The sequence below is a fragment of the Camelus bactrianus genome, chromosome 12 (genome assembly GCF_048773025.1).
Source record: "Camelus bactrianus isolate YW-2024 breed Bactrian camel chromosome 12, ASM4877302v1, whole genome shotgun sequence".
Classification (NCBI taxonomy): Eukaryota; Metazoa; Chordata; class Mammalia; order Artiodactyla; family Camelidae; genus Camelus; species Camelus bactrianus.
Window position 1 is genome coordinate 17,419,007 of NC_133550.1, and position 58,121 is coordinate 17,477,127.

Genomic DNA, 58,121 nt, shown 5'->3' on the forward strand with positions numbered 1-58,121 from the left:
TGCCAGGGGGCTCTGTGGACTTCTCTCATCTACGGTCAGAGGGCTTCCTCTGGTTTCCTCCCTGCCAAGGTGGAGCTGCAGTGTCTTCAAAGTGTGACTGCTCTAGGCCCTTCAGCAGCATGAGGACCAGTGTGTCTTCCCAGATCTGTTACTCTTACCCCCACGGTGCATGAAGTCAGGACCCCCTGAGGTGGTCTTTCCAGTGCCCTGGCCCCTCCCAAGCCAAACACCAAGTTCTAGCTCCTTTAGGAATCTCTCACAATCCTGATCTCACAAAAATTTGGGTATTGGAATAATTTCCCTCCCCCTTACTTCCAGTGCACAGAAGTGACTTTTAATCCACTCTGTTTATTCTGCTTTCTCCATCCCCTCCTCCCAGTAGTCAGCTGTCCAAACCAGGGCACCTCCCTCTTTCCCCTTCTTTGCCCTCTATCCACAGTCTATCTTGTCCTCCTGCAAACATCCTGCTCAATACGGACTGAAGTTTCTGTCGTTGAGAATGGAGTGATCCATAAACCTGGAAAAGAGATGGGGTCTCAGATTCAGCCAGGTTAGGCTGGGGGTTGGGGGAAGGAGTGGTGTCCTTAAACCTAGCTCCCAAGACTGCCTCAGGGCAGGATGGGCAGGGGTAGTGAGGAAGGCAGGCTCCTGCCAGTGGGTGGTGGTTAGAGGGATGGGGAGGTGGCGATGGAGGGAAGCCTCTCACAAGAAGGGAGCAGATACTTGTGTTTGTTCAGAAGACATATCCATGAGGTGAAAAGCAAAGACACAGGCAAGTCTTTAGCTCCTTTTTATGCCAACACTGCCCAGATTCTGGGGCCAGTTTTCCCTGGTAAGACCGACACCTCTGTCTAATTCCCAACTCTGGATAGAAATAAAACGGTCTCCAAGGATTTAAGGGAGGGATATCTCCCCACCCTCACCCCTCCCGGCCTAACCTGGTCATTGGGCTTTTAATGAGGCAGTGGCGGGGGCTCCGGATCCACGTCATGGCTTCCTCTGGGTGCACTCCTGGACTGTGGGACCACCAGAAGCTGAAGTTCTGAGCATCAGTCAGAGGGACTCTGAAGACCTGGTTGGGGACTGAATGGTTGGGAGAAGGGCAGGTTATCCAATTTCTTAGAGTTCTCTGCTACCTTTTGTGCCTCAGGGCATCACGAGCCCAGCCTAGCAACTTGGCCTGACCAGGTGCTGAGAAGTCCTGGAAATTTGGTCATCACACCCAGCTTCACTTCCGGATTCCAGCCTCTCACACCCTTCGTGGTCAGTTGAATCAGTCTTTGCTCTTCCTGCTTCCACTGTAAGCCCATCTCCAAGAGAGCTTTCCCCAAGTGCTAAGGTGGTGGAAAAATAATTGGTCAGCCCACTTGGAAAATGTGCAAGATGGGTCTGCTGGTTCCTTTTTTTTTTCCCTTTGTTCATTCCAAGTAATTCTTTGAAATTTAGCAATGATACTACCTTGATATCTTTACATATTGCTAATATATACCATTTATCAAGTACCTGTTATGTTCTAAATGTTGTTTTAGGTGTTTTTAAAATTTTGAAATAATATCACTTGACTTACCTAGTTTTTTTTGTATTTTCACTCTATTTATTTGGATAAATCTAAATATATCAGTGTATAAAATTTGTATATTTTTAAAACTTAGAATTATGGCCTAATATTCTGTCTATATAGTCTTTATAATCATTATTTTTTAAAAATCCCTGATACACCATTGAATAGATGTTACATTTTTGACTTGGCTGTTTTCCTATTAATTGATAATAAGCTTTTAAAAAAAAGTTTTGCTGTTAGAAATAACAGCTACTCTTCACGCCTATCTTTTTAAATTTCTGAAAGTATTTTAGTTTTTTTTAATTAAACTTGAATTTTGAGATAATTACACGTTCATATATAGTTGTAAGAAACGATACACAGAGATCCTGTGTACCCTTTACCCACGTCCCCCCAGCCCCGACCATGGTAATATCTTGCAAAACTATAGTACCATATCACAACCAGGGTATTCACATGTTGATAAGGTTTTGTCGGTTTATCACCATAGGATCCTAGAGTTGCCCTTTTATAGTCACATACCCCTCCCTCTACCCCTTGGTAATCAACAACGTGCTCTTCATTTCTATAATTTTGTCATCTTAAGAATGTTATGTAAATGGCATCATACAGTATATGATCTTTTGGGGACTGGCTTTCTTCACATAGCATAATTCCCTGGAGAGTCCTACAAGTATTTGCCTTATCAGTAGGCTGTCCTAAATGCTTTTTAAAATGTATGTTTTCTCTAACTTTAACAGCAATGCTAGAGTATTATTGCAGTTTTCATTTGGTTCAGAGAGGTTAAGTGGTGAAAGGAATTTGCCCAAGGTCACACAACTTGTTTGGAGTTTAAACTCAGTTCAAATTCCAAAACTTTGATCCTTACAATTCTGTAAGATTGGTGGAGTAGGCATTTTCTGTTTTTTTTTTTTTTTTAAATGAATGAGGAAGCAGTTTAATAAAGGGTAAGTGACTACCACCCAAGGTGAGACACTTAAAAGAGGCAGAACTAGGACTCACCCCTGGATCTTCTGTTTCTAAGTCTGATTCAGATATTTTATCTTACCTACCCTACTATTCAAGTCTCCTTTCTCTCAGTCTCTTCTTGGCTTTTCCCCCTGCCCCCAAAACCATGCCCCACCACATCCCACCATTCTCTGGGAACTCAGACACATCTTTTCTGCCCCATAGCATGGTGCCTAATTCAACATACTTACATGTCTTTAACGACACCTTCCGTACAGCTTCGTGGTACCTTGTGTGGCTATTCTGGTGCACAGAATAATTCCCATCTTCTGAGATAATAGGGGGAAGCCTCGTGGGCACTGATTCCTTCTGGTCTGAAATGAGAGCAGACTTCCTCTGAGTACTTAGCAAATGGGGTTGACTTTCTGAGTCTGTAGACTCCATGCCAACCAGGTCATGGCAGGCATCTCTCCAAGACACTCACATCAGATTCTCGGGATCTCAGGAGCCAAATCAAAATGCCTGTGACAGAGGAGAGGGAGGAAGAAGCCAGTGATCACAAGACCTCCCTCTCTGCTCTCTTGCTTCTCCCTGGCTCCTGGGTTTTGAGTGACCTGCTGGAATCAGGATATTGACAAATACTTCTGGTTAGTGCAGGTGAAAAAGGCCCCTTATCTGGGTGGAGATGCCTTTCCTGGGGTTGGCATACTTGCAGAGCTTCAGTTGCTTTAATAGGGGAAATTATGTTTAAGCTAAATCTTGGAGGATAAGAAGGAATTCGTGGGACATAGAAGTGTCAGGAAGAGCATTTCAGGCAGCGACATATCAAGTGTGTTAGAAGTTTAGAGAGGTCTCAGTTTGCTATTGATTTAGAGCCTGACTAGTGCTGGGTTAAGTGGAGAGGGACAGGGCCTGGGGCTGGCAAGGCTATAGAGTAGGGCAGGTTAAGATCCCCAGGCTCTCTTGTAGCCAGGACAAGGGCAAAGAGTTTTTGGCTAGGCCAACCAACACATCTTCCGATTTTAATCACAGATGAAGTTGCAAAGAAGCAGGGATCATGTCAAGTCTTCTTCTGTTGATGGAAGTTGGGGCAGTGAAGCTGCATCGTGTTTCTAGCAGCAGTTTCCAGGGCCCAGTGTCCTTGGTGCCAGCAGTGCCCACCACAGCACTGAGTGCAGCAGTGTCTATGCCCGACCAGGTATATACATTTAAAAAATCTATTCACGTGTGGATAGACATTTGTATTGCTTCTGTGTCTTGGCTACTGTGAGTAATGCTGTAATGAATATTAGAGTGCAGATGTCTCTGAGATCATGATTTCAATTCCTTTGGGTATATATCCAGAAGTGGGATTGCTGGATCACATGGTAGTTCTATTTTAATTTTTTGAGAAATCTCTATACTGTTTTCTATAGTGGCTGTATACATTTACATTACCGGCAGTGCACGTGGGTTCCCTTTTCTCCTTGCCAGTGCTTATTATCTTTTTTTTTTTTGATAAGAGCCACTTTAGCAGATAAGAGGTGATATCTCATGATGGTTTTAATTTGCATTTCCCTGATGATTAGTAATATTGAGCATCTCTTCATGTACCTGTTGGGCATTTGTGTTTCTTCACTGGAGAAATGTCTCTTCAGATCCTCTGCCCATTTTTTAATTAGATTTTTTTTTTTTTTTTTGCTACTGAGGTATAGGAATTCCTTATATATTTTGGATATTAACCCTTTATCAAATATATGGCTCGCAAATATTTTCTCCCATGCTGTAGGCTGCCTTTTCATTTTGTTGATTACCTTTGTTGCGCAGAAGCTTTTCAGTTTGATGTAATCCCACCAATATTCTTTCAATAAATTCATGTTCTGCTTAAATAGGCTCGATTTGGCTTGCATCTCAGAGTCCTGAGCTTGACAGGAACTGGATCAAAGTTTGCCATGCTCTCTGGAAGTTGTTGAGATTGTGGGGCTCACCTCTGGTGGATGGTGGGGATGCCCCTCTGTTCTGAAGCTCTTTCCCAGCTCCTGCTTTTCTCCTTCATCCTGGCTTGGCCCCACACATTCATCGTCTCTGTCCCTCCCCCATCCCTTTTGTACTCCAGTGGAAATCTCCTTTAACATTCTCTGTCTGAGATAATCACACCACCAGAGTGGGGCACTATGTGAATCCCTTCCATCCACAGTTGAGGACTTGGAGGGGGGAAGCCTGGGCCAAACCAGGGGTTGGATTTGTACTTCATCGCAGGTTATAGCAATAAGGGGCCAGTCCCTAGAAGCAGTGTCATTTGAGTTTGGTCATTTGACTTTGGGCTAGGTGAGGGTGGCAGAGCGTCCATGGCCAAGTAAATGTGGACTGAGGGGAAAGACAAAGAGCGTGTTCCTAGTGGGCAGTGGGACCTGGACTGCAAGTAATGTTGGTCTGGGTGCAGGTGACAGTGGGAACTCTACCTGGTCCTGAGGCCTCAGATTGATTGTTCTTAAGGGTACAGCAGGTGATGCTGTCTATTACCTCCCTTTTGGAGTAGTAGGCTCCCAGCCTCCCAGCTTGGGTTATTGGGTGCTTAGAGGTGTGCTGAACAATGTCACCCACTTGGAAGTCTTCCTCTTGAGTCAAGCACCAGTTGGCATATTCCTCTGATCAGTTTTTGGCAAGCTGGAAGATATTTTTGGTAACTTGTGGCTTCCCCAAGCTGCCAGTTTTTGGAAGCCACCTTTGGAAGGGATGCAATGAACTCTTTATAAGCAAACTCCACTGCGGCAAGGTAGATGAATCCATCATTTTGTTGGTAGATGGTATAACAGAGGTTCTTCATCCGCCCAATTAATACGATGCTCCATACGGTTTTTTGTGGTAAACAGACATGAAGGGCCCTGACGGCTTTTTCTAGAACTGGGCCATAAGTTAGGAGTTACCGTAAGACCACATTTAATGCCTTGAATGGACCATGAAGGACATCTGGGGTAATATAAAGTACTTGCATGGGTCTTCCACTTATCCAAATTAATGTTGCAGATTTCTCAGTATTACAGGCTTCCCAGGGCCACTGGGGTGGTCGCAAAAGCTTAGTTTTCCACTACTTTGCCCATTGCCTCTGTTAGTTGGAACTGGGGCTGCTTTGCCATGATGTTTTCAGGTTGAAGAATTTTTAGGATGGGTCTACCTCAGTGGCTCCCAGAATTCTGACTTTCAGGTCAGGGTATTTGCCTGTCTGTTCCAGAGTGTTAGTACATAGTGGTGATAATATCTAACAGACATTGCTTGCAGTTGTCTTAAAGTTGGTGTCGCTGCATGCAGAGTAATACCACCCTGACTGGAGATTCATGCAAGATTAGTTTGAGAGACAATGTGATATTATATGTAAGATATGACTCCTGCCTAAGAGGTCATATCAGATGCGGGGCATTAATCCCTTGAAGTTGGCTGGAGCATTAACGTAGATTGGAATTGGCTAAAGTATGTTTGGAAGGCTACCTTGCTCTTACCGTTTTCCCTGATTTAAGGAAATTGTCAGTGATTTGGGAGGAAGTGGAAAGGAGCATGGGAACCAGACCCAATCTCCAGGGCACATTTTACGTATAGGGGCAGTTCCTTTGCCTCTGTGTCCAAAAATATCTTCCTCAAAGTGGTCACTTGTTCAGCATTCTGAACACAGGGGAAGTAGACAGGGCACAAGATAACAGAGAGGCGTAGTGCTGGTTGCAGACTGCTGATGTGAAATGCATGACATGGATCTTCCAGAGATAGCAACAGTAAGAAGAGCTAACGTGTCAGTGAATGTGTTCAGCACAACTATAAAAGGTAGGTACTCTTATCATCTTATTTTTTAAATGGAGAAACAGAAGCCCAGAGAAGTTTAGTAATTTGTCCAGCCAAGTTCACATGAACTAGCATATGGCAGAGACATGAGTTTAACCTAAGCAGTTTGGCTCCTGAGCCCATGCTCTTAACCACGACACTAAACAAGCTCTTGAAGTTGTCTAATCAGGGCTTTCCAGAAAGAGCAAGGACTAAGGAAAACCATGAACTGATAGAACTAGCCTCTTTGAGGGCTCCGCCGTGTACAGGTCAATGGGGACCCCGTCAAGGGTGTCTGCTCACTCTGGAGAAGCCTTGAGTTGGGAGGGGGACATGATGATATTACCTGCCTCCCTGAGCTCCACTTGAAACGTGGAATAGTATTTCCTATGTCAAGCATCGGGGGAGCAGAGAGAACTGGAACCTGGTGGGCCACTCTGCAGTGGATTGGACCAGTCCCAGTGGGGAAAGCCAGTGGGGAAAAGCCAAGCCCCTGTGGAAAAAGTGGGACCTCTGCTGTAGGACAGACACAGTCAGCCACCTTGGAGGTGCCCTCTCCCTGGGCGTTGGCAGACTGTGGCTATGAGGAGCTTGAATACCTTCTTCCCTCCAGTTTCAGGTGGATGGGGATGATGGTCTGTAGCAGCTACGAGACGTATGGGTGTTTCCAAAAGACATGCCTGTAACTTCAGTAGATTTATCCATTTAGAAAGGCAGAGGGGCTCAGCGGCTTTGGCCAGTTCGCTCTTGGCTGAACTGTGCCATTCGTGCTCCTGTTTGAAAAGCCAGAACTACAGTGCCCTCTACTGGAGTCTAAGAATGGCATCTCTAGCTGTCTCCTAACAGGCAGTGACCAAACAGGCAGCTAGAGGAGGTCAGGAGAAATAAGAGATTGAGCAGAGAACATTCCAGTCAGCGTGCTCAGCTTTTACCAAAGATTTGAGATTTACCTTTTCTTTGAAGAGATTCGTTTGAAAGTAAGAGCAACTCTGAGGACTCGTTAGTGAATTTCCTGGGGAAGAGGAACGATAAAGGAGGCAGTGGAGGAAGATGAAGTGAGGTCCTTTGGATGTGCGGAGCTTGGAGGTCATTGTGTCTGTGGCTGGAGGGCAGTCACCAGAGAGTCTGGCAGGGAGAGGTCATTTGTTTCAAGTCAAGAACAAGCATGATCACTCTATACCCACTCCCATCCATTTGCCGCTGAGACTTCCCAGTGGGCAATGTGGAGTGTAGATTTGTGTTAGGAGGATGTCTAGCTTGACCTAGGGCTTTCATATGACAAGGCAAGGGAGTTATCTCAGCAAAGGGCCAGATAGGGAGAATTTTTCTAAAATTCTAAGACACCCCTGGACCAAGAGGAGTGTCCGGGTATGAAGTTAACAGTAGATGGTCTCGTAGTAACTTATGGTGAAAAAGAGTATGGAAACAAATACATGTATGTTCATGTATGACAGGCATTATGCTGTACACCAGAAATTGACACATTGTAAACTGACTATACTTCAATAGGAAAAAATATATATGTTTATATAGAGAGAGTAGATGAGAGAACAGGGTTCAAAGCAAGGGGTGAGACAGATTCAGCAAAGGAAAAGACAGATATATGGCCATGTTCCCCTGGGAAGGACAGAGAAGAGGAAGCTTAGCACCCAAGGTGAATGAACTCCGGAAGCTGGGCTGAACCTGTAGCAGCAACTGTAGTATTAGGATCAGGAAACGTGAGTCTTGGGTGGGGCAGGAGTGCTGATTGGTAGACATGGGGGTTCTGGTCACTGGTCAGGGATGCTCTTCTGTGGGCAGCTGCAATTGACCAGGCTTTCAGGGCCTGAATGAAGACTTCTTTGAAGCCAGCTGGCATTTTTTTTTTGCTTCTCAAGGAAACTTGTGGTTAAAAATATTGCTTTCCAGGTACTGCATCCTGGCAAACATGTCTTGAGTAGTGGACCAAGATATTCCAGTCAGAGGAAAGGTATATATTCCATATGGAAATAGTAACTTACTCATTATGGTTTATAACTTCCAGTCATCTCTTTTATAGTTTTATGTGCTAGATCTTAGGTATATTACAAATATTATCTTTAATCTCTATATTGGATCTATAAGGAAGGCTTATTGTGTTCATTTACAGTTGAGGAAACTGAGGCACGCTGAATCTGCTTAGTGTGAGTTAGCTCCCCGAATCTGAACAATTTTGAATACCTGATAAGACTGAGTTTCTGAAGTTGAGGAGAGACCAAAGTATGCTCTCCACACCCTGGTTTCCTCTTTGGTCTTTCTATTTTGGTTCTTTATCAGGAGGAAAATAAAGGAGGCAGAGACTGGCAGAGTATTTAGTTACCTATGTTGACTCACCTCTGAGCGTTTTCATTGTGACTGTAATAAGGAAAGCTTGTGTGGGCCTTCACATCTTCTAGCAGAAAAAAACAGTCTTTCTTCAAAGAAAAATTGTGAGTGACTTAAAAATATCACTAGAGTATGTGTTAAGAATGAAAAGTGTTAATATTAATAGGTTCATTTTTATGGTTGCTGTTAAAGCCTTCACTGAAAGGCCAGGTAAGAGTGTGGCTGATCTGAGCAAGGAGAACAGGTTGAAGTGCTATTATGGGTGGACAGAAAAGGGTCAAGACCCTAGAGTGAATGTATTAACAGCGTGAGATCAGCCAGAAAGAGAGCAAGGTTCAGAAAATCATTCTGAAGACAAGTGTGGATTACAAATCAAAGAGTCCTGCAAGATCATTTGGGTTGTGGAACTAAGGATGAGCATAGAGTCAGGAACTGTGTGTTCCTTGAATTAATGGATGTAGAAACTGGGAATAGAAAGACGGGGGTAAGCAAGGTAGATGGTTGTCGGCTTGCTAGGAGCCAAACAGTATGCTATATTTTATCCATACATACGTTACCCAACCAGTTCTGAGGTAACAGAAAGGTATGAGGCAAGTTCCCCCTCATGGTGGTCCACAGGTCCAAGCCTCTGCCAGCTGACCTTATATTGCAAGCAACCTCAGCAGCACTGGGATTCAGAACCATGCTGAGCTGCACTTTCCTGTTGATACGTTAAATAAGATGAATGCTAAGAGCTTACCATTTAATTTAGCAACATCACTATGGATATGAGCATTGGTAACTATCTAGTGGAGCTGTGGGGGCAAGAGCCTAATTGGTGTGGGTTCAAGAGAGACTGGCAGGATATTTGAAGACATCAAGACCAGACAAGTCTTTTGAGAAATTTTTCTCTATGGTGAGGAGGGAGGGGAGTGGGCAGGGAAATAGGAAATGTAGAGCTTTAAGATGGAAGAAATTATAGCATGTATGTATGCAGATTGGAATGGTCAGAGATGGAAAAATTGATGCAATGCAGTGTGAAGAATATTGCAGTAGTGTCCTTGAACAGGCAAAAAGATGAGATCTGACGCACAAGTGGAGGGGTTGGTATGAGTAAGCGCGTAGACCATTGATTCATTATAGGGCGATACACATGGACACAGGCGCAGGTAGGTGGATAGATACGGTTTGTGAGAGGTTATAGAATTATGTTCCAATTTCTTCTGTTTTCACTGTGACATAGAAGGCAAGTCATCTGAGAGTGAGGATAGGACAGGACGTGTTGGAGGTCTGAGGAAAGAGGAGGTATGAGGAGGCCTCCAGGAGAGTGAGAGAATGCACAGAACAAGATGGAGCCTGACTTCTGGGCCGCCACAAAGGCCCACTGGAGTTTAGTGATCATGAATTTAAAGTAAGGCCAATCAGCATGGTTGTTTTTTTTTTCTCTTGTCAATGAGTAGAAACCACTTTTTCCAGGAGTTTGGTATAATCAGGGCTGAGAAGGGGAGAGGATGGTGGAGAAAGAAATGGTGACGATAGCTTAAGGGCACCATGTGGTCAAGAGAGGGTTCTTTTTCTTTTTCTTTTTCTTTTTTCCAGATGGCAGAGATCACAGCACTTCTATATACTTACAGAAATGATCTGTGAAGAGGGGGGAAAAAACCTGAAGGAGTAGGGATAATCTCAGGAGCAAAATCTTTCAGGTGAGAGGGAATGAGATTCAGTACACAAATGGAATCAGTTCATTCATTTGTACCAGAGGGAAAGTATAGATGCCGTGGAATATTAGATGTGATGATGGAAAGTCTCTTTTGACTGCTTCTATTTTCTTAGTTAAATGAGGAGCAAGAAAATTATCAGCTCAGAGTGAGGATGGGAGAAGGGATTTTAGAGGTTTGAGGAGAGAGAGGATGTGAAATAGTTGTCTTGAGGAGTGGGGGAGTGGCTAGGAGACTATCATAGGATTGTCAGGAAGTCCCAAGTGCTCACTTAAATTTGTGGTTATGGTACTGATCATTCTAGGAAGACTAAATGTCCTAGGAGGAGAGCCAAATACACGTACCTCTGTCTTGACAGGTTTCTCTGGAGCTCAACACTCCAACTTCCTGGAATTTCATAGCCTTGTATTTTGCTTCCAGAGTCAGCCTATGGGCCCCAGGGCTTGGCCATGCTGGCCCAGCCTTCAGCTCTGGGGCAGCTCAACTGGCTTCTAGGGAATACTAGGAATAGAATATAATAACTGTTAAGTGGAATTTTCATGTGGAAGTCTGAATGACATGGTTGGAGCCAAACTTGGCAGAGGGTAGCCAAGTTTCCTGAATGTCTTTGTGGAAAAGGTAGTTATACCAGAAATATTGTTTAAGATTTATTTTATTATAAACTCATGGATGGTGGGCAGAATGCATAGATATTTCAGGGTGTGCACAATTAAAATGGCTTGTCAGAAATCGGAGATTTCAAGCTGGGATGCAGTGAAAGCAGTCTGATCAATGTGGGAGTTGGAGGTGCTTTGCTCCAGTTTTGGCCTTGAACTGCTTTTAGATTTTGAAGTTTGCTCTTAGGAGGACAAAGCTCTCTCCTCAGCTCTACACATGGCTGGCTCATTCTCATTCTTCACAGTGTTGCTCAAACATTACCTCCTTGATTACTGTCTAAAGTGGGCCTCTTTGAGCTACTCTCCATCATGAGATCTGCAAACTCAGTTGCGTGTAAGAGCCAGGCAGATAATGTTTACGAGTAAAACAAACTGAGTAAGAAATCTGTCCCATCTAAAGGGGCAGCTGTACTTTGCTCTGGCTGTTTGTGGTCATGTAGGGATTTAGGCCAGTGTAGCCAGTTCTAATTTTTTAAAGAGAAATCAGAAATGTGGGTTTTACATGAAGTCTCCTGATTTTTAAATGTTGGTCCAAATTTTTAAGATAGCACTCTGTAGGCTGAGTCTGGCCCTCTGGCCTGCAGTTTATAACTTCTGATCTATTGCACCAACTCTCCCACCCTTATTTCCTTCCCAGCACTTGTTGTAATCTGTGAATATCTTGTTTATTTATCAACTTGTTTATTGTCTGTGTTAGTCGCTGTTGTATTCCCAGTGCCTAACATAGTGCCTGGTACAATTAGTTCCCAGTAAATAAATATCTGATGTTGGATGAGAAGGGGAGTCTGGATTGGTGCCTTACCTGGGAACTTTCTATGTATTATGAATATTATTATATATATGAATTATAAATACAAATATATGCATGTATGTGTGTATTTATAAGACACACATCTATATATGGCAAATATTTTCTCAGTTTTTTCTTGCCTTTTAACTTTATTATGTCTTTTGATACTCAATTTATAATTTTTTATTTAGGAAAAATTATCATTTTTCTTTTAGGCTTCTGGCCCTTATGTCCTATGAGAAAGGTTTTCCAGAACCACCCTAGGATTGTAAAAATACTGTTTTCCTCTAATATTTCTATAGTTTTGTTTTATGTATTTAGCTTTTTAATCCAGCTAGAATTTTTGTGTGTGATATGAGGTGGGATTCTTTATGCTAATGAATATCCTTTTATTGTTAATTTACAAAGCATTTTCTAAAAATATCAAATTTAACTTCTATTGAGATAGTTGTATACATCTTTTTGACATATAGGTGTGATGTGTCATTTTAATCTGTTCCTTAATATTAAATCATCATTGTATTTCTGGAATAAATCCTACTTGATAACGGATGATTGTCTTTAATATATTCTTGAATTTGACCTGTTAGTGAGATTTGTCCATTTACTGGTCAATGAATTCCTTTTGTACTATATTCTGTATGATGTTTTATGTTATCAGTTTTGTATTATTATTGTAAAGTTAATTATTTTCATTGTGTTTGCTTGTTAGAATGGAGTTATCTGTGTCTTAAAATTTTGACATACAATATTAATTGACTTACAATATTATGTTAGTTTCATTTGGGTGATATTTCACTACAGGGAATTCTAAGCATCTAAACTGGAAAGGGATCTCACCTTTATTCCTCCCTCTTTTCAAAATTGTCTGACCCCATAGGCTTTTTTCCATGCAATTGTTTAACAACTTTCATTTTTCTCTTGTGATTATTGATTTAATAAGGGTTTATACTTACTTATTTTAAATCTGTCTTGTAATCCAAACATTTAGCAAAAAAGAAAAATCTTTTTGCTTTCTTGATGATGTCCTTTGAAGCACAAAGCTTTTAAATTTTGATGAAATTCAATTTATCTATCTTTCATTCTGTCACTTATAATTCTGGTGTCATTTCTTAGAAACCATTGCCATTGTCTGGTCTAAGGTTATGAAGATTTTTCTCCTAAGAGTTGTAAAGTTTTAGCTCTTACATTTATGTCTATGATCCATTTTGAGTTAATTTTTGTATATGGTGTGTTGTGGGGTTCAATTTCATACTTTCACATGTGAATATATCCAGTTTTTGTAGTACCATTTGTTGAAAAGACTGTTCTTTCTTTCCCACTGAATTGTCTTGGCACGCCTGTTGAAAATCAATTGACCATAAATGTAAAAGTTTATTTCTGGACTCTCAGTTCTATTCCGCTGATCTATATGGCAATCCTTATGCCAGTATCACATTGTCTTGCTTTGTAGATTTGTAGAAGATTTGAAATTGGGAAGTATGTCCTCCAACATTGTTATTCTTCAAAGATTGCTTTGGTTATTTTGGGTCCCATGCATTTCCATATGAATTTTAGGATATCTTGTCAATTTCTGCCAGGAACCATTATCTTTGGGTGATATTTCTTTCTTTTTTTTTTTTTAATACTTGACAAACAATATTAAGTTAGTTTCATTTGGGTGATATTTCACTACAAGGAATTCTAACCATCTAAACTGTGTCTGGAAAGGGATCCCACCTTTATTCCTCCCCTGCATCCTAACTACATACTAAATTTAGTAAACATTCAGGAATCTCCAACTTTGTCCAGGACAAGGTTACCTAAGTTTTTATCAGTAATTCTTTAAGATGCTCTATTTTCTTGATTTATTTTAGACTATTAAATGTAAATAGCTTAATGTTATACATAGTAGAGGCTCTTCTAAAGAAGCTCCCTTGAAAAGCTTGCTAGATTAATTAATGTTCTCCATTTTCTCTGAAAAACATATTAAAAGATGCTTGCAACACTCCAGTTGCAGCCAAGAGCTATTCTCTAGCATACCTGCATACTTCTGCTCCCACAAATTAAATTATATGCATACCGAGAGTCACCTGGGGTTTTTTTCTCCAAACAATTCATGCCAATTTTACTTGTGATTGCAATTTTGCAATTTAATGAAATATTATTTAAACTAATGGAATATGTGTTTTTAAAAAAAGCAGTGGTTTGTATAAAAACTAAGTTGACTGTTTTGGAAAAAATAAAACTTTAAAAGTTACACTTTGAGTTAAAATGGATGTGAGTTAGAAGATTACCATTTTGCAACAATCATAGAAATAACTGAACCATTAGTAGATGCTAAAACTAGTAAGTGAAAGTCTGATGAGGAATAGGGTATTTACATTTTTTCCAAATATATTCCTGGAAATTATTACTAATTACAAAACAAAAATAGTAATTTGACAGTGAAGAAAACTGGCAAACACCACCTTATTCAAATGGTCAAACTTAACATCACCAATAATGGGACAAAATGACATCACAAGTCATCTGGTGTGACATACTGAAGACATAATGTTGCTTATTCCTCCCCAAAACATTTAAACCTAATCTAATCATGAGAAACATCAGACAAACCCAAATTAAGGAAAATTCTATAAAATGTTGTGCCTGTACTGTTAAAAAAAGTCAATGTCATGAAACAAAGGAGGAGAGGAATTGTTCCAGATTAAAGAAAACTAAGAGGCATGCCAACTAAATGATACTTCATTGTATTCCAGAAGGAAAAAATTTGTTCTAAAGGACATTAATAGGACAATTGGCAAAATTGGAATACAGACTATAGATAATTAGGTAATAGTATTGTATAAGTGTTAAAATTGCTGTTTGATACCTATACTGTGGGTTATTATCTTAAAAAATGTTCTTATTCTTAGGAAAAACAAACTAAAATATTTAGGGGTAAAGGATATAATAGGAACAACTTATTTTCATAGCTGAGGAAAAATACGTATCTACATATATAGAGATATATAAATATATAAATGATATACATAAATACATGGGGAGAGAGCAAGCAAATGTGGCCAGATATTAACAACTGGCTAATTTGGATAAAGACATAGGGAATTTCTTTGTACCAGTCTTAACTTTTCTATAATTTTGAAATTACATCACCAAGTTTTAAAAATGATTAATTGACCATATAACGTTATTTCCTTTCCCTCCTAAATGTGCTAAAATGACATAAAAATAATAATGGCATTAACCTTTAAGGGTAAAGAGAGAGAGCAAGGATATAATAGTAAGATGACATATTTCAGTGGAAATATCTTCTCAAAAATGGAAAGTGGATAGAGGGTTGGTAACTAATTTATCAGAATAGGAAAAATTTTTAACTTAAGTTTCTGCAGTGGAGGATACATCTAGAATTGAGCTAATTCATTTGAGAGGCTCAAACCTTAGAAGGTAACAGGTACCACAGAAGATGGGAGTAAAGAATAGGTCTGAGAACAAGAAGGTGGTCACTGAAACTGTCCACAAAGCATGTGGCACAACCAGGCAAACTACCATGCCCCAACAAGAAAAGAAAATATCTCTCTGTCCAGCAATCTCACTTCTGGCTGTATATCCAAAGGCAATGAAAGCAAGATCTTGAAGAGATATCCTCACTGTTCTGTTTGTTGCAGCATTATTCACAATAGGCAAGATATGGACACCTAAGTGTCTATCAATGGATGAACGGATAAAGAAGATGTGGTATTATATACAATGGAATATCATTCAGTCATGAGAAAGAAGGAAATGCTGCCATTTGCAACAACATGGATGAACCTTGAGGGCAATATGCTAAGCAAGAGAAGTCAGATGGAAAAAGACAAATACTGTATAATCTCACTTATATGTGGAATCTAAAAAAGTGGAACTCAGAAACAGCATAGAATGGTGGTTGGGGCTGGGGTCGGGAGGAATGAGATGTTGGCCAAAAGGTACAAACTTCCAGTTAGAAGATGAAGTTCTGGAGATCTAATGTACAGCATGGTGATTATAGGTAATTATACTGTATAATATACTTGAAAGGTACTAAGAGAGTAGATCTTAAATGTTCTTACCACAAAAAAGAAATGGTAATTATGTGACATGATGGAGGTGTCAGAGCTAATGCTATGGTGGTTATCATTTTGTAAGTGTATCAAATCAACATATCACACACCTTAAACTTATGCAATGTTATATGTCAATTATATATCTATAAAACTGGGGAAAGAAAGAAAGACTTCTTTGGAGGGACTGTATCTAGGAGGTACTGCACTCCTAGACAGGATTTACGGTGTGGGCTGGCATATAAAGCAGGACCAAACTCCTGTCTTGGTCCCAGTATGCTAGCAGACAAGCATATAACCAGTCCCCAGAGAAGAAATTATAGTTTTTGTCTGGAGAAAATGTAGAGATTCAGAGGAAAGCTCCTGGTGAAGTCCACAATGGATAACTACTCCTCCCTAGGCTTCTAGTCAGTTTTTTAGTTCCTCACTCTTAAATTATAAGGGAGAGCCAAAGACCAACAGGTATTTGACAACAGCTATCAATGAAAGAAAAACACAGACTAAAATAAACTCATAGGAAAAAAGGGTCCAGAGGGAAAAAAGCTAATGCAGGAAACAACAGAATTTCAAATAAAGTATAATACCCCTGAAGAAAAAAGAGAAGATCTGGAAAAGGAAAACCAGAAGACTAAAAATGGCCCTTGGAAATTAAAAATACAGTAAGCAAAATAAAATGGTGTGATACAAAGGTGTGGGGTCCACCGTATGTCCACAGCTTCTTTCTTATTACTCCTCCCCTTGAGTGTGGGTTGGATTTAGTGATTCTCTCCTAATAAACAGAATAAGGTGGAAGTGACAGTCACTTCTGAGAGTAGGTCATAAAAAGGCATTGTGGTTTCCTTCCTCCTTTCTCTCTCTCTCTCTGATCACTTTGCTCTGAGGAAAGTTAGCTGCCATGTGAGAACACTCAAGCAGCTGAAGGGGAGGCCTATCTGGTGAGAAACTGAGGTGTCTTGTCAATGGCCAGAGAGGAACCTAGGCCTCCAGCCATCAGATGACTGCAGCCCCTGCTGACATCCTCTCTGCAACCACGAGAGAAACCCCAGCCAGAACCCCCAGCCAAACTGCTCCTGGATTCCTGATTCACAGAAACTATAAGGTAATACATGTTTGTTGTTTTAAGCATCTATGTTTTAGGGTAATTTGTTACATAGATAATTAACACAGAAGGTTGGAAGATAAAATTGAGGAATCTTCCAAAGAGTAAACTTTGCAAAACCCAAAGAAAATATAGGAGAAGATTAGTAAGTTGGTGGATCAGTTCAGGAGGTTTTAGAGCTGACACATGGAAGTTCCATAAAGAGAGGAGAGAGAAAATAGAGAATAAATTAACAAAGAAATAATAAAGGAAAATTTGTTAGAAATGAAAAGTGTTGATTTCCAGATTGAAAAAAGACTCATGGAATGTCTATCACAGTCAGTGAAAAAGGACCTACAGCAAGTTCCAACATTATGAAATTTCAGAACATTAGGGAACAAAAAGAAAACCAAAAGTTTCTGGAGAGAAATGCACAAAAGAATACAACTGGAAGTTAGAGGACAATAAAGGCATTCCTTAAAATTCTCCGAAAATGATTTTCAACCTAGAATTCCACATCTAGAAAAACTGACAATCAAGTGTGAGGGTAGAATAAACCATTCTGCACTCAAAAATATACCTCCTACACAATCTCATAAAACTATTCAAGGAATAGGAGAAAGGGAGAGTAAATCCAGAAAGAAAACATGGGATCCAAGAAACAGGGAATAAAACCTTGGAGAGAAGCAAAAGCAAGTTTCAGAACAAGAGCTGTCATGCACCAAGAGTAGGAGAAGGCAGAGAGTATGAGAAGGAGAAAGGCAGTTTGGGAAAAAAGGAATCGATAGATTATTTGTTGTGTTTTGAGTGACTGGAAAAAATATCATTGGGCTAATGACAGAGCTGTTGAAGTCTTTGGGGGAAAAAGTAATAGTGGTTACACGGAAAACCAAACAAATGAAAACAATGGTGGCAATTCTTAACTCCAGGAATAAACAAAAAATTGAACAAAAAAGGAAAAGTTATCATAGTGACATTATTTGACTTAATAGTGAACAATTTTTATGTACTTGTAAGACGATATGACTATAAATTGAAACTTGTATTAGAGTTCTATTGCTACATCCCAAATGATCACAAATTTAGTGCCTTAAAATGATATCCACTTACTGTTTTACAGTTCTATAAGTCAGAAGTCTGACAGTCTCTGCTTATCTCACAAGGCTGAAATCAAGGTGTCTGGGCTGGGGTCTTATCTGGAGACTCTAGAGAAGAATCCAATCTCAGGTTCATTCAGGTAATTGGCAGAATTCAGTTTCTTGTGGTGAAAGAACTGATGCCTTGCTGTCAGCTGGGACACTCTCAACTCCTAAATGCTACCCACATTTCCTGGCATGCAGCCCCACTCCATCTTCAAAGCCAGCAATGATGTGTCAAATCCAGCACATGCTTCCAATCTCTGAATTCCGTTTTTTTTTTTTTTTCGTTGTTGTTGCTGCTAGCTGGAAAAGACACTCTACTTTTAAAAGGCCTGTGTGATTAGATTAGACCCATTCAGATAATCTCCTTTTTTCCATATAAAGTAACAATCACCAGAGTGTTATCCATCATATTCAGAGTTTCCACCCACACTCAAAGGGGATGAGATTATATAAGGGGAGGGTTCACTGAGGGTCATTCTCAGAATTTTGCTAACCACAAACCTAAAACGGTGATACAAACTAGGGAGAGGGGAAGCACAGGCTGTAGTATAAGAAAGCTAAATTCTCAACTGTCATAACAGGAAGGCAATATATAATAACCCCAAGTGGAACAAGAGAAATTTGTAGGTTAGGCCAAGTGTGTTTCTCTGAGAGAGGGCGAAGGGCTCCTTATTTGGAGACAATAGCATCCCCATTGCACAGTGCTGGGACCCAGCTGGGTGGGGACAAGCAGAGGAGGGCTGGTGTAGGGCTGTTAAGGGATTTCTAGGATCCACCAGTGGGACTCTTTGTACAAATCTTACCTGAAAGCTGAACATGTGCAACAGAGCTTCTTTGATGGAATTAGAAAGAGAACAGGGAGTGCCCAGTGGAGGCCTATACAAGATCAGTCCTTCTCAATCTTAACTTCGTGCTTTATACTTTCCCAGTTATCCCCTCCCCTTACCTATCACTTATTCACTCATTCATTCACACCTTACAAATATATTTATTAAACCTCTACTATGAGGTACTGCTAAGCATTGTAGATACAATACAGATCTGATATCTACTCACTGCTGACTAAAAAGCCTTCAATGGCTGTTTATAAAGTTCAAGGGTTAGCATGCCTAACAGTATCCTCAATTATCTAGAACCTGCCTAGATTCCATGGCCTGCTTCCCAGGACCTGTCTTCTCTACCCTTTATTTGTACCCAAGTTCTTGGAGTTCACTTAATATGGCTCTTCCTCTCAATTCCGTTCCTTTGTCTGTGCTATATTCCCTTCTCATCCACTTGATCAACTGCAATCATCCATTAATGCTCAGTTCTGGAAGCATTTCCTGTGTGAAGTCTTCTCTAAAGGAGTCCCCTATTCTCATTTCAAATCTAATAGTGTTAGGTACTTTCTCTTTTGTGTTTCCACAGCATTCCACATTTAACTGAATCGTACACCACACAGCAAATTTTTGTTTCCATGCTTATCTTCATCCAGTCGTCAGCCACTTTATGGCAGAGAGAGGTCTTACCAATCCATCTTTGTAGCCCTGGTCACCAACATAAAACCTTACACATAGTTGGTGCTTAATAGATGTTGACTAAATGAGCAAATGAATAAGAATAGATTTATTCAGCTGAACAAACTGGGTATCCTAATGAGCATATTAAATGACAGGAGAGGGAGGCTAAATGGATACTTTCTCTACTCTAATTTTAACTAGTATAATTGTTAATCTTGGGGGATAAAACTCTAATCCAAGGTAGGAAAAGAAATGGCTAAGAAGTGGCCCCTCTAACCCTTTATTCTATATTTCCCTTACTTGTTTCTTCAGTTATGTCCATCTTCTTGTTCCGAATGGAATTTTGATATCCCAGTAGATATAAGTTGAAGAAGGCCATCTGACGTCCTCCCTGTCCTCTTCTGGAATGAACAGGCTGGAGCACTGGACTCTGTTTGGTAACCATGGTAATGTCCTGAAGAACTACTATGACTGACACTCCCTTTGTCTGAGGAGGCACAGGATTTATGGGTCACAGAGGAGCTGGAGTGGGAGTGGGGCTAAATAACTTCAGAAAAAAATGGAGGAGCCACATGCCAGTTACTCTTTTTCTTGCCTCAGTCCTATTTATACTCTAAGCTTCAGAAGGCAATGTGTGCAGAGAACACTGATCTGGGCCCAAATCTTAGTTTTGTCATATTCTAGGTGTCTGACTTTGAATTGATCATGCTTCAGTTTTTTAATTAGAAACAAAAGAGGTTATGATATCTATTGCATAGAACTATGAGAATTAAATATTGTATGCAATTTTCCTCAGTATAGTGTCCTGCATATAATGGAACCTTAACAAACAGTATTTGAATCTGAATATGGTACTTCCAAAGAATCCTTAAGTTATTTCAAGCAATGTGTGCTGAGCAAGTTCATACTGACTTTTGAGAACTACTTGCTAAATTTTCAGGAATTCTGCAAGCTGGTTGTTAAGCCATTATTATTATTATTACAGGTAATTTACAGATTGTCTAAACTTAATAAATTAAAATTGAATAAATTAGATTAAAATATAGTGAATATTAAAAACTCATCTCTTCCTAATTACTACATTTTACTATTATCTATGCTTATGAGGTTATTTAAATCTACGTATCTAGATGTTCTGTTGTTTTCATTCTTTTTCCTCTTTGCTTTTCCATTTGGGAAGTTTCTATTGACATATCTTCAAATTGATTCTTTCCTTGGTCATTTCCATTGTACTGATAAGCCATTCTTCATTTCTGTTAGTCTTTTTGACTTCTAGCCTTTCCTTTTCTTAGTTTTCATCTCTCTGCTTATGTTTTTCATTTATTCTTATGTATTGTCCACTTTTTCCATTAGAGTCCTTAGCATATTAATCATAGTTATTTTAAATTCCCAGTTCTAATGCTTGCTTTGTCTCTTCATTTTTTGCCTTCTAGCATGCCTTGTAATTTTTTTGTAGAAAGTCAGATATGATATATTGGGTAAAATGAACTAAGGTTTTATATTTATCTGGCTGGGAGTTAGTCTATTTCCTGATTGCTATAGTTGTGGGTGTCAGAGGCCAAAATTTCCCCTGATGTCCTTGTCTTTGTCTCCTCTGTTGTCTCTGGGTATCCCTAGAGATACTTTCTTAAATAGAGTTTCAGTTTGTAGTTCTTTCAGTTGTAACCACAGGTTATTATATAGCAGCCCTACTGATGTGTTGGGGGAGGGGAAGTGTTCTGTAATTCTACTAAGTCTCAGTCTTTTAGTGAGCCTGTGTCCCTGGACTGTGACCATCACAGATGCTTCTTGTCTTTTTTTTCCCCCTTAGATGAAACAGGAAGGCTACAGGAAGCTGGAGTTGGTCATTTTCCTTCTCCCACATTGGTTAGGCTCTGTTAAATAGCTTCCCTTGAGGGCAGGGCTTTGAACTGAATGCTCTGGTGCATTTCAAAATGGCTACTTTCCCCCTCTCCTTGCTAACAGAGGGAATTTTTCTCCAGTCTTCATAGTAAGACCTGTGGGGCTCCTAGAGGTAAAACTCATGAAAATGTGGGGGAACCCTTAAGCTGGGCCCACAGGAGTTTTAAAAAAATCTATCTAGTTCATATTCAGTCTCCAGCAATTAGTCAACTGCTCTTTAAATATTCCTATCAGTTGCTGGTTCCAGGAGTAGTTTTTGCTCCTAGTAAGCCATGATTCTCTGTTCTGCCTGTTCTGATTTTGCCTGTCTTGCTAGTTTTTGTGCTAGAGGTTTGCCCTGTCATCTCAATTCTCTGATGGATCTAAGAAGGGTTATTGATTTTCATTTTGTTCAGCTTTTTTGTTGTTTTGAGAACAGGACTGATGACTTCCAAGCTCTTTACATGTCAGACTGGAAACCAGAAGTACATGTCTATTGTATTTGCACGGGAGAATTACTATTTGATGGTGTGTTCATCTCTCCCCAATTTCATGATCATTGATGTCACACTGGTGGTGTGAAACTGGCCATGATGGGAAAATTTAAACTACAGTAACTGGAAAACACTACAAAGCCTTAATTTATTTGTTTTGTTGACTGTCAAGACTTAAGAAAGTGATTAAGAAAATGTTAATAATGTAAATTAAGTTTAAAAGTGTATCATATCTGTAGCTATTACACTGTCAAAAGCACAAAAAAATTGAAATATTTCCAGTATTAAAAAACTATTAGCAATTTAGCAGATGTTGCTCAAGTCACTGACAAGTGAAGTTCCAACATAAGTCTCATTGTTTCGCTTTCATCTTATTAATGAAATGAAAATATCAACCAGCAGTCAAAGCTATGCAGGCATCTCTCATTTTATTGCACTTTGCTTTCTTGTGCTATGTAGATATTGTGTTTTTCACAAATTGAACGTTTGTGACAACCCTGCACTGAGCAAGCGTATTGGCGCCATTTTCCCAATAGCATTTGTTCACTTTGTGTGTCTGTGTCACATTTTGGAGATTCTCACAATATTTCTAACTTTTTCACTATTATTATGTTATAGTGATCTGTGATCAGTGATCTTTGATGCTAGGCGATTATTGCAAAAAGATTACAACTCACTGAAGGCTAAGATGGTGGTTAGCATTTTTAAGTAACAAACCACTTTTTAATTAAGGTATGTATATTGTTTTTTAGATATAAAGCTATTGCATACTTAATAGACTACAGTAAACATAACTTTTATATGCACCGGGAAGCCAAGATATTCATGTGACTTACTTTATTGCAATGTTCACTTTATTGTGGTAGTCTGGAACTGAACCTACAGTTATTTCTGAGGCACCTGTACTTGTTTGACAAATGCCATCATAGGTTAGTTCTTGATTCGAGTCTGGCAAAATTCAATGAATATATTCTGTGAGAATCAGTTGGCTGTAAGAAATTTACAATAAAGGAAATCGTTTATTTTAGTTTTTATAAATTGTGTGCTACACATTTTTTATATCAGTAAATTTTACCATAAATGTACGTAAATATACACATCAATGATAGCTGGGATAGTTATGAACAGCACATCATCTTTTTGTATTTTAATTTGGAGATTATGTGAATCTTGTGGAGAAATTGTTTTAAAATGGTAAATGGTAATAATGTGTGATGTAACTGAAATATGACATTCATAAGCATGACGCAAAATAAGATCAAACCATGATATAGTATAATCCTGTACCCAGAATGAGTAGCCTTATAGATATGATTTACAGGAAACAAAGTCCTATTTAAATTAAAAAAAAAAAAGGAGGAAAATTCCTCTGGCTTAAGATTTTGTCAATTGTTCTTTAAGGGCAGTGTATCTGAAGACTACCATTATTTTGACAATGAGCATGTATTGAACACCTACCATGTGCCAGATGGTGTTCTGTCAGGATGACATTTAAGATCACATAGCTAGTTAAAAGAATAACTGGGAATTTTTAGGACATTATACTAAGTGAAATAATCCAGTCACAGAAATACAAATACTGTATGATTCCATTTATATGAAATATCTAAAGTAGTCAAGCTCAAAGAAACAGAAAGTAGAATGGGAGTTGTCAGGACTGGGGGGAAGGAGAAATGGGGAGTCGTTCAGTGGGTATAGAGTTTCAGTCTGCAAAAAGAAAAAGCTGTAGATACCTATTACATAACAATGTAGATATAGCTGATACAAATGAACTGTACACTTAGAAATGGTTAAGATAGTTAAAAAAAAGAATAGTTTGGGAGGGTATATAGCTCAGTGGTAGAGTGTGCACTTGGCATGCATGAGGTCCTAGGTTCAATCTCCAGTACCTCTGTTAAAAAAATAAAAAATAAGTAAACCTAATTACCCTCCAACACCCCCCCCTCAAAAAAAAGAATAGCTGGGATTGGAAACCAGGCCTGACTCAAAAACTCATGTTTGGCAATTATGTTATCACTGCTGACTATTTTCAAATAATTTCATCTTCAGTCAAAGAATATTTCCTTTCTGTGATTTACATAGGTTTCCCTCTTCTGTATGGCAAGGTAGCAAGCCATTGGGTAGCAGTTGCATTGCTGAAGCCTGACAAATATCAGACTTTCTTCTTAGAATGCTGGTACACTCAGCCAGAACAGCAAATTCAAAATGGAGTCATCAGTCCAAAGGATTAAGCGGAGAACCAAACACAGGTCAGAGAAATAGGCAAGAGGGATCTGGGAGAAATAATTTTGACTGTTTAAAAGGCAAAATTCAAGATAACATAACTGAAAAAGCACTTATTCTATTAAAAGAAGGAAGTCTGTAATGGAAGAAGTTTGAAATCATTCTTTTTTTTAATGTTATAACATTTAATGTTATTTTTTTTTAATGTTACAATTTTTTTCCTCCATTTTTCCAGAGTAAAATGGAGCTATTGCTAACTGTAGGCAGTAAATGGCAGAAGAGGGCCTGGAATGGAAGGAAATACTTCTGAGAATGAATCAGAATCTGAGTGGGAGCAGCAGTGACTACAAATGACAAAACTCAAAATATTTACTGTAAAAGACAAAGAATTTTAACATTGTTGCAGAAAAATGTGTTGCAGAAAAATGTGTTACAGCTCAGTTGTGACAGCAATCTATATCCAGGCGAGACACCAAACAACACTCAGAGAGTTGGAGAACTCAGGTTTATTACATCAGCCTACCCAGAAGACGTAACGCTCCAAGAACTGGATCCCGTCTGTAGGTTTACACAGGCCTTTATAGGCTGCCAGTTTTACACTCTGCAACATCATATGCAAATAAAGTATAACAGAAGTTAACCAACCAGGAACAAGCTTTGTAGAAATAGACCAATCAGGAGTGAGAGAACTAACCAATCAGAAGTGAGCTCCATGCAAATGAAGTACTACAAGTGGACCAATCAGAAGTTAGGGAAGTGGGCCAATCAGAAGTGAGACTAATAACCAATCTGGAGTGAAGGAACTAACCAATCAGAAGTGAGCTCAGGGAACCAATAGAATTTTAGGGGTAAGTAAGCCATTTCAGAGGCAAAAAGTGAGAGAGAGGCTCTGGGCCAGAGAACCAGATGGTGCCAGCAGGAGAGTAGTGGCCCTGCTGGGGGGTCCTGCCCATGTTTTTATGGGGCTTCCCGCCTCAACATTACCCAAATTTAGTCAAGATAACTTGCGTGTTCCAGAAAAGCAAGAATACAGTCGCTAGAGTGGGAGAACCAAGAGAATTAGACTTGATTTTAAAACCTACACTTGTAAGTGGTGTAGTGTAGGACAAACTACCTAACCTCCCCAAGCCTCAGTTTCTTTATCATAGGGAGCTGTGAGCATTTGTTGACATTTATTGACTACTAGGGCCAGGACTGTACTAGGTATGTGCTAGGGATACAAAAATGAACACGGTATTGTCCTTGCCCTCAACTTCAATATTAATATAATAAATATTATGATACAAACTACTGAATGTTTTCTATGTGCCACGTATTACTATAAATGCTTTTAACGTACTAAATCTTCATTTAGCCCTCTTCTGAACCTAAAACGTATCTACTGTAATCATTTACAGTCATAGAAGAGGCACCGAGAAATTAAGTATCTTGCCTACGATCAAACAGCCATCCCAGTTAGAGCTGGGACACATGCTGTCACAGGGCAAGAACTTACAAATTTGTGCATACGCAGTACGGCAGTGGAACTTTCCACACGGAAGGAGCAGTTTTTGTTCTCCCGTTCGCAAAATAGGGATTAAAATATTACTTCTTGGGGGTTGTACCGATTAAATGAAATATCATACTTAATAATCAGTATTGTGCTGAATACTAAATTATCAATATTAACTTCCTTTTATTTAGGTTGCATCACCGTGGCGAAGCGTTAAGAGTGTTTTCAAGGCTTTAGCTTTTCAAATGGGTAATTTATACCGTTACCAACAACGTAAGAGCCTTTCAGTTGCTTTAGGTTATGATATGATAGATAAATGTCTCCAATTACTTTTTTCCGTTCTTAGTCTCACCTACTTTCTCTCTCAAGTATTCCATCTCCCCCATTTCATACCGCCACCGCCACCACAAGCGAAGTTCTCCGCGGAACCGCGGAGCGGCGCGTGGGCGGCCGTCTCCTGCCGCTACAGCCGTTACCCCGCCCTCTCGCGCAGGGCGCGAACGCTCAACCCAGTTCTCGCGAGAGGAGACTTTTTTTTTTTTCAAACGAGAACTTGTAACCCCGCCTCACCTCTCAAGGGTCATAAGATTAGCGCCTGCGTCCTAGACCCAAGATCTTTCCTGGTCGCCTACTGGCTATTAACTCGGCTACGGGCTGACCCGAGGTCCATTACGGAAGTAAGTCCTTTAAGAGCAACCCGGCCCCCGCTCTTTGGCGGAAGCGTGTCACGATGTAGCCGTCCGCCCTTAGCGGAAGTTCGTCGCGTCGCAGTTGCCCCCGCACAGCGGATGTGTGTCGCCGCTTAGGTGACGCTGGGAAGTGCTTGCAGCCTCCGCCGCTGCCTTCTGGTTGAAGCACTATGGAGGGAGAGAGGAAGAACAACAATAAACGGTGGTATTTTACTCGAGATCAGCTGGAAAATAGCCCATCCCGTCGTTTTGGCGTGGACCCAGATAAAGAACTTTCTTATCGCCAGCAGGCGGCCAATCTGCTCCAGGACATGGGCCAGCGTCTTTACGTGTATCCTTGCGGCCTAGGCCTTCGGCCTTGGAGTCAGTCGCGCCCTATTCGGGCGTCCAGCCCTCAGGGTCTGTCGCACAGAAGGGAAGAGGGTGGGCAGGGACTGGATGTCTAGTTGAGAGAGCCTCTGATGGGGCGGACTGAAGGTAAGTGTTCGCGGAAGGGAAGCGAGGCGGAGTTAATTTCCCGCTCGCTCACCTGTGCCACCAACTTGCTGGGAATTCGTATCCTTCCCGCATTGTGTTTTAACTGGCTCTTCCTAGTAGTCCATTTTCGGTGTATTCTGATCTCCTGCTTGGTAACTTTGAGATTGTGCCTTTTTACTATGCTCTAGGGGTCTGATGGAGGTGTAACTGTTGACGGCTGCCTCTTGAACTTAGTGTGTAAAGAGAGTTTTGAGAAAATTCAATACCTGACGGTCCTATAAAAAGGGTGGCCTAGAATTAATGCCCCAGTTTTGGCTCAAAATATGTTCCTCACACTAGCTGTTTCAGAAACCTGTCAAATTCTTGTTTTTCTTTACCATAAAATGGGGTGACACCGATTGAATTTGATTTCTATGCCCAACACAGCGATTGGTACTCAGACGTTCAAAAAGTAGTTACTGTTAAGAGTTTTATAGCATTTCGGAGGAAGGAAGGATGTCAGTTTAGATTTGTAGGGATGTAGACCTACAGAGCTAATGTTGTAAAGCACTATTTATAAAATACTGAGCTTTTAAGTTACTCAGAGTGGTAGTGTATATTCGTCTTCCTCGTATTTAAAAGATTTAGTTTTTTTTTTGCTTTTCAAGTTTTTCTTTTTGTCGGAAAACATACTTATTTTGTACTGGAGAAAGCTAATACAGTTTTAAAGTTCTTTCCACTCTGAAAGTGAAAAATTATTTTTGCGTGCAGTTTCCACTTAAATATGTTGCTTGCAGTAATGTTTGTATCTTAAGTTTGTGCTCACTATGGAGGTTTTGCTAAAAGCTAAAAATGGAACTACGATATGACCCGTAATTCCACTCCTGGGTATATATCCCAAAAAACTAAAAACACTTATTTGAAAAGGTATGTGCAACCTCAATGTTTATAGCAACATTATTTACAATTGCCAAGATACGGAAGCAAGTTTAGTGTTCATCAATAGATAAATGGGTAAAGATGTGGTATATGTATTCAGTAGAATACTACTCAGCCATAAAAATGAAAGTTTGCCATTTGCAGCAAAATGGATGAACTTGGTGGCATTATACTAAGTGAAATAAGCCAGAGAAAGACAAATACTATATATATCACTTATATGTAGAATCTAAAAATATGACAAACTAGCAAGGAAAACAAGCAGACTTGCAGATATAGAAAACTAGTGTTTACAAGGGAAGGGGGATGGGCAAAATAGAGATGGGAGAGTGGGAGGTACAAACCACTGGGTGTGAGACAGGCTACAAGGATTTATTGAACAACAGGAGGAATATAGCCAGTATTTTATAATAATGAAATGGGAAATAACCTATTAAAGTTGTATGGAAAATCAGAAAAAAAGTTTTTCTTTTCAGTAAGTATCAAATAATTCACTGAATGAGTATCAGATTGGTCCCAGGGTTCACCTTATGAGAAGGCTTGGTTGCCAGAGAGAAGTAGAACTGAAAAGTTAATTGCTGGAGCCTAGAAGATGAAGAGATAAGTGGAGACATATCTAGAGAGCAGACCCGGGAGGGCGTTGTAAATCCTGTGAAGAGATATTCTGTGCAAGTGGATCACTTTGGCAGGATTTTCAACAGGTGAATGACAGGTTTAGGTCTTAGATAATTTTGTTTGTATTCCTTTTTGATCCACACATACTGAGAAGCTTGCTTGTTCATTAATTCAGCAACTTTATAGTGAATACCTGTTACATATAAGGCATTGGGCTATGTCAATTAGAGGTTACTAATTTGATGAAAGAACAGATCTGCTTTTTAATTCTGAGAGGTAAATACGATTTTTATTTAGGTGCAGCTGCTGTGCTTTCACTGCATGGTCCTTTTGGGGCGCATATAAAGATTGTCTTTTTGCGAATTGTGCTACTTACCTGTTTTGTGGCCTTAACTTGAACATTTTAGCTCACAATTGACTATCAACACTGCTATAGTATACATGCATCGATTCTACATGATTCAGTCCTTTACACAGTTCCATCGAAATGTAAGTATAATTTTTTTATTTGGTATAATCCTTTTGTGATTAATTCCAACTTCATATTTCTTGAGTGGTTAATCTTTGCAGCTAAACTGGGATAAAATTTAGGATCTATCAGTTTCATTATGCGTCGCACTGCTGTTCTGAACCCAATCTTCCAGTTTTCTTGTGAAGTTTCTTGTGAAGTCTAGCTAGTTGTTTGGTGGGTTTAGTGCATACTTGGAGTCGGCGGATTCTAATAAAGAAATAGATAATTGAAGACTTAACATTTTTGGGTTCGGAGAGTAACATTAAAGGGGAAACTATGCTTAATTTTTGAAATGTAATTTTTGAAATGGTTAGTAATATGGACACAGGAAGACAATGTAATGTAAGTCAGTCATTTGGATTTTCTAAATGCCTTTGGTAAAATTCCAATCAGTGACCAGAAGGGGAAAGTACATTATGTGATGACTGCAGATAACTTGTAAGACAGGAAGAAGAAAATAATAGTAATAAAGGGATTTTTTTTTCCTGGACAGAATTATAAATAATACTATTTTCAGTTTTGCTACCTGAAATGGTCCTATTTAACATCATTGTAAATGACTTGGAAGCAAATGCATAGGGATATCCCAGTTGCAGGTAGGATTAAATTTGTTTAATAAAATCACAAGGTAATAGGGCTAAACTTGATGAACACTTCGGTGGATTTGTGAGTCAAGTATTTCATCATATTTTTAAGAAAAGGTTATATTTTGAGGAAAAATGTTTCAGACATTCTTAAGGTGATGGTATTTGAACTCTTTTTATGCCATAAGAAGAGAATCTGTAAAGCTAGATACTGCTCTTACAAGATACTGGTGAAAAGTTTCTTTTGTGTAGCACAGGTAACTGTGGTCGATATCTTGTAATAATTTATAATGGAAAAAAATATGAAGGCGAATATATGTATGTATATGCAAGACTAGGACATTGTGCTGTACACCAGAAATTGATACATTGTAATTGACTGTACTTCAATTAAAAAAAATAAGATATTGGTGGACTCAGTATTGGAAGTAACCTCACAGAAACCCCTTAGATTTGTGGATTAAATATTCCCAATTTTTCCTGATTATCCAATCCATTAGGCTCTCTCCTACTCTTAACCTCCCTGCCTTCCAGCCACACCCTACCTCTGATTGCAAGGAACACACTCTTATTAAGGGAGAGAGAAGCATTTAATGAGGCTGACAGCTCTAGAATAGAAAGTAGTCGATAAAAAACGGAATTTGAAGGGGAAGCCCATAGCTGTCTTGACAATTTTGAAAGTTTTCTGCATTTCTTTTATTATGGTAAAGGTTTGAAATCCAGGGTGAACTATGTCTCAAATCAATTTGTCCTTTCTATGCATGTGTGTGTGTGTGTGTGTGTGTATCTATATTTCCCCTACTTTTACCTTTTACATTATAACTTGTTTTATTTTCTGTGTGTTTATTTTAGCAAGGGCAGAGACTCATTTTCTGTGTATCCTCTAAAGCGCCTTGAGTAAACTTGTTGAATGGGTGAATAATACGGTAATTATCCAACATGGATTCTTTTGGATTTCATGGCCTTTTCCAAAATTCAGTGATTCTTTTAATTTGGGCTTATAGATCCTCTTTAGAGAATTGACTTCAAGCACATTCTGGATTAACAGATGAAAAATGTCACTCCTTCATTGTGTTAACTCTAAGAATTCAGCTGTGATGAATCCAAGTTCATATTTAGAGGACTTAATACATTGTTATGGCATTGTTATATAACGTGTCCTATGAGGTGCTCATACATTTTTCTTGTTATTTTTTCCTATTACAAAGGTAATAAATGCCCAGGATAAAAATTAAAACAAGACAGACATGTATAATGTAAAAAATGAAAGCTCTTCTGTAATCCCACCCTCCAGAAGTAACTTTTGATAAACATTTTGGCATATAGTATCCCAGACGTTTTTCTGTGCATATAGTACCAGTATTTATATATTTCCATAAAAATCACTTCTTACTATACTACTTTTACACAGTTGCCTTTATCACTTAACAATATGTATATATTGGACATTTTTCTCATTGGTTCCTCATTATTTTAAATGGCCACATAGTATTTGAGTAATTACCATATTTTACCAGCTCCCAGTTGATGAGCTGGTTTGAAATCCAGGGTAAACTACATCTCAGATCAGTTTGTCCTTTCTATGCATGTGTTTATGTGTGTTTATATATTTCCTCTACTTTGCCTTTTAAATTATATCTTGTTTTATTTTCTATGTGTTCATCTTAGCAAGGGCAGAGACTCCCTTTTATGTGTATTCTCTAAAGCACCTTCCGTAAACTTGTTGAATGAATGATCTGGTAATTATCTAGTTTGGGTTATTCCTCGTTTATTATATTATAAGTAATGTTACATAAGATAGTCTGTTACATATATCATGCATTTACATGGCTATTTAATAAGTTGCTGTAGGTGGAATTGCTGTGTCCAGTGGGATGCATCTAAAAGATTTTTGTTGTGTCAGTTTGCTCTCCTGAAAGATCATGTCAACATACATTGTTTCCAGCACTGTAGGAGAGTTCTTTTCTCTGAAACAGATATTCGTTACTTTAGGAAATACTAAGTTCTGACTACTTTTCAAGCACTAGAGATAGAGTGGTGAACAAGATAGAGGGAGTCCTAAATTATTTTCTTAATTTACATTCCTTCAGTTAGTGAAGTTGAGCTTCTTAAACCTGTTGGTTATTGATCTTGTGAAAGTGAAGAATTGACTTAAAAATTGACTTGATTCTCTTCGCCCCTGTTTTATTGTTTTCATTTTTTCCTTTTATGAGCTATTTGTATATTAGATCTGTATGTCATTGCCATGAATACTTTCCTCAGTGTGTTGCTTACAGTGTTTTAGAGCCTAAAGCTCTTGCTTTTTTCCTTTTAAAAAAATTTTATTGAGTTATAACATACAGCAAAGCACAGAAGTCTAAGATGTGCAACTTGATTACTTTTTGCATGGTGTATATGTAACCACCACTCAGAACAAGATATATTATATTGCCAACAACCTGGAAGGTAGAGAATTTGTCTTTTGATTGAAATAAATTTTATTTCTTTAGTGGACATGATTAAATCACTGAGTTACTTTTTTTCCGATTAAATCCTGACATTGCATTTACTCTCTTTTTGAGGAGAAATACAGTCTCATTAGTTGAATTTCTACGTGTACTGTCTAAAATTTTTTTCAGGTGGTGGAATGCAAAAGTAGTGGTGAGCAACCTCATGTGTGTGTATTTATGTTGTATTTTATATATTTAAAATACCAGTGTTATATTTTAATAGCTGACAAATTGGGGTATATATTACTCTCTGGAGTCAGACTTGACTGGATTTGGATTCTTGCTGCACTGCCTACCAGCTCTAAGGCTTTGGGCAAGTTACCATAGGCCTCAATTTTCTCATCTCTTTGGAGTCAATAATAGTGCCTACCTCATAGAATAGTAAATAGGATTTAGGTGGATTAATTTACAAAGTGCCTGCACATAGCAAATGAATAAGTATTAGCTGGCATTATTATTATTCTTTTAAAATGGAGAAAATCTTGTACTCTTGCCTGGAGTAAGAATTCCTCTTAGAAATTGCCTTTGATGGGAAAGCACTTTGATAAGCTAGCTTGGTATGTGATTCCATGAGGAACAGTGAGTATTTGTATGGTTGATTGCACAAAAATTAGATTGAAATTTATCTCTTGCAGTCTTTTATTTACTAAGATATTATTTTGCCTAGCTAGCCACTGTTTGTATATCATATTTTAGTTAGATTCTTTCAAATTTATTTTTAGCCCCTTTAAGGCAAAGTTGTAGGCTGAAAATCTTGGTGTTGTCTTTGAGTTGACCTTTTCTCTTTCCCCTTTGTCCAATCAGTTATGAAGTCCTGTTAATTTTTATAGTGGTACTGTTTTTTCTCTCCCTATAAATACATATTGTTACCATATAATTAAAAGAAGACAGAATAAAGGAGAAATGATGATTTCTCTATAACCCATTGTTCAGAGATAATCCTGTTAACATTTTGATGTATATTCCATTAGAATTTTTTTCTCTGCATGCAGATACACATACATATAATTTACTGAAAAACTTAATTTTTCAAGGTGAAAAGTGGGTTTCTTTTTTTCTTTGTACTGCTAGTGCCTAGTTTAAACTTTATTTCCTAATGCCTGGACTGTTAAAATTTTCTCTTAAAATAACCCTAACTTTTAATGTATCCTATTGTTTCCTCCTTTTAGTGCCACCTACCACCAGGTTAATCTTTCTAAATGTTTCTTAAACTCTGTTTTTTTCCCCTAAAATCTTTAGTGTCGCACTCTTCTTAAAAAATCTTTGGTGTCTCACATCCCATTTTTTATATCCTTTAATTACTCAGTTTAATGTTCAAAATATGCTTCATGCCCCAATTCCCCATACCTTAGTTCATGCCCATTTTCCTCTGATTTTCTTCTTTGTTTATCTTAAGGTCTAGTCGAGTTTATGTAGCAAGCTCCATACACGATGGCAACAAATAATGGAGGAAGAGAATTGTTACTATGAATTGGATTTGTGGAGAAAAATCTGTTCTAGCAGAGTATTAACAGATAACTGCAGGGATACAAATAAGTATTAGAATGCTTGTCAGTTCTACTCAGTAAAGTGAAACAGATACAGATACTTCACTTATGTAAAATTATTTATTGCATTTCTTTGACTCCTGGTGAATTCTGGTTCATGCCATTGCCATCTTTGATTCACTGAAATATTCTTGTTAAGATTCTAAACTTCCTGAGGTTTCCAGATCACCAGGCTATGTTTATGTCCTGTTGTTCTAATTTCTTGTTTAGTGTCTTAGTTTGCTGACTACCTTTGTATTGGCTTGATTTTTTTTCCCTCTGAGTGCCTCCTATGTATAACTTGTTGATTTTAATACCATACTTTGGGGAGGTGGGTATAGCTTAGTGGTAGAGCACATGCATAGCATGCATGAGGTTCTGGGTTCAATCCCCAGTACCTCCATTAAAATAAATAATAATATCAAAATAATAATACTATAGTTTGAATTCCTTTTTTTAAGATTCGTGCTCCCCCATATGTAAATATAATTTAGATAATTTGCATATGGTACATTTCCTCCTTTTAGTGTACAATTCACAAGTCAGGCAATCGTCACCATCATCTCATTTCAGAACATCTGTATCACCCCAGAAAGAAACCCCTCATACTTTAGCAATCACTCCCATTCATTCCTCTCTTTTCCTAGCCCCTGGCAACCACTAATCTACTTCCATCTCTATGGATTTGCTGATTCTGGACATTTCACTTTACTCCTTTAAAAAAAAGTATATAGACTGCTTTCATAAAACTTAATAATCTCATTTTAAGTAGAAAGCTGTCTGTTTACATCTAGTGGCTTTTTTGCATGGGTAGCTTTTAATGAGAGTTTGTTGAAGGATTGGTTTTCAGAAGTGGATGTGGATTAATGCATAGGAGAGGAGAAGATACTTTAAGTAGAGGAGCAAAACATAAACAAGAGGCGATGAAGTTGAGGTAAGCAAAAAAAGTTAGTTTGAGACTTAGTTCCTTTTTGGATCTACCTTGCTTTAGAAAGAAACAAGTAATTCATGTGATTTGTTTTCTCTCCATCCAGTCTGTGGCTCCAGCAGCCTTGTTTCTAGCAGCCAAAGTAGAGGAGCAGCCCAAAAAGTTGGAGCATGTCATCAAGGTAGCACATACTTGTCTCCATCCACAGGAATCACTTCCTGATACTAGGAGTGAGGTAGGGGATTGATTAATTACACAGATCTGTTTTTCTTAATTTATTTTGATCATAACTTAGTTTTGTAACTTAGATTTACTGAAGTCTGCTGAATGGGGGTTGTTAAGGGAACTTTTAGTGTTTGTTCTCTCCTTAACAAAAGCATCATAGAAATTTTATGGCAAAAGTTAATTGTATTCATTCTGGTAAAACTGGAAAATGCAGGAAAAGAAGAAAATACTTCACCCAGATGTAATTTGGACTACACATATAGGAGTAAACCATTATTTTCAGCTTCTTTTCTATGAGTAGCTATACATGTATATATTTTGTATCTGCTTTTTTCACTTACTATATGCCAAATATTTTCCCATCAATTCTCCACTTTTTTTATATATTTAGATAGTATTTCTACATATACATATATATATATTTTAATAATTTTCTATTGAGATAATCCAGCTTTTCACCCCTATAATACTATTATGAAGAACATTCTTTTAGGTAAATTTTTGTTAATGGATTTTTTAAAAAAAATCCTGTCACTGGTATTTTTTTTTAACTTTTTAAGAAGTTACAAGTTATATATACTCATTATAAAATAACCCAAACACTTAAGAATCATTTAAAGTAAAAGTTAAAACTCATCTCTCCTCCTTGGAAGATACTACTTCTACAGTGTAGGTATGTACATTCTTCAAAACCTTTATCCTATGTGTGTACATATAGCTTTTTTCCCCTTTTCCATCCTTGAAGGGAAACTCCTGGCTTTAGAAGTCAGTGATTAGGGAGTGATGAGTTTGGAGAAAAATTATTTCTGTTACTGGATTATTTGTCTCTTACAATGGATGCATGAGTCATCCTTTATCCGACAGAGACCTGGAATTGTGTATTCTTCTGATCATATTGGAGAAGGTGGTTTTTTGGGGGGAGAAGGGGTTATTTTTTGATGTAATACCCCCTAATTCTCTTTGGGCTGTACCAGTAGTTCTTGTTGAAAAGAGCTGTTGGTCTGGACTTTCATTCACGTTTGAGACTACTAAATGCCATTGGTTCATAGAACTGACCAAATAACAAAATTTTATTTTAACAAAATAAAAAATAAAATCCCCACTTTTTTTTCTTCTTTCAAGTATATTTACATGACTTCTCACTTGAGTCTCTCTTAAGAGGTGATTAGAAGATGCTTTCTTCACTATATGGAAAGGAGAGCTAGCACAGTTTAAGTCCTTATTGGACTTATTCAAGATCATAAAATTCAGTGGAAAGTTAACAGCAACATAAGTCTGTTAACTCCTTGTTCAAGTCTCATTCTCCTAGAGTTCTATACCAGTGCTGTCCAGTAGAAATATAAGGGAAGTCACATATGTAATTAGCATTTTTAACTTTTCATTAAGCTTTATTTAAAATCCTTATTTTAAGAAATTGAAATTAATTTTAATAATGTTTTATATTGTAATCACAATATATTTCCTTTAACCCCCAAATATTGTCATGTCAGTTTATAATCAATTTTAAAACGTTACTGAGATGGTTTACATTATTTTTTTAACTAAGTCCTCAAAATTTAATGTGTATTCTATACTTCTAGCACATTTCAATTTAGACTAGCTGCATTTCAGGTGCTCAGTAGCCGTGTGTGGATACTGGCTACAGTATTGGCTGGTATAAATCTGAAAGATTTTTGTTTGTTTGTTCTCTGTTCATTTGAACTCTTTTATGAATTCTAAAAATCTAGGATTACCCCAAAGGTAAGGTTTAACAGGAGTCAAATGTTTGAGATTGCCTACAGTACTGTAGGAAGGCTCCACAATGTATTTTGATAATGTTGGAAAAAGATATATTTTAAATTTTCTTATGTTTATATCACATGAAATTTAAAACCTAAAATGTCAATCTGAAAATGAATCAGATCTCTGGTGCTTTTTCTGTAGCCATTTATGAATAAAGTGTCATCTCAGTATATCTTTTTTTTTAAGGAATATCTGTACTGAATAGGGATAGGATTAATTTCAATGCCTACTCTCCCTTTTAACTCCATCCTTGCCTTTTGAGGCTTTGGTTTCCCTGGGAGGTTGTTAGAATTATTTACACCTTATATATTATATATTGTGTCTTTTTGGGGAGTAATTTGTGTCTTCTCACCTGCAGACTTATCTACAACAAGTTCAAGATCTGGTGATACTAGAAAGCATAATTCTGCAGACGTTAGGTAAGTTTATTTTTCTTTAAAACATTAAAAAATATGTATGTGATATAGTGATTTTTAAATTTATGAAATAGGAAGAGAATCTTTTGGGAAGATTATTGCACATTTAGAGGTAGAGCTCAGAGTTTAACCTGGTCTATATAAAAGAACGTAGGCACAGCTCACCTTTGAAATAGCAGTTAGCAGGTGTTTTTTTTTTAAATTTATTTATTTTAATTAATTTATTTTTTTGTTCTAGGATTCATGATTTGCTTTTTAAGATTTGGCAAAATAATGGCAGAAGCTACCTAAAGAACTTTTGTCTTCCATGAATTTTTTTAGTCTGTCATTGTATTTAGATAACAGCGTTTGTTTTTAAAACTGGTAATCAGTGTTCAGAACAGCAGGAATTCAGGCTATAGCGGTTGATGGGCAACCCTGAGGATGTTCTGTTATTTATTATTTATTTTCATCCAAGAGACTGCCTTTAAAAACTTAGAAAATATGGAAAATAAAGATTTTCATGTTCTTTTGGGCTGTCTTCTTTTTAGGGAGGGGAGGGTTTTATGAGTTGTGTTGGAAAGTTACTGGTAGGGCTGTATTTTTTTGCATATACACACATTCATGCAATGAAATCTTCAAAGTTTATCTCTGAAGTTAGTTTCTGCTAATTTTTACTTTAATTGTCTTAAAGATAACTATTTTAGGGGACAGTGATTTTTCTGGTGAAATAATTTTTTATTAATATTTTAATGTGGAAACCAGTAAGATCTAATTTGCAAGAATCAGTTATACTTTTAGAATAATTTACATCATGTAAATATCACAATAGAATTTATCTTGTACCTAGAAAATTTTATTTACAAACACAAAAAGAAACTTCATCAAAAAATTTTATGGACATACTGACCTTCCTTAAGTAATATTAGAGTTGGATAAAATGATCAGTACTAATTAAGATGGTGAAAAGGAACAAAACTGAAGTGATAGAGGAATGGGTTTTAAAATGTTTTCTCAAGGTTAAGCTTTTGAAGATAATGATCACTTGAGTGACTGCTTCTTCTAACTGTATATTCTTTTGTCCCTAAAAAAATGTTTTGTGTTCAGAGTTTATTGGTAGCTCAGGGATCTTGAGACCGCATTAGCTCTACTGTCTGTGTGGTACATTCTAGCTCAAAATGTAAGCACCTTTGGAGACAATGTATCTTAGAGAAGAGCATGCTGCATACTTTGTGTGACTCTCTTAGCCTCTGAACAGGCAGTTTTGGGACAAGAAAATGGGAGACCCTTAATGATGACTCAGTTAAAAGAGTTATACCTCTTTTAATAGTTTTAAATTAGTTTGAGTAGCTTTAGCTTTTAACCAGGTACTTTTTTTTTAGGCTTTGAACTAACAATTGATCACCCACATACACATGTGGTAAAGTGCACTCAGCTTGTTCGAGGTAAGGAATCCCAACTTGAGACGGCTGTCTTAAATTGTTTTTACCATTTAGTGGCTAAGATTTGCTGTGGACAAGTACATAACACAGCTGCTTTGGTCAAAAGTTAAATTAAAAAACCTACCTGTCTGAAACCAAAATGAGTGGTTGTGGTTTTTCTGTTGGGTTCTTAGAATGTTTTTAGATGATCTCTAGATAAAGAGAGTTAGCTTCTTGAGGATGTTTGTCAAAGCTGGGGGCAGATTTTGAAAAGTCAACAAATCATAAGTACCTAACAGCAGTTTTAAGGATATCTTGGGAGTAGGTGATCTTAATTTGATTCTAGGATTGATTGTCTTAGACCCTCTTAAAGGCCAACCGAGGCTGAACTAGAATTTATTGAACTTATTTTCATCATTGTTAATCCCGTGGCAGGACTTGCTCTTTATTCTGATTTATCTTTAGTAGCTATAATTGCGTGAAACCTATTTATTTAAATAATAGTATCAAGGATATCTAGATACCATCATGCATTTAAGTGCCATTTTTAGTTTTGTAGACTAAATTGATAATTGGCGTCATTGTATGTTTCATCTGAAAACTCCCAAAGTTTTCCCCAAGTTCTTTGTATTTTGAAAGCATTAAAAGATTTACATTGAGCTAGAATAGAGTTAAACAGAGATGAATAAATGCTAATATTTAATCTAAGGAAGATTAAAATTTGCTTTGTCAGCCAGAACAGTTTTTTGTTTTTAAGGCAGATTATGTTTTTTTAAATTGTTATAGTTAAATGATTTGTTATTTGATAATTTCCCCCAAATATATCAAGGTCTTTTGGATTCTGATCTTGCCTTCAAATTAGTTCATCCCTTAGCTGAGAAATTCTCAGTGAACCCTTGCATCAGTATCCGTCGGTTACTTGTTTAAAATGCTTATTACGTCCTTCTCCAGATGTGTTGAGTCAATCTCTAGGGAGGATGCCAGGGAATTACATTTTAAACATGTACTCCTGATACCTGGTGTGCAGAATAAAGCTTGAATCCCTAAGTCTGGAAGCATAATTATTAATATTATAATTAAAAATTGCTCAATCTGTCTCCTTTGGTAGTAGAATGTAACTGTCTTATGGTCAGGCACCATGTTGGCTTCATCCACCACTATAGTTCTCTGACTTGCAAATATTAAATACTTACTAAATAATTCTTGAGAATGAATGGAACTAATAACTCCCCCCCCCCTTTTTTTTTTTTAGCAAGCAAGGACTTAGCACAGACTTCTTACTTCATGGCAACCAACAGGTTTATATTTTAATATTTTTCTCTTCTATTTTTGGGGTAGGACTTTAATTGGGTTGGAATTGCCACTTTTAGGGGCATATGGAAAGGTGACAGTTCTGGTACTTAGTAAACTAGAAGCCAGAGACCCAGGCAAGGATCTTTGGTACAATATGTTATAGACAATTTTCTGGTAAATGTTGACTTTTCTGCACAGTTTTCATGCTGTACTGTAAAATTTCCATGCTGCTTTTTAAATTTGCTAAGGTGATATTTATTGCTGATTGTTTGACCTACTTAATTCTGCATTTGTTACTTTGCTTTAAAATATTCAAGAGCATAGTTCTGAAAGTTTGTTTAAACTTGGGGTTTGACAGTGACTAAAAATCTAATTTGGAGGATTCTGCTTTAATTAATGGTATTTTGAAAGGCTCCTTTTTCTTCACCCACTTCCAGATAAATGGACACATATATGTGAAAAGAGTTGTAATACTTTTTCATCCTCCTTCCCTTTATAAAGAAAAAAATTAATATGTAACTTGTATTACCAAATTCCTTACTCATTCTCATCTCCAATCTATTGGTTGTTCGTGGAAACCAAAAACTTCTAATGACTGTCAAGGCTAAGAAGTTCATTTTTACAGCCTGATGGGAGAAATTTTTAAAATAAACTATCAAGCATATTCACACTTGAGAGAGTGATTGTCTGTTCATTATTTTAAATAGACCAGAGTTATGATTTGCAACAGACAAGATAATTTTAAGGGTATTTCCATAAGTATTTGATTTAGGGATTATACATATCAAAAATTTTATAATTTTTCTTGTTTTGAGCTTATTCTCAGGATATTGATCCTTATTTTAAAAAACTGAGTACCCAGTCTTTTATTTTTGTTTTTATTTTTTTCAATCCTTCATCAGTGTGTAAATTAAATGATGATGTAGTCAGAAAAATTAGAAAAGTTGTTGCCTGAGCCAGGTGGGTTAATGGAAAAATCATGTTAAGTGCTGGTTCAGAGCACTGGATATTTCTTACCCTTCTTGCTCTCCAGTGATTTTTTTTTTTTAACTTTTTTTTTTTTAAATTAATGGAGAGTTTAAAGTTTGGGTTCAGAACTGAGAGCTCATGACACTCTCTTGTTTCCTTCCCTCTGGTGTCAGCCTGCATTTGACCACATTTAGCCTGCAGTACACACCTCCTGTGGTGGCCTGTGTCTGCATTCATCTGGCTTGCAAGTGGTCCAACTGGGAGATCCCAGTCTCAACTGATGGGAAGCACTGGTGGGAGTATGTTGACGCCACTGTGACCTTGGAACTTTTAGATGGTAAGTTTTAGAGTAAGGGACCTTGAAAAGCACTTGCTCTTGGTTGTCCTATATCTGGCCAAAGGTGACTTGATTTCAGATGCAAATAGTTGAGGTTACTCACATTTCATTAGTTCTGCCTCTGTGAGTTTTTCTTAAATGTTCTAATTTTATTTGTAGAACTGACCCATGAATTTCTGCAGATTCTGGAGAAAACCCCCAACAGGCTCAAACGAATTCGGAATTGGAGGGTAAGAATTATTGCTGTCAGCTTGTGGAACAAACCGTTTTCTTCTTTTGACTACACCAGTGAATATACCGGAATTGGATATGTACCGTAGGTTTGGAATTTCCCTTTTTATAGTTGTGCAATAGTCACGACTTCAACTTCATAGTTTGGATACTGACCCAGAAGTCAGTGGTTGTAGGTGGCAGCAAGATTTATTTTGTGTCTTGCAACTCTTGTGATACAGTCATTTGGTCAGTAACATTGGTTGAGTATTATTTGTGTGGAGACTGTTAAAGGGAAAAAATGGCTTTTCTGAGTCACAGGGTGTTGTCTTCTGGTAGAGGAAGGATACAGACTTAGGAGTTTAGCGCTGTTATCATAATTTTGTCTTTGATATTACCTGCTTTTAAATGGATTTTAGAATTTTGTTTTTATATAGATTACAGTCTAAAGTATTTCAGATATTTTTCAAAAGTCTTACGGATAATGGAATTGTTCCCTTTTTTTCCAGTGTCAAAAAGTTTAAAAATGTTCCTTGCATTTCTCAGAAATCTAGACTGATAAGCTTAATTGCATTCTCCTGAGTTGGGTGAGTTGCAGAAAATGAGTTTGCTTAGGGTTCAAAGGAAACTTGAGAGCATCCAGGTCATCTTTTACTTTCATAAAAAACCTCACCAGAATTTTGGACTAACTGCAATTGTAAGTGGTAATAATGAATGAATTTTAGATATATACAACTTTTTTTTTTATTGCCTTGTAACACTGATATAGGTATGGTCACTTTTTTTTTTTTGGATGATAGAACACTTGAACAAAATTTTAAGTATACAGTACTACATTTGATCTTAGCCAAAAAGCCGAGAAGTGATTAAGTATATGATATGGTATTTTTAACTATAGGTACTATGTACTATGCTGTACAGAAGAGCTCTAGGATATATTCATCTTGTGTAACTAAAACTTTCTACCCTTTGACTAATAGGTCCTTGTTTCCCCCGTCCCTCAGTCTCTGGCAACCACTGTTCTACTCTCTGCCTCTACGAGTTTGACTGTTTTAGATTCCTCATATAAGTGAGATCATGCAGTATTTGTCTTTCTGTGTCTGGCTTATTTCACTTATTAAAAGGTCTTCCAGTTTTGTCTATGTTGTTGCAAATGGCAGGATTTCTCCCTTTTTTTATTTTAAATTGTAAAATACAAATAACATAAAATTTACCATCTTAGCCATTTTAATGTATTACATACATTCATACTGTCGTGCAAATAACATAAAATTTACCATCTTAGCCATTTTAATGTATTACATACATTCATACTGTCGTGCAACCATTATTACCATCTATTCCCATAACTTTTCATCTTACAAAACTGAAACTCTATAATCATTAAACAATAACTATCTATTCTTCCTGACCTAAGCCCTTGGCAACTACTAATATACTTTCTGTCTTTATGATTTAGACTACTCTAAGTACTTCATATAAGTGAATCATATATTATTTGTCTTTTTATGACTGACTTATTTCAGTTAGCATAATGTCCTCAAGGGTCATCTGTGTTATAGCATATTATAGAATTTTGTACCTCTTTAAGGCTGAATAGTACTCCTTTGTGTGTATGTACTACATTTTGTTTATCCATTCTTCCATCAATAAATATTTGGTTTGCTTCTGAATTTTAGAATTGTGAATAATGCTCCCATGAATATTGGTGTACACATATCTCTTTGAGACCCTGCTTTCTATGCTTCTGGGTGTATGCCCAGAAGTGGAATTGGCAGGTCATATGTTAGTTCTATTTTTAATTTGTTGAGGAACCATTGCATTGTTTTCTGTAGTGGCTGTAGCATTTTACATTTCTACCAAACAGTGCACAAGTGTTAGTTTCTTTCTATCCTTTCTAACACTTGCTGCTTTGTTTTTTTGGGAGTAGCCATCTTAAGGTATGTGAGGTGGTATCTCATAGTTTTGATTTGCATTTCCTTAATGGTTAATGATGTTAAGCATTTTTCATGTTCTTATTGGCCATTTGTGTATCTTCTTTGGAGAAATGTCTATTCTAATGCTTTGCCCATTTTTGAATTGATTTTTTTGTTGTTGTTGTTGAGTTTTAGGAGTTCTCTATACATTCTGGCTTTTAATCCCTTAGCAGGTATATAACTTACAATTATCTTCTCCCATTATATGGGTTGCCTTTTACTCTAGATGGTGTCTTTTGATGCACAAAATTTAAAAATTTTTATGAAGTCCATTTCTTCTTCTTTCTTCCCTTTCTCTCTCTTTCTTTTTCTTCTGGTTACCTGTTCCTTTGGTCTAATATCTAAAAAATCATTGCTAAATCCAATGTTGTAAAGCCTTTTGTCCTGTGTCTCTTATAAGAGTTTTATTGTTTTAGATCTCAAATGTAGGTCTTTTATCCATGTTGAGTTAATTTTTTGTTTATGGTGTTAGGTAAGGGTCCAGCCTCATTCTTCATGTGGATATGCAGTTTTCCTAGCATCATTTGTTGAATGGTCTTGGCATCCTTGTCAAAAGTCATTTGACCATATATGAGAGGGTTTATTTCTGAGTTTTCTATACTGTTCCATTCATCTATATGTCTTGTCTTTTTGTCAATACCACACTGTATTGATTACTGTGGCTTTGTAGTAAGTTTTGGAATTAGGAAGTATGAGTCTTCCAGTTTCGTTCTTCATTTTCAGGATTGTTTTCACTATTTGCTGCCCTTTGAGATTCCATATGAATTCTAGGATGGGTTTTTCTATTTGTGCAAAAAAGGTCATTGGGATTTTGACAGGGATTACATTGAATCTATAGATTGCTTTGGGTATTCATATTTTAACAATGTTAATGTTTGATTTAATGTTTGGATCCAGAACATGGGATGAGTTTCCAATTATGTTTTACTTAATTTTTTTCAGCAGTGTTTTGTAGTTTTCTTGTACAAATCTTTCACTTCCTTGATTAAGTTAATTCCTAGATATTTTAAAATTTTTGATGCTATTGTAAATGCAATTGTATTCACAGTTTCCATTTCGGATTGTTTATTGTTTGTGTGGAGAAGTGCAACTGAATTTTATTTATTGACTTTGTATCTTGCTGCTTTGCCGAATTCATTTGTTAATTCTAATAAAATTAGAAAAAATAAATTTTGGTGGAATTTTTAGGTTTCTACATATAAGCTCATATCATCTGCAAACAGAATTTTACTACTTTTCCAATTTGGATACCTTTTTTTTTTCCTTGCCTGATTGCTGTACTGTATTGAATAGAAGTGGTGAAAGTTGCCATCCTTTCCTTATTTCTGATCTTAAAGAAAGCTTTCAGTCTTTCACCATTGAATATGATGTTCACAGTGGGTTTTTTACATATGGCTTTTATTATGTTGAGGTAGTTTCTTTACATTCCCAGTTAGTTGAGTGTTTTTATCAGAAAGTGTTGAATTTTGTCAAGTGCTTTTTCTGCATAAATTGAGATGATCATGGGATTTCTTCTCCTTCATTTTGTTTATATGGCATATTACATCAATTTCCATATGTGGAACCATCCTTGAGGAATAAATCCCACTTGGTCATGATACATAATTTTTTTTTAATGTGCTGCTGAATTCATTTTGCTAGTATTTTGTTGAAGATTTTTGAATCAGTGGTCATAAGAGATACTGGTTTGTAGTTTTCCTTTCCTTGTGGTATTTTTGTCTGGCTTTGGTGTCAGGGTAATGCTGGCCTCATAGAAAAGAGCTGAGAAGTGTTCCTCTTAAAATTTTTGGGAAGTCTGAAAACAGTTGGTATTCACTTCTTTAAATGATTGATAGGATAACTAGTGATGGGCCTTAGAAATTTTTGATTATTGAGTCAATTTAATTACAAGTTACAGGTCTGTTCAGATTTTCTCCTCATGATTTAGTTTTGGTAAGTTTTGTTTCTGGGAATTTGTTTTCTTTGGGTTATTCAACTTGTAGGTGTACAGTCTTCTTAGAATGGTAGCAATGTCTCCACTTTTATTTCTGATTTTAGTAGTTTGAGCTTTTCCTCTTTTTCTCTTAGTCCATCTAGCTAAAGGTTTGTCAATTGTGTTGATCTTGTCAAAGAGCCAATTTCTGTTTTAGTTGATTTTTCTCTATTTTTCTATTTTCTGTTTTATCTCTGTTCTAATCTTTATTATATTTTTCTTTCTGCTAAACTTTGGGTTTAGTGCTTACTTTTCCAGTTCCTCAAGGTATAAAGTTAGTTATTTTGAAGTGTTTCTTGTTTTTTTTAATGTAGTGTTTATAGCTATAATTTCTCCCTTAGCACCACTTTTGCTGTGTCCCTTAAGCTTTGATATATCGTCTTTTTGTTTTCCTTTGTCTCTTAAGTATTTTCTAATTTCCCCTTTTGATTTCTTTGATCCATTGGTTTTTTTCCCACAATTTTGTGATTTTTTTCCCCCAATTTTCTTTCTGTTACTGATTTCTAACTTTATCACATGGTGTTTCGAAAAGACACTTTGTATGATATGTATCTTTTAAAATCTATTGACTAAGTTTGCTGCCTAACATATGGTCTATTATGGAAAATGTCCCATATGCATTTGAAAAGAACGTGTGCGCTGCTGTTTTTAGGTAGAGTGTTCTGTATATCTCTGTTAGATCTAGTTTATTTATTGTTTAAGTCCTCATTTCCTTATCTTCTGTCTGGTCTACCTATTGTTATGAGCAGGGTTTTGAAGTCTCCAACTATTACTGTCTATTTCTCTTTAATTCTGTTAGGTTTTGGCTTCAGCTTCATATATCTTGATGGCCTGTCATTACATGTGTGAATGTTTATAATTGTTATGTCTTACCTCTGTCACTAGCCTTTTAGAATACATAATGTCCTTCATCTCTTGAAACCTTTTTTGATTTAAAGTCTATTTTGTCTGCTATTAGTGTAGTCACACCTTTCTTTTTGTTAGTGTTTGCATGGTATATCTTTTCCCATGTTTTCACTTGCAACCTGTTTGTGTCTTTGGATCTCAGTTGCTTTTACACAGCATATAGTTTATCATATATTTTTATCCATTCTACTAATCTCTGTCTTTTCATTAATTCAATCCATTTATACATAAAGTAATTACGGGTAAGGAGGGACTTCTGTCATTATACTGTTTGTTTTTTATATAGGCATACACTTTTTTATTGCACTTTGCAGATACTGCATTTTTTATAATGAAGGTTATTGGCAACCCTGTGTTGAGCAAGTCTATTGGTGCCATTTTTTCAACAGGATTTGCTCACTTCATGTCTGTCACATTTTGGTAATTCTTGCAGCATTTCAAACTTTTTCATTATTATTATATTTGGTATGGTGATCTGTGATCAGTAATCTTTAATGTTACTACTACAGCTCACTAAAGGCTCAAATGATGGTTAGCATTTTTTAGCAGTAAGGTATTTTAAATTAAGGTCTGTACATTTTTTTACACGTATTGCTATTGCATGTTTAATAGACTACAGTATAGTGTAGACATAATTTTTATATGCACTGGGAAACCAAAAAGTGTGTGTGACTCACTTTATTGAGTTACTTGGTTTATTGAGATGGTCTAAAACTGAACCTGCAGTATCTCCAAGGTATGTCTGTATGCCTTTTGTAGCTTTTTGTCCCTCATTTCCTGCATTCTTGTCTTCTTTTGCGTTCAGCTGATTTTTCATAATGTAAATTTAAAAGTTCCTTTCTCATTTCCTTTTTTGTATTCTGGGCTATTTTCTTTGTGTTTACCATGGGGATTACATTTAACATCCAAAAGTTATAATACCCTAATTTGAAATTTATATTAGTTTAACTTCAGTAACATTCAAAACTCTCTCCTTTACAGCTGCATCCTCACCCCTTTTGGTTGTTGATGTTACAAAATTAAATCTTTACACATTGTGTGCCCTAAAACATGAACTAATAATTCTTCTAGATGAATTAGGCTCTTACAATAGATAAAAAGTAAGATTTGGAATTGTAAACCAAAAAATTTTTTAGAGTAATACTAGGTTTTACACTGATTTTTTTTTCCCTTAGAATGTGTTAGTCTCCTTAATCATGTAGAAACCAAAAAATGCAATTACAAATCATTGTTACAGTTCTAGTTTTTATAATTGCTCATGTATTTACTTTTATTGAGATCTTTATTTCTCCATGTGGCTTAAAGTTATAGTCTTGGAGGAGTCCCTTGAGCCTTCCTTATATGGCTGGTCTAATGGTCATTAACTCCCTCAGTTTTTATTTAACTGGAAATATCTTAATTTCTTACTCACTTTTTTGAAGGACATTCTTGGTGGATATAGGATTCTTGGCTGACAGTTTTTTTCCTTTTAGTACTTAGAATGTATCAGTTCACTGTCTTCTGTGTTTTTCATTTCATTTATTCTGTTTTTCAACTCCAGGATTTCTTTTTGGTTTCTTTTTAGGTTTTCTGTCTCTTTACTGATATTTCCAATTTGTTCACGTATTGTTTTCTTGACTTCTCTGTATCTTCCTTTAGTTCTTTGAGTGTGTCTTTAAGGGAGTTATTTTTAACATCTTTGTCTAGTATATCTGCCATTGTATCTTTTTCAGGAACAGTTTCTGTTGATTGTTTTTCCCCCTTTGAATGAGCTATACTTTCCTGTTTCTTTACATGCCTGTGATTTTTGTTGTTGTTGAAGACTGGACATTTGAATCTAATAACATGGTAATTCTAAAAATCAGATTCTCTCCCTTCCCTGGGGTTTGCTGTTATTTTTATTGTTTCTGTATATTTGGGGTGGAGGGTTGATTTTGAAGGATGTCTCTGTGCTGAGGATCAGCTTGATGTGTAAATTTAAGGTCTTCTCAGTTCTTTTCTGAGCCTTTCCCTGACATACCTGAATATGCAGTTGTTTTTGAATATCCTACTCTAATATCTGGCTCCCAAAGGGAGAAAAAGCAAAAAATGAAGTGCGGGAGGAAGGGTGTTGGCCCTTTATATCCTGTAAGTCACTTCAGCCAAAGGGGAGGGGCATGCAGCAGTGGAGGGAGGTGCAACAACAATGGCTGCTGGCCTCTTTGTACCTCCGTGATCAAAAGCAGCAGTCAGCAATCAGAGCACAGTTCTCCAGTATCTGGAAAATAGAGTCCTTTTTGTCCAACCTGGGTCCCTCAAGCTGTGTGCAAGCTACTTCAGGAGCAGATGCATAGCTGGCTCGGGCTGAGAGCTGAAATTGAGGGAAATTTACCCCAATTTACTGTGCAAACCTTACCCTGGATATTGCAAGCCTTCAACAGACTCCCGAATTCCAAAACAGTTATATCAGACAGATTCTGCCTGTGCAGTTGCTGTCTAGGTGGGAGACGGATTCCTGGTGCTTCCCACTCTGCTGTCTTCACAGAATCTTCTTCCTTTTTTAAAAGGCGGAGTGATAGTTAATTGCACGTATAGACCATATTTTAAAAATGCATTGACTCATTGATGGACACTTGGGTTGCTTTCATACCTTGGATATGATGAATAGTGCTGTAGTGAACATGGGAATTCAGAGACCTCTTTGAGATTCTGTTAATGTGATGCTTGATTGAAGGTTTAAAAACTTGTCTCCTGATGGTAATAATTAGCAGTCTCGTGTTAGAGTAGCCTTCTGGGTATGGGCTGTCCAAAACTTCCAGTGTCACAGCAAGCACAGTCTAACATTTCAGTGTTTTGTTTCCATTTGATAAATTACCTGAAGTGAGAAAGTGTCATTTGCTTCATTCTAGGCATGCCAAGCTGCCATGAAAACAAAAGCAGATGACCGAGGGACAGATGACAACACTTCAGAGCAGACAATCCTCAATATGATTTCCCAGAGCTCTTCAGACACAACTATTGCAGGTTTAATGAGCATGTCAGCTTCTTCTACCACAAGTGCAGTGCCTTCCCTTCCAGCCACTGGTGAGTCAACCAGCAACTTAAGCAGCATGGAGATGTTGCCTGGTGAGCGCTGGCTGTCCTCCCACCCTCCTTTTAAAGTAGAACCAGCTCAAGGTCATCGGACTAGTGAGAATTTAGCACTTACAGGAGTTGATCATTCCTTGCAGCAGGACAGTTCCAATACATTTATTTCCCAGAAACAGAACAGTAAGAGTGTGCCATCAGCTAAAGTATCACTGAAAGAATACCGTGCAAAGCATGCAGAAGAGTTGGCTGCCCAGAAGAGGCAACTGGAGAATATGGAGGCCAATGTGAAGTCACAGTATGCATATGCTGCCCAGAATCTCCTGTCTCACCATGATAGCCATTCTTCAGTCATTCTGAAGATGCCGATGGAGGGCTCAGAAAACCCTGAGAGGCCTTTTCTGGAGAAGTCTGACAAAACAGCTTTCAAAATGAGAATCCCAGTGACAAGTGGAGAGAAACCTGCCTCTTCAAAACCTGAGGAGATAAAAATGCGCATTAAAGTTCATGCTGCACCCGACAAGCACAATTCTGTGGATGACAGCGTCACAAAGAGCCGGGAGCACAAAGAAAAGCACAAGACTCACCCATCTAATCACCATCATCATCATAATCACCACTCACACAAGCACTCTCACTCACAGCTTCCCGCTGGTACTGGGAACAAGCGTCCGAGCGATCCAAAACATAGTAGCCAGACAAGCACCTTAGCACACAAACCCTATAGCTTGTCTAGCTCTTTCTCCTCTTCCAGTTCTTCTCGCAAAAGGCCCCTCCCTGAAGAGATTGGAGGGGCGGTGTTTGAGCATTCAGCCAAGACTGCCAAGAGTACTAAATCCTCTTCCATGAATTTCTCCTTCCCTCCTCTTCCTGCAATGGCCCAGTTGCCTGGGCATAGCTCAGACACAAGTGGCCTTCCCTTTTCACAGCCCAGCTGTAAAACTCGAGTTCCTCATGTGAAATTGGATAAAGGCTCCACTGGAGCCAATGGTCACAATGCAACCCAGACCATAGACTATCAAGACACTGTGAATATGCTTCACTCCCTTCTCAGTGCCCAGGGCGTTCAGCCCACTCAGCCCCCTGCGTTTGAATTTGTTCATTCTTACAGTGAATATCTGAATCCACGGGCTGGTGGAATGTCCTCCAGATCTGGCAATACAGACAAACCCCGACTGCCACCTCTACCATCAGAACCTCCTCCACCACTTCCACCCCTTCCTAAGTAAAAAAGAGAAAGAAGAGGAGGAAAAAAAATCTTTAAAAACACATCTTTTTAAAAAACAAAACAACACACAAAAAAACACAAACTACTGATTCTGGACTAAGAAAATTGTTTCCTTTATGAAATATGTCACCCTTCTTGGACTAGGGAATAAATTAATATTGAGACATAGGTGGGAGGGTGGTAGATGGCCTTGGTTATTATATCTCCTGCCTCAGAAATTTAACTATTTTATTATAGCTTTTACTGGTATTAGAGAGGTGAGAATGTGTTAAAGCTGTGAAGGATTAAGAATACTTTTTCTGTTCTTGGCCTCTCCACCTCTTAATTAGATTGATTAGAGTTGATATCTTCCCTCTTCTTGCCAGGACTGAAATATGGAGGGTTTATCAAACAGTTGTGGATCCTTGTAGTGTTTAATATATCAGAAGAGAGGAAGTATTTAAACGTCAAAATCTTTTTAAGAGACTTTAAAAAAATAATTTAAAGAAAGTAAGTTATCTGTTTAGTTTTTTTATATAATTGGGGAGGGGATAGGGATTTTGCTGTGTGTATGAGATACATAGCAATGAGTCCTGGGGGGTGGGATTGGAGGGGGTGGTTTGTATAGGGGGGATGGGAGGATAGACTTGGCCATGAGTTGAGATAGGCTCCGGCCACTTGAAGTGTTGCAACCTTTAAGTGTGTATGTAAGTGTGGGTATGTGTGTTTTTCAGTGTGTGTGTTTAAAAATCATGTTGTATCTTTCCCTCCCTGTCCTTCACCATTTTCGCTTCCCAACAGTCTACTAGAGAGAGCACGGTGTGGCCTTTAGAACATAAAGGAAGGAAGAGGCATGTATTTGACGTGGTATTTTCCCTTTTCTTTATGTGATAATTGAGGGTAGCCTTCTAAATTCTAGTTTAGGCAGATGCAGCCAGTGGCCTGACTCTGGACTCCATAGGAGAAGTTCCTTTTTACCCCTTTTTTCCTTTTGGTGTAGAACAAAGGTGGGGTTGAGGAAGAAGGTTGGGGAGCTAGGCTGGCTTCTGCCCTACAGAATTGGGTGTGTCTTTTTTCACGTTGGGCTTTGGGAAAGTGTTCAAGTGAGAGCAGTCTCAGGGTCTCTGAAGGGAAGGGGGATGTGCTGTCCTGCCTGTGAAAGCCCAGACAATGTATGAGAATAGTTCTGGGAGAAGCCATGACACTAGAGGATACTGAAAACAATGGAATTGTGATTGGGAATTTTTAGGACATTATGAATGTACGACTTGCTTTTTATCTGTATATCTGAAGGGAAACAGCTGCATCCTCATTTTTTGCAGCCTGTATGACTTCAGAGATTGGAGCTTATGAATTTAACAGCACTGGTGCTGTGAGCGTGAGTAAGCCTAGCCTGCAGGTGCTGTTTAGATTGTCCATCTTTGGTGGCTTTAGCCTCTAGGCAGAAGTTCTTTAGGAGATTTCTAAGAGTCCTTTAGAAAAATGGATCACAGTCCTGTTCTTATGGGTGCTTGATTATCCCATATTTTAGGTGTGAACACTTTGCTGAGGAAAGAAATCTTCCAAGGGGCTAGAAAGAATTCTAAGCCAAGTTGTCCAGCTGAAAATGCCACCTAGCCACAGATCATTTAATGTGGTGGTGTTCGGTCTTCATGGCATCTTTTGCCATGGAGAAGATGACAGTTTGAATTTGTCTTGTTTTTAATGCAGCTTCTTTCACACCAAATACCCTTTACGGATAAACTGAAATTTTTCTGTTGAAAAGTCAGGGAGATGGGAGTTGTACATGTGCTGCTGCTTGCCAGGCGCAGGCTGGGGAGAATACTGGGGCAGATGGAGTTGATGATGCACTGGCCTAATATAGGAAGGAATTTGTGCAGTAAACCTTAACTGAAGGTGAATTAGCGCCCTACATCTCTGCATATCTGAGCTGTCTAGAGTGCGTGACGTTGCTGTGTAAAATGAGCTCTCAGCTGATCTATACACCAGTCATACTTTTGACCTGGAATCTCACTTTACTTTTGTGGATGACATTTTCCTCTTTCTCCTTTATATTTTGTGTTGTGCTAGGTAATTGGTAGATGCGTAGTGTGTTTACTAAATTTAGGCTTTCTGTTTTGTTTAGATTTTGTTTGGTAGAGTCAGCTTTCCTTCTGACCTCCCCAAAATGTTACTTAGTTTTCATCTTTATCTTTGTGGAATTGATGATCACTGATCTGATTATGAAAATGTCTTTTACAGCTTTCAGTTTTCCTCATCAAATGTCACATGTTTTCTAATCACATTCACTCCCTCATCACAGAGATACATACCCGCTTGGCCCCAGCAGTTCTCCATGGCAGTCTGTAGTTAGTTCCTTAGAACTTTGTCAGGAGTGACCTTGAAAAAAGTGCTTACTAGAGCCTAAGAGCTGCTTTTTGCTGCGTAGTCTGGCCTTTACACTAGTAGATCATTGCTGTTACAGGTCATTTTAGAGACTTTTCCAGATTAGCACCTCCTGATACTGCTTTAAGATACCTGCTGTGTCTGCTTGTAGATCTACGCATATGTTGTGAACCTCCTTACTGGCTCTGCATGAAGCTGCTGCATTGCCTTTGGGTTAGCAGATGTGCCTGTCAGCTAGCATGCGTATTGTCCAAGTTCCATACACTTAGGCTTCAAAAGGTTGTGTGGTTTCTAAACTCTGTGTCTTCTCTACCCTCACCACTTCAGAGGGTGAGAAATGGGATTTATACATCCAAAGTTAGTCTAGTAAACGTGGCTCCCCCCCCCCTTCTTTTTACCTAGACTATCAAGGATAAGTGGTGGTAAGCAGGCCTGGAGCCTCCAGTTCTGTAAATCTCATTCCTAAAACTGCTTGAATCTCATGTTGACAAAAACAAATACCTGTGAGTTGTCCTTAGGGCTTTTAATCAGATACCTGTTTTGCTGTTAGCTGAACTCTAGTGAAGCATTAATCTAAGGCTAAGTCGGTCTTCTGAAGCATTGGTCATGCTTTGGGGGCTTAGAGGATACGTAGAAATTAGTCTAGTCTTTTCACTCATGAATCAGTGTGTTTCCATTTCTGAGACCCTCAGCTTCCTCTTTTTTTTTTTTTTTTTAATGATTTTAGTGTTTTGATTTAATGTACCCTTTTGCATAGTCCTATATTATTGGCTTCAACAACATCAATAGAAAAAATTTAAATCTCCATTTGGAAACAGCAATGGATTAGGATATAGAAATAAAATCATGGTGACATCAGTGCTGGATTTACTTAAGCCTCTGCTACCTAATTCCCCATATTGAAAATCCATACTCCTTATACCTTGTTTCCGGACAATTAGAGGGGTCTTATCCCAGTATGGTTGGATTTTAAATATGTGTTTCCCACAGAAACACAAACTGTGGGGACTTGGGAACTGATTGAATTTTAAAAGGATTATTCTTTTGTTGATTTGTTTTGATACTAATGTTAGAAAAGGGATTCTGGAACATTTTGAACTTGGAATTTAAGCAGTCTATGCAACCCTTCACATGGTGAGAAATAAGCCCTCTGCAGTTCCACTAAAGTTCCAGTGATTTTGATACCTCCCCAAATTTCTCACGCTGCTTGTTAATACCCAGCTTTTGACTGAATGTTTGCTCCTGATGGTTTAAAAAATACTCATGTTGTATCATACTGTCAAGTTTTATTTTGTTTTTTTTTGTCCCTCTGTGAATGTGAGCTCAAAACAAGCGTGGTACTATAATCCTGCCTGATAGCATGGTCTGGAATGAGAATTCTTTCTTAAGTGGGAGACCCTTCCATTTTAATGTTTCTAAAGTTTTTAGTACAAATTTGGCATTGGAAATGGGACGGGGGGAAAAGAATGCTTAACAAAAAGCATTGTCTACTCTTCCCCTTTTTGAGTGCGTATTCACGGTGAATGAAAAGAAAGGAAGACTTAGGTTTTCTGTTGCCATGTTAAGCATGGAGAGGGATGCTTGACAGCATGCTAATCGAAACCAGAGCAAGTATGTATCTATCAGGTTATCAGGAACTCTTCAGTTGAAAGCTGAGGACTTAACTAGTCAGTGGTTGATCACATTGGGATTGGTTACAAGATGGAAGTGCTGGCTGGGTTAAGCACCCAAAGAAAAGAATGCAGCAGCCTAATTTAGTGTTAACCTAGGTTTCTGGATTTGAAACTGACCTTCTCCCCACCCTACTTCACACATCTAAAACTATGTTTTCTTATCAGACCAAAGAACAAGGAAGGAAAAAAAAAAAAGTAAAACACTTTACCAATCTATGTCACTCAGGTACAATTTTGTGGTGGTATTTTTGTCTGTTTTCTTTGTATTACTCTTAAGAGTCCTTTCTCAGCATATTATTCTGCTCTTGCCTCTGTCCTCCTCGGGGCACCTCAGTTCTGGATGCTACCCCTGGGATCTCTACTGCGGTTATGTGAATGATAAGATGTAAGTGACCGTTATAGTAAGGGCTCTTTGTAAAAACTTAAAAATTTTTTTAAAAATTTAAAAAAGGATGTTGTATACATTTTATAGTCTGGCTATCAGTTTGATACCTTGCTGTCAAGTGTGTTTCTCAGTCTGTATTTATCCATCCCATCAATAAATGTTACTGATAAAACACTCATCTGATTGTTGTTTATGGGTAGTGAGTCTTCAAATTAGTCTTTAATTGTCATTTTATTGATATGATTATAGTTTTGTTTTACTTTTGGTTGTAGTATGTACTTTCTTACTGCAAAAGATCCTGTAGGAGTTGAGTTCTTTGGAAAGACCTAACTAAGATTTGGTCATCACAGCCAACCTGATAGTATAAAGTATGATGGAGGCAGAGGGAAAAAAAATCCCTCGTTCCGTGGATAACCTGGAAGGTAACTGGTACAGACAAAAATATATAGCTCTAACAGATGATAGCAATATGTACTGCTTATCTGGCAAGCACTGGCAATTATTCATAATTGTACACTTGATTCTTCGAAAAATCTGAAATGTTGGTATTATAGACAGCAGTGCATTTCAGAGAAAAAAATTAACAGCCTTCTTGGTGGTGCCTGGAAAAACTGATAGTGAATACTCACCCTTTTCTTGGGATATAACAAAACCACACACACAGGTAAATTACACATTTAAATGAAAAGGATTTTTTATGCTAAAATATTACAAAATTTTAAAACAAAGTAGCTATAGTTTAAAAGCTCTAATAGGAAAAAAATCGTTAACAATATTAAAGACTTGAAAAAAATCACAAGTTCTGTTCATTCCTTTTTCTGTTTTCTAAAATAAGACAACTTAAGATTTTTGTTTTCTGTACATATGAAACTTGTGGAAGTCACTGTTATATTAGGGGTTTGGTCTGGTTTGAATGGAAGAGTAGAGAAGCAGTAAATGAAAGATATGAGAATGAATGATACTATAAAATCATCAATTTAATGATTTCCTGTTAAAAGAGGTAACAGCTGTGTCATCCTTGGGGCTAGGTGAGGTATAAATCAGTATAAATGTTCGTACGACTGGATCCCCAGTTATAGGGGTTTGTTAAATTATTTGGTATAGAGCTAGCTTTTATCCCTTGATCAGTGCCTAATCATCTTAGTCTCCCTGACACTTGTGAGAGCTGAGTCTACATTCCATAGAAAAGTTTGAAGCCCTTTCTATGACTTGGATTCCCTTAAAGGCTTGTATTTACTGTAATCTTTAGCTCTGGGGCCCACTTCTGCTGAATTGATTGGGTTTATGGGTTGTCACATGTCCTACTTGTGCTACCTTTTTTTTTGTTTTTTTTTTTTTTGCACTGTGGAATGTTAACCCCTTCATTTCACATAACACTCAAAGCCAACAAATAAACAAAAAACCACAGTAATGAAAACAAGTTTAAATTGAAAACTAGATACACCTTTTCTGGAAAGTAGTTTCAGGCACTTCCCTGCCTTTCATTTATTCCTGCATTAGAAAATAGTACCTACCAAGTGCTCTGCTGTTTACTGATGGGAATATGGCAGTAAACTAAACAAGCATCCTGCTCTCACAGAACTTGCATTCTCGTAGGGGAGACATGGTAGATGATGAGTACTTTGGAGAATGTAAGGTGGAATAAGGGATAGGGTTTGTGTGTCTGTGTGCACACGTGTGTATGTAGATAAGTAGGTTGTTGAATTTTGAAATAAGATGGCTAGGGAGGAAGGCTTCATGAAATTACAGTTCAGCAAAGACCTGAGAGAGGTGAGAGGGCAAGCCATGGGAATAGTCGGGGTAAGATCATTCCAGGAAACAAGTGCAAAGGTTCTGAGGTGAGAAAGTGCTGGCATGTTTGAGAAACAGCGAGGAGGCCAGTGTGGCTAGTAGGAAATTGAGTGAGGAGGGGAGAGTAAGTAGCATATGTGGTTAGGCAGTAGAAGGCTAGATAATGCAGGGCCTTGTTCGCCATTATTAAGACAGTGAAATGGGGCACCACTGAAAAGTTCTGAATAGAGAAGATCTAGCTCGGGTTTTTAAATGTTCATTTGGGCTGCTGTGTTGAGAATGGATTATAAGGAGTCAAGGGAAGGAGATTCAACAATAATTAAGGTAGCAGATGAGAGTGGCTTAGACCAAGTTGGAAGTGCTGAAGATAATGAGAATTTACGTATGTTTAAGTTGGAGCCAGTATGATCTCCTCTAAAGGGTTGGAAAAGAGAAGTCAGATGACTTCCAGTGTTTAGTCTCAGAGGCTGGAAGGATGGAGTTGTCAGATGCTGAGATGAGGATGACTAGAAAGTGCAAGATTTTGGCGTTCATTTATTCCTTCTCTCTCCCTGCCCCCAACACTTTCTCTAGGATTAGCCCCCAAAACTCCAAAGTAATTCTCTTTCCTTCAAGAATTCATCTTTCCTAACCTCTATTTACCAACAGCCTCAGGTCTACTTTAACCTATTCAGTAGTTAGTGAAGTGTTCAGTGGATTAAAAACAGCCATCTGCTTTGTTAAAAAACACAAAGAATTTGCTGATATCTTGACCCTTTAATAATATCAACCCCCTCGTTGACTTAGAAGGAAGTGGCTCTAAATAGCATTTTTGGGTCTGTTTTGGGCTCATCAGGAGGTTTTTTTTATTCTTTCAACTAAGACCTTCAGTAGACCCTCTAAAGTTTTTGTTACATCCCTATGTAGTCCCTGATGCCACTACATTGTTCCCTGTAGTAGTTTCAATATTGTTTTCCGATATCACTGCATGTGGTTAAAGAATAGATTTCCTGTGATGTGACTGCCTCTGCTAGTTTTGAGTTACAGGGTGTTTATAACAAATGCCTTTGTACCTCTTTGAGGGTTGGCATGTTTGCTTACATATATAACTCATAGTTGCTATTTAATATTATGGTTGTATTGCTTCCACAATCTCAAACTACTCTAAAATGTTTATTCCAAAAAAGCAGGGTTATCTTTCTTGTTTTCTCTATCCCCAGTGCTTGGCACTTAGGTGCTCAATAAGTATTTATTGAATGAATGAATTTCATGAAGGGGTCTTCCAGGGAAAGACCTAATCTCCGGGAAAAGGCACTTATAAGTCCTCCTTCCCCCATTTTGGTTTTAATCACTCTTGTGCCTAAACTGCTGTGCTTGAGCCTTGTAGATTCTCACTCACCACTGTGAATCATGCTCACCTGCTCACTTGTAGTGGAGAAACAGCTTACTTAAATGAAACCGACAGCACATAAGAGAGCTTGGAAAGGTTGGGATGCAAAACAGATCCAGAAGGCGTAGGGGCCAAAGTGTCAGTTCATTTCAACGCGAGGTGTGGTGGAGATGAAACACGAGAAATGCTTTTAACTAAGAAGTCCATTAAGGATGATAAAGTTGGGATTGTGTCTGCCATTTCTATATGTCTGCATTATTTAGCATGGAATTGTGGAGAATTTTAGAGAATCAAGGCCTCAACTAAAACTAACATTTCCTAATTCTCAGTCCAATGTTCTTCACTATATGAGAGGCAATAAAAGGATAAAGAATTAGGGCTGGGTT

General features: G+C 37.8%; 2 protein-coding genes across 6 annotated transcripts; one reads left to right on the top strand and one right to left on the bottom strand.

Annotated features, from left to right (window-relative positions):
- Positions 1–468: 468 nt before the first annotated feature.
- SPMIP11 (sperm microtubule inner protein 11) lies at positions 469–26,181 on the bottom strand. Its single transcript, XM_074375909.1, has 4 exons — positions 26,010–26,181; positions 2,761–2,883; positions 939–1,083; positions 469–517 (listed from the first exon to the last, which is right to left on the bottom strand). The coding sequence occupies exons 1-4, from the start codon at positions 26,041–26,043 to the stop codon at positions 469–471; spliced, it is 351 nt and encodes a 116-aa protein (XP_074232010.1). The 5' UTR covers positions 26,044–26,181.
- Positions 26,182–26,365: 184 nt separating this feature from the next.
- CCNT1 (cyclin T1) lies at positions 26,366–54,753 on the top strand. Of its 5 annotated transcripts, XM_010964218.3 has the most exons (9): positions 26,366–26,677; positions 28,764–28,845; positions 34,501–34,629; positions 36,760–36,820; positions 38,179–38,241; positions 39,470–39,515; positions 40,653–40,816; positions 40,976–41,046; positions 48,748–54,753. In XM_010964218.3, exons 1-9 carry the CDS (start codon positions 26,517–26,519, stop codon positions 50,152–50,154), a joined length of 2,184 nt encoding a protein of 727 aa, XP_010962520.1. In that variant the 5' UTR covers positions 26,366–26,516; the 3' UTR covers positions 50,155–54,753. The 5 variants fall into 5 exon arrangements, 4 of the variants coding, with proteins under 4 accessions (XP_010962520.1, XP_010962521.1, XP_074231054.1 ...); XR_006728185.2 differs by lacking the exon at positions 40,653–40,816 and having other exon boundaries at positions 48,748–48,886; XM_010964219.3 differs by lacking the exon at positions 38,179–38,241.
- Positions 54,754–58,121: the final 3,368 nt, after the last annotated feature.

What these genes read in the sequence shown, in the direction of transcription:
- SPMIP11 (XM_074375909.1), bottom strand. Translation starts at nt 26,043, where the DNA reads ATGGGGGAGATGGAATACTTGAGAGAGAAAGTAG. An exon ending in GAAGGTGTCGTTAAAGACAT is followed by an intron (nt 1,084 to 2,760) that starts GTAAGTATGTTG and finishes CCAACCATTCAG; the next exon opens with TCCCCAACCAGGTCTTCAGA. An exon ending in ATTAAAAGCCCAATGACCAG is followed by an intron (nt 518 to 938) that starts GTTAGGCCGGGA and finishes TCTCTTTTCCAG; the next exon opens with GTTTATGGATCACTCCATTC.
- CCNT1 (XM_010964218.3), top strand. Translation starts at nt 26,517, where the DNA reads ATGGAGGGAGAGAGGAAGAACAACAATAAACGGTGGTATTTTACTCGA. An exon ending in CATAATTCTGCAGACGTTAG is followed by an intron (nt 36,821 to 38,178) that starts GTAAGTTTATTT and finishes CTTTTTTTTTAG; the next exon opens with GCTTTGAACTAACAATTGAT. An exon ending in GTGCACTCAGCTTGTTCGAG is followed by an intron (nt 38,242 to 39,469) that starts GTAAGGAATCCC and finishes TTTTTTTTTTAG; the next exon opens with CAAGCAAGGACTTAGCACAG.